Source organism: Coffea arabica, chromosome 6e, assembly GCF_036785885.1.
Source record: "Coffea arabica cultivar ET-39 chromosome 6e, Coffea Arabica ET-39 HiFi, whole genome shotgun sequence".
Classification (NCBI taxonomy): domain Eukaryota; kingdom Viridiplantae; phylum Streptophyta; class Magnoliopsida; order Gentianales; family Rubiaceae; genus Coffea; species Coffea arabica.
Window position 1 is genome coordinate 18714411 of NC_092321.1, and position 72089 is coordinate 18786499.

Consider the following 72089-nt stretch of genomic DNA (forward strand, 5'->3'; position numbering starts at 1 on the left):
TTGGTCCATAAGAGAAAAAGAATCAACCAACTTGAACTCAAAATATTTCTTAATGAGAAACTCATCTGTGCCTTGCTTTTGGGTTGTATACTCTCGCTCAATTGCAGCCCAGATTTCCCTTGGATTTCGTACTTCTTGGAACATATCGTAGTAACTATCCGAGAGGGTGTTGAGAATGTGGCCTCGACAAATAATCTCGTCCTCTTCACGCTTTTGCCTTTGCTTTGTCACTTCCTCGGACTCACCCTCCGCTGGAGCAGGAATTTCCGGAAGATTCGGATTGAGAATGTAAGCCACCTTCAATGCAGTGAGGAAGAACACAAGTTTGTCCTTCCAACGGTTGAAGTTGGTTCCGGTTCCATCAAGTTTGTCCAACTTCACGAAATCTTGGTTCATAACTTTGATGGCACTCTCTTGTGTAGACTCTATTCTTGTCAACAATCAAACTTCAAGATTGAAAGAAAAATGATATAGAAGTACAAGACTGTATTGAGTCAAACCAGAAAAATTCAAGAGAGAATTTTATAGAAATAAGTTTACATAAATAGGGGTCAAAACTTGAAGAATTCAAGGCGTGTAATCACTTTCCTTGAAATTTGATTGCCCCCACTATCTTGCTAATCCGGTTTCTGGGCAAAAACTCTAGGATACAATGAATTCTAATTAGACAACCAAGTAGCAAGTTCTTGGATTTGTCTAGTCAAGAATAAAAATGCTTAAGTTAGTTTTCTAGTGTTCAACACATTAATTTATACACCCATAATATTCAGAAAATTGTTAGAAATTGTTCACATGTAACCTTTCAAAAGAACATGAAGTTTCACTGTGAAAAGGTGCTTCAAAAGGTGCAAACCTTTCCTATTTTGCAAACTACATTAACAGATTCTGCATCAGATACCGGCAATTTGATCCGAGTACCAAGAGTAGGTCCAACACTTGCAGCTGCTCATCCGCCTTATGGTGAAACTTTTCCGGGCAGGCCCACCGGTCGCTGGTCAGATGGTCGCCTGATTATAGACTATATTGGTAATTTTTTTTCAACCTTGCTACGTCCTTTAACTTTTCTTTCTTCCTTTTCTGGTAGAAATTCAGCAACTTTTGTTTCAAGGTGTAAAAGATGTAGTAGATCCGGGGCCTCACAAGTTCTATTTCACTCATTTCCATGATAAAATGGTCATTTTCACTTTATATTGCAACCTATTTACTCCCTATTCCAGCTCATAAACATTTTGGGACAAGTTTGTTTGAATTGAAACTTATGAGACTCATGAAATATGTAGTAGAAGATATCAAAAACAAGTAGCTTGGATGAAATAAGGGTGAATTACACATAATCCTATGTGATTTTTCATATTATCGCTTGACCGCTCTAAGGTTTTAAAATATTCATATAATCCTCTATGTAATTTTATATAAAGTGAAAAATGGTAGAAAGTTCCAATAATTACAGCAATTAAACTAAACACACTCAAAAAATGCGCGTGATAGAATTATAATATTCACTTAATATCCTCTATATATATTTTGTACAAATATCCATTTTACTCCTTTCTACTTTTTGTATTTATCTACATAATTCTCCTATGGTTTCCATACAACATACTCAAGTTGTTTTTTAATTTGATACTTAAATAAGGGCAATACTAATGTTTCAAACTAACGATGCTACGAAGGTAATTTTTAGTCAAAATTTTTACTTTACATGAAACTACGGGGGGTTATGTGAATATTACAAAATGTTAAAAGAGTTATATGACAATTTGTAAATATATAGGGAGTTATATGTAATTTAACTATAAAGGATCTACCTAATTTTGGTACTCTGCTGATGATATTCATAAATATATACATTCAAGTTTCTCGTGTAGGTCGGGCCCGCTCTGCCTGAGTGCTGTGGAATTAGTCGAGTGGTCCCGGATACTATGTTTTCAGAACCGGACCGGATATCGACTCGGTCGAGCTCAGGGGTCAGGGGTCAATGGGTTCAACCAGGTTCGATAGGGGTTGAACCGGATGACGTCATAAATAAAATTTATTTAAAAATTAAAATATTATATGTAAAATACTTAATAACATGTTAATATTAATAAAGGTATATTCATATATATTTGATGTTTCAAATATATTTAATAAGAAAATACAAATAAATTAGAGCAATCAAGTAGCAATTTATATTATTTAATAAGCATTAACAAGTTTAGAATTAAAATTATGGATTTAAATAACATCAAACTTTAAGACAACATTTATAAAGTATGAAATATTTAAGGTATGTTAATAATTTTTAACAACTTAAGGATCAAAACATCATATTAAAAATATTCTGACCTTTCAAAAAAAAAAAAAAAAGACGGGGTTCATTTTTCCGGTCAAACCAGGTCAAACCCGGGTTTTGACCTAGTTTGACCGAGTTTTTGATTTTCCGGTTTTTAGGATTAACTCGGACCGGTCAACTGGCCAGTTCTCGGTTCGAGGATTGTTTAAAAACAGAGCTCGGATACCCACAGTGTTGACAAAAAAAAAAAAAAAAGTTTCTCGTGCAGGCCAACAATAATATTAATGTTTGGCTGCCACCTTCAACTAAATTCTAGTGTGGCCCAAAAAAAAAAACAAAACAAAATGCTGATTTGACAGTATAACTGCCTTTGATTTGTTCTAAATTCAATCATTTTGCAATGAAATATCAATTACTAACGAGTGAAAGATGATACGCAACGGGTGAAAAGAGTGATGATTCGAGCCGGGTCCAAGCCGATATGGATAAGCATTACTTGTGGACAATGCCAACCTACTGTTTTCAAGCGTTCAAAGGGATAATTTCAGAAACCTCCATCTTATGCACAGTTTCACTTGTCTTTCCTCATTTTTTGAAAATCTCACATAAGTCTTGTGATAGAGAATTGGGATTCATAAATGACATGAAGTGCAGCAAAATAACTATTATATCCTCTTAATCTTTGGTGATATCAACTAAACAAGTTCTCATCTTCAAAGATAATTTTCAAATAATCAAGTCAAGTTTTATTTTCACAAACTTTTGTAAATATTTAAAATTTAAATTATTATCTTTAGTAAGAGAGATACTCCCTCCGTCCCACTTTAATAGTCTTGATTTTTTTTTCACACAGTTTAAGAAAAAGTAGTTAACTTTGTTGGAACAATCAATTTAGGTAACTATTTTCCTAAAATACCCTCACATTAATTAGAATACAACTTTATGAGAACTTGAATTGATAGTAAAAAAAGAATCAACTCTCATTAAATGGGGTAGGTTTATAGTAACAACAACTTACATTGAATAAGGGTATTTTAGAAAAGTTAAAATACAACTACATTCTTCAATTAGAAAGTGGACTACAATTTAGGACAGATGAAAAAAGAAAACAGGACTATCAAAGTGGGATGGAGGGAGTATAATTTTAGGAAATGATACCTAAAAGGGCCCATAGAATGTTCTAAAAAATAATTCTCACCCTTGATTTGGCTACAACTTTCCACAAGGGGAAAAAAATATTCTCCCTCTCTCTCACCAATTTCTAATTTTTTAATAAGAAACTTGTAAATTAGCACATAGGCCACAAAAAGCTCTCCAAATTTACCCATGTATTATTCTTGACTTTGTAGATAAATTTGACATAAATTCAATAATTAAATCTTCTAGAAATCACTCATACTTATCTCTAGTTTAACACCTTCTTAACGTTTTAACTTCAATTCATTATTAGTTACAAATAATGACCAATTCTAATAAACAAGTCGTACTTATCCTAATTCCAATGATTAGTTCCTTGTCCACTTTTAAACTTTAGAATTAATTCTACCTAATTAATTCCTAGACTAAATATATAATTCATTAATCAATTCCTAAATTTAGTCTTTTCATTACTTAGCAAATGATCATGTGATTTTAGTTTTTATATTTTTAGAAGAAAAACTCTTTAATAATACACTCTAGTTATGGAACCTACGCAATTGAAAGAAAATGTACCAATAACATCATTTTTTTTCCCTAAAATGAAATTAGTATTTGAAAAAAAATCTCAATTTTATATACCTAAATAAAAGTAAAAAAAAAATATATGGGGTGCCATATCTAGACTTTTGCTTTTGGTCGTCTCCAAATTTTAATTCACTTAAAAATTTCTTAATTATTCTCTTGGATTGAAGGATTTGATGAAGGGTTTGAAATCCTTTCAAATTCATCTAAGTTGTTTAAATTACTTAAGAGGTATTTGGCTGTATAATTCACCAATTATTTAAATACATTTAAGCACTAAAACAATTGTGTATTAGAGAACCAATTACCTCCCAAATAATCTAAATTAGTTTGGATTGAGGAATTTGATGAAGGATTTGAAATCCAACCAAATTACTTAATAAATATTTGGATTTGTAATTCACCAATTATCAAAATACGTTTTAAATACTAGTATAATTAGTAATTTACAAATTTAAATACCTCCAAAGTAGTTTAAACAACTAGAGGGATTTAAAAAAATTCAGATCTTTCATCAAATCCCTCAATACAAATGTAGTGAACAATTTGAGAGGATTTCAAATTTTTGTCAAATCCCTCATTCCAAATGCAATCTAAGACAAATTGCTGCAACATATAAAAAGGGCAATTATGGTACCAAAAAAAACTAAATAAAGGAGGCATGTGAGATTTTCAAAAGTGGAGGGGAGGCAAGTGGTACTATTAGAAACCTCAGGGTAGGTTTCTCAAATTATCCCATGTTCAAATCCAAAAGGACGAGGAATTCGTACCTTTTAAACCTGTAATTTTCTTTTCTAATTGTTCTTTGGAGTATGAAACCTACAAATTCAGCCAATGAAAGGATTAATTAATTAGGAGAAGCCAATTCGGCAACTGATTTTGCATGATTATAACAGTTGCCTATGATGATTGGCAGCTATGGAACTTGGCCTTCCATTACTTAATCCTAATCTGAATAGCAATGCTTCCTTCAACAACGGTGTCAATTTTTCAGTCGCTGGCGCAACGGCCCTTAACACGTCTTTCCTTGCAGCAAGAGGCGTTTTTGTACCAGCAATATTTACTCCCCTCAGCGGTCAGCTTGATTGGCTTCGCCGCTACCTTCATTCCCTCTGTTCAACTCCATCTGGTACCTAAATGATTAATATGCTCATCGTTGTAAGAATATCCAATCTTCTAAATTCTATTCTATTATTTGGAGGATTTTACTTATCATGGCTTTTTTCAGAATGTTCAAATAGGCTTAAGACAGACCAGGGGCAGGAACGGTTGCTGACAGTTATGTGCATTTTGTACACGGCGTAACTTTTTTTGCACATGGTGTAACTTACTTTCAACAACGTGTAATTTTAGAACAAAATTTTGTGGATCCCACACATCTTATTAAAATCGAGATACAAGATGAAATCTGGACCGTACAATTTTTTTGACCAAATCTTGGCCGTGAACTGCTAGGAACGGTTGCAGCTTCCGGCTTAAGACTGCTCTTATTATGCTTGGCGATATTGGCAATAATGACATCGACTTCGGGTTAAGCCAGAACAAAACCCTTGAAGAAATTCAAGCTTATGTACCAAAGCAATTGCCAATGCATCAAGAGTACGTTTTCGATTAATGAATTTCTTTATTTGACACATTTGCCTAGTTTACCAAATCTACAAAAGATTACACTTGACATATTGTAAAATCAATTGCGGGTTGGTGATGAGGTGGACTGACAACTCAGCAACTTGTAGTAAATACAGTCCAATTTGGTTTGAGAAATTTTATATCAGACCAATCAATGAAAATACCTATTTAGTATGCCTAGTAGTTGGTCCAAATTCAATGAAAAAATTTTACATCGATACATAAAGACTCCAATTACTAATTCACATGTTAAATGAGGTTCACTTGACATGTTAAATAGAATCAAGTGGATAACGTGGAATTTTTCTATTGATTTTGGAACAACTAATATACTTGCTAAGTAATTTTCAAATAATTGTTTTGACATAAAATTTTCGACATTGATCAACATGTCAATTCTCCAATACTTAAGTTAGACAATCTTATGGGAAGGATTCTCCCATTTATTTTTAAGATTAAGAATGAGACACCTCTTGTGCGCATGAGATAGGGTTTATAGGCTAATTCCTTATATTATAGCTGAAAAAGAAGGTCCATGGATTGTTGCTCTGATACGTTGGTCTTCCCATACTTTACCAGCCAAGTTCACTAAGCACGGTAGACAGCATTTTTTAAAGAAACTCTAACACTGCCATGCTGAGTCAGCACGATAGCGTCAGTCAAATTTATAAAAAAAAAAGCTGCATAGTTGTTTGCAGAGCTTGTCCTTGTTTTGCAGGCATAGGATATGATAAGAAACACAAGCCTTCCTCCCCATCCATTAGGACTGCAAACGAATCGAGTCGCTCGCGCGTGGCTCGAATCAAGTTCGAGTCGAAATTGAGCTCAAAATATTAACCTCGTTAGGTTCGCGAGCTCGAGTATATATATATAATATTTTTTATTTTTTTATTTTAAGTATATATATATTTTATTTTAAGTATATATATATTTTTATTTTCTTATTTTAATAATAAAATTACATATATATTTTTAATATTTTATTATTTATTAAGAAAAAAATTATTTTATTTATTTTTTAAAAAATAAAATAATTATTTTTTTTTCGAGCTCGAGCTCGAGCGTTAAATTGCCGGCTCGTCGAGCTCGAGTTCGAGTTCGAGTTTGGTAAAATTTAGTCAAGGCTCGGCTTGATTAGCCCAAAGCTCGGCTCGACTCGACTCGACTCGTTTGCAGGCCTACTATAACACTTTTTTTTAAGATGTGAGATAAAAAGATGATTAAAAAAATATGTAAAAGAAATATTCACAAAAAATGTAAAAATTTTCCACAAAAATTAACAATCCAAATAAGGACTAAGCCATTGGATAAGTATTAGAAGTCAATGCATGTTAGCTCGCTTAATAAGAAATGACAACATTCTTTGAGAAATTGCGTATTTAAATTTTGTTATTGAGGATGTGAAAAATGTGTTGATGGATAATATATAAATATTCAAACGATTTTTGCAAAATAAAAAAGGAATAAGTATTGATAACGTTTCATGTACAATACAAAATATTCAAGCAATAAATTAAACTCTTGCATCACAGGACTAGAAAAATAGAATTTATTTGTTTGTTTGGGAATCTAGTTTAGTAGAAAAAAAATTTTGGGAATAGCCTAGCCCCATTTTTTGCCCAATTCCCAGCTCCTAGATTCCATACACATGTTGCCCATTCTTTTCAATTTAGCAATTGGGAAGCGTTTGCACAAGCTTTGGCAAATGGGAAGATTGCCTGGCGTACTTAGCCTTTACCTTTTCCTAAAAAAAAGGAAAAAAAACTTAAGGCTGCCGTGCTTTGTAACCATGGCATGCCTGGTTGTTGTCAAGAACAAAGCACGGCAGCCTGGCTGTTGCAATTCTTGGCCAACTATTGGCCATTTCAGCAAAAAAAAAGTGTGAGACACCTGCCGTGCTTAGTCAGCACGGTAGGTATAGTTTGAGAACATACATTTATCAGAATAATATTTTACTTATTTTTTTAGCTATAATTTAAAGTATTAGCCGGGTTTATATGTGCAAATGATTAGCAATGTGTAATATTTTTCTTCTTGTGGTATACAGTATGATAACATGCAAGACCTAACTCATGCGTGCAGGTACGAGGAGACTTGTAGGTACATGCGCGCATGAGTTAGGTGTCAACAAAGTTCCTCTTCTTTTGCCTAGCTAGCACCTAGTGACTGAGCCAGGATATTTTTCTTGAGGGTTAAAATTTTTTTTAATAAAATTATTTTAATTTGTTATATTTAAAATAATTTTTATCTATTTAAATATACAACATAAAAAATATCAAAAATTAACTTTGATTATAAAGATATGTCTATTTCATAAATATGCATCATAACTATAACAAAAATTATGACAAGAAATAAATTTTGATTAAATATCTTATAATATCACAAACCATTCAAGTTGCACATTATGAGAAAATGCTCTAATATGTCGCTTGTGCAATACACACACATATAGCTATGCAATACAAATATAACTATTTTCAATTAAAAAAGATAAAACTTATGTTAACATACCTTGAAATTTCAACCTCTTTTCTTAAAAGTAAATTGAGCTTTATGTTGTTTTATAGAAGTAAATTTATCTATGATCGAATCAGTGCTAAATTTTTCAACAACTTTCTTTTCTATATACATAATTAGGCAATCATTCAAAAAATTATCTTCTATCTCGTTTCGGAACTTTGTCTTGATTGTCTTTATAATTGAAAATACCCATTCTGTAGTTGCAGTTGGCACAAGAAGAGTCAAAATGAGTCTAATCAATTGGGTTAAATTATATATTTGTATATGAGCTAATAAAGTAAATATTTTTGTTTTAACTCATTGATAATTATGAATTGAATCTTTTTATTATAATATATCAAATTAGGTCAATTTACTATGGATCATCAATTATATGTTTACTTTGTTGAAAGTTAAATAACTTGCACAATAAAAAATAAATAACTTTTTTCTGAAGAAAAAATTAATTTAAAAGTGGCTAATTCGCACACACATACACACACACATATATAAACTCTTATAATATAAAATAAAATTGTAAAAAACTAGGGAGGTCAACTTTGTTTTGTACATATATTTACAAACTATGAATTAAAATTTTCAAAACTTAGGGGACGCTCAGTCCCCGTTGGCTCTGTCATTGCTAGCACCTTACACCTGGCCCTGGCATATCATGCTGAGAGGTTATGTCTACCTAGTGTCACATACTCCACATATATTTCCCCGTACATATGATTTATCGTTCTATTTCTGTATATGTGGTGCAATACAGGAGATAATACGGCTTGGTGCGACAAAAATTGTAGTTCCTGGAGCATTTCCTCTGGGGTGCCTCCCTAGCAACTTGGTTTTATTCCCTAACGATGCCAAGGATGGTCAGGGCTGCTTGAGGAACATAAATGAGCTCTCCATATACTTCAATAATCTTCTCAAAAAGGCTTTGAATTTGCTCAGGTTGGAATTTCCAAGTGTAATCATCATCTATGCTGATTATTACACTGCCTTCGAATATTTTCTTGCAATGGACCCGCCCTTGGTGAGAAACCTTATTTAGATTGCCATTTTCTACTAAAAAACTTTTTACGTTTTTCGTGAAAATATTTCTTAATCAACTTTTACTTTACATATATTACATCATTACAATATATTTTTTCTACAAAAACTCAAAAAAGTAGCAATGCAAATGGGCTTAGATTCATTTCAATTTCAATATTAAAAAGATTTGATTTAGGTTCTTAATTGCACTGTATACATGGAACCTAAAAGAATGCAAATAGAACAGACTTTTTTAAATGATTTTTTTCTTTGTCCAGAGTGACTCTAAACCTCACAACAAATAGAGCAGATTTTAATGAGATTGATTTTTCTTGCTTGCCCATGTAAAGGTTTCGATTGAACAACGTTATTAAAGGCTTGTTGTGGAATTGGAGGCCAGTATAACTTTGATAGGAATAGGTCTTGTGGATCTGCCGGAGTGCCGGTTTGCCCTGATCCACGTCAGTATATTCAGTGGGATGGTGACCGCTAAGGATGGCAGTACCTGCAGGGATAGAAATGGGGCGGGGGCAAAATATTTTCCCCCGCCTTAAAATGGGGCGGGGGTGGGGAAACATACACCCGTCCCATCCCCAGCCCCGTCCCCTGCATACAATAAAATATATATATATATAATACAATTCTAAATTTTCTAAATTTGCATCGTTACTTACAAGTACAACGCTAGTCAGTGTCAACGGCCGTCGCAACAACTGAAGAAATTTCTTGAACTACTGTTGATTTGTTTCTAACGCCCGCCCTCCTCCCCCCGCCAAAGACTAAGCTATCCAATTCCAACCTATTTTGTTCCTAACCCTTTTTTATTTCGATCAGTTCCCTTCCTCCGCACTGAATGTAACTTGACTTGTTATACTTTACTTCCATCTTGACAGCTTTTTAATCTTATTTAACATTGTTCACAATTATATTATTGTAAATAAATGTTTATGATAAATTGATTTTCCTCGCGGGGGAAACTGGGCGGGGGGTGGGGGGCAAGGGGCGGGGGACGAGGGAAGTTATTTCCCCCACCCCCACCCCATTGCCACCCCTAGTGACCACTTGACTCAAGAGGCTCATCGCCGCATCTCAGAATTTCTCATTCCCCAAATCCTTGCAAAACTTCATTCTTCTCAAGAAAGGGGATAATTTCAGAAACCTCCCCTGAGGTTAGGCTTAATCTCACCTAGCCCCACGGTGATATCAAAATTAGTACTTAGCTCCCTTTGATTGATATTTTGTGTAAATCTGTTAACCCCTGAGGTATAATTTACCAATAAATAATTCAGTTTACATGAGAGAGAAGAATTTACTTTCATATATACCCTTATGATGTCCCTTATATGAAAAAATTACCACAATTAGTAGAAAACACAAAGAATAAAAAAATGAGGGGGTGTAAGTGAAATAAGGCAAAATTTTAGTTTCAGGTTGCATAAGTTAAATTGTGAAGTAGCCGTTACTGCAACAACTACTTTCCTCTATCAAATTGTAGTATAAAGGCAAGAACAAAAGAGCAAAAAAACCACATAGGTCTATTAGCTTTCTTGAAGATTGAAATAGAAAATTGGGAAAAGAACTTGATGCATGTTTCATGGCAAGTTCCACCATAGGAGGGCTGTCATATAATTCTCTAACATCTTTTACTATCAGGAATCGATATTATGGTTACAATAGGAAGGCGACAATAAGGATTTCGGAAAGTGAAAGAAATCCGAACAAGCAATATTTGTGCTGCTCTAGAAGCAATTATTTCTAGTGGTATAAAGGCAATGAAACTGATGAGGTTTCTAGCCAATGCTGACAAGTCGATTCAACAATCAATAATGGAAGATGTGTGCAAAATGGAAGGCTGGAGCAACCAAATTCCTGGTTCACTATATTACTGATGATAAATTTTGTTCTCCTGACTATATATGTTTTCATTCTCATTTTTCAAGCAATTAGATAGGACTATGAAATGTAGGATTATCCATGTAGGACAAAAATGCAGCAGCAGGGTGTAATTAATTAGATTCTAATGCCTGAGAACACTAAGTGACTCATTATGTGAAAAACTGCATACCTATGGCCTGCCAATACTTTTATTTTAATACAAATTCAGTATAACAGCAAGGTTGTGACAAAGAAGACTTGTTTATAGTTGGTAATGAAGCAATGTATATATGTTTCCTCACGTATACATCATATATCCATAATGAGCCAAAAAATAGTACATACAACACGTCCATTATAAAAGCAATAAAAAGATCAATTTTGCTGTCCAAGAGCACAAGCCAACCTCTTTGTTCAATTAGTTAATAGAAAACAAAGTGCAAGTTCAAACACCACAAACAATCAGATAAGAACCAACTATAATAGAAGAATACTGCTAAAGATAACCTTGTCATTATAGCCTTGTTATCAAAGTATCAAGGATATATTACACAGTCTAATAAGTAGCAATCCATGACAAAAGCAAATAGCCATCTTTTAACCACTTAAAAGATGGATAGGATTGCAGATTATGACTGAACTTTACAACAATATTAGGTCACATTGCAATCCAGTTTAGTCTATAACACCATCTACAACTAGTTGTTTAGACGGTGAATATTGCAATGTCAACAAGCCACACAGTCAGATGTACTTGCATGTACAAAAGATACAAGTGGTGCAAGAAATTTACAGTAATATCATAGTGCAACACTTAGACAAAAGCTAGAACCTGAATTTACCATATAATTACTACTACTTTCCTCTACTAATAAGTAGAGGAAACAACACTACTTAGAACCTTAAACTGAAGCTATTGCTTAACTCTCAGAGGCCACAGCTGTAGCAGTCTTAATGCTCATGGAAGTTTCAGATTGTGATCCTCCAGTGGGAATAGCTCTAAAACCTATCACAGCTTGATTTCCTAATGGATATGGTGCATTTGCACGGCTTTGTGCATTGTCATTTGATGCAGCTGTCTTATTTTTCTTTACAGGTCTTCCTCTCTGAAATGAGTATACGAACCACTTAGATGTTAGGTATATTGTAAAACACTCAAATGTTAGAATCAAAACTGTGCTTGCCTTTTTGGTTGCATCACTGAAATGTATATTCAGTGAAATTGGTTGACTAGGAGGACTGGGATTACTTCATTGACTTGATACAGAAATTGGCACACTTCCTTGTGCAAGCTCCTGTTGAAATTTGTCACACACAAATCACTTAACATTCAGATGAGGCATGTCAAAGACTCAAACATATTGAATGACAGTTGCAACATTTATTACCCAAACTCTAGCTCCTGATAAGTCTGTGTTAGCTGTGCCTCTTCCTAATTTTCCTCTCCTAGTAGCAGTCTACAATGAATATTAGTGTTTTAGTTATAATTCATACATGTCAAAGCGCATATTACATTAATATGTTATACCTGATTCTGATGCTGGAATTTGCAGTCACATGCTCTCCTTTGCATGTCCTTTTGTTATGACCAAATTGTAGACACTTAGAACATTTAAGAGTAGCTCATCTTCTTGTTGAAGAGTGAGAAGTAGCTTCATCAGGACCCATTCTTTGATTTCTTCTTACTCTACCTAGTACCCTTTTAATGATTGGTAGCTCAAGTGTTGCAGGGGTCATTTCTTCCATTGGAGGCCAATTTTTCTCATGGGGATTAGGCGTGACCATTGATGAGTTTGTGTTCTTGTACTTCCTAGAGCCAAATGCTGCATCACAGTAGTTGTCTAAGTTATCCCTCCTATACATTATTTCCAGTGCAGTATGCTTGCATGGCATTCCAGTGATTTGAAAGGCCCCACAATCACATGTTCTCTCTTGTAGTTTAACTATGTATGTCCTGCCTAGATCAAACACTTCAAAGATGAACTCACCAGCCATCATCGAGCTTTTTCAACAGTGTCTTTCAGTTTCTTCAGCATTTTTGAGGTAACATTTTGGACCATGTGCGTGCTCTTTCATACCTCTTATGAAGTTTCTTCATTACCTTGCTTCTCAACCCATCAACAAGTGTCAATATAGGTGCTCCACTGAGTTTTTCAACCCAAAAATTAAATGATTCAGTGAAGTTGTTTGTGACATGGTCACATTTGATTTGGAGAGAGAAGGCATGTCTTGCCCAACTTGACTTTGAAATCTGGTTCAAGCACCTTTAAACTTCAATGTTTAAGTTTTGAATCCTTTCCATGGCCTCATTGTACCCCACTAAATCAAAACTTTTTGATGCTTACCAAAAATAGGTTCTAAGAAGTAAATCAGGGAATCGAATCTTGAAATTGTTATATATGTGCCAACAGCAATTATTAGGTTTGAATTTTATCCCACCAACTGTTTTATGGGATAAAACCCAAGCCCAATAGCAATATCTTGCTTCTGTAGATAGTACTTGTTCTTCATAAGCAATGTTCAATTCCTACTAACAAAGCCATCAATGAGTTACTACATGTTGATTGTTAATGTAAGTAATAAAATAAAGATAGAATATGATGACAAAATATTCAATGTACCTTCTGCCTATCACTCATGAAAGTCAATGGGATATCATTGCCAAAAGATAAAAAATGCTCATGAAAATAATAGAAAAATCAGCTCCAACTCTCTTTGTTCTCGCATTCAATAACTGCATAAGCAATAGGAAGGACGTTGTTGTTTCCATCTAATGTCACAGCTGTCAAGAAAACACCACTAAACATTCTTTCAGATGACAACCATCAAAGCCTACAAAGAGCCTACAACCAGCCAAGAAACCATCCTTTTGTGCCTTGAAACTGATGAACATTCTAACAAACCTTGGTTCTATTAATAAACTAAGCCTATCATAGTGGACTTTTACAATACTTTCAGGGTTGTTTTGCCTAACTAACTCAGCATATTTTGGCAGTTTGCTATCGGATTTTTCATGTAATCCTTGAAGAATCTCTAAAGCTCTCTTTTTTGCTCTATACACTTGGTTTTTACTTGGTTTAATACCAAATTTCAGCATCTCTGCAGTTACTCCCTCAGTTGTCATATGAGGATACTCTCTCAATACATCAGCTAATTTCACTGCAATCCAATCAGAGATTACTTCATTATTCTTTTTATTCATTACACATGTGTGCTCAGGATTGTAAGATTTCATCATGAAAGTGATAAAGTCAGCAATTGGAATGCATGTATTCTCTAATTGCAACCTTGTGCACCACATTTGGCAGTCATTCTGATTTTTTCATTCTTCAATCTCACTAATGGAAAGTCTTTTTATATGACGTAATCTTTTAGAACAACCCTAAAGCCATCAAGATCAATAAAAAGCATCCCCTTCTCAAATTCGATTTCATCTCTGGGATTATAAGTTCACATTTTGGACTTCATTACAGCTTTCATATAATCTAGTTCTTTATCAGATTCAGTATCAATCACAACACCTCTATCTTCATTTTCTAAAATCTGAAAAGCCTGCATCACTATTATTTTCAAAACAAAGTGAAGCATCATCATCATCTTGAATGTCATGCAACTTATTCTTCAAATGATATGTCCAAGAGTCATAAGAACTTGAATCATAGTACCCATATTCCCTATATTCATTCCTACTGCTAACCATGTCATCCAAATGTACCACTGCATTATCTTGTATTCCCAAGTTCTCTTGGTCAGCCCCATGATTATTTCCTTCTATGTTGTTAACTTCTGGAGGGGGAAATATATTTATGTCCAACTAGTGAAGGTTAATAATTAGGTCATTTTCATGTAGTTTGAACATTTCCAACACTGACTTATCATCAATGACATCCAAGAAACCCAAATCTCTAGAGATTACACACCATATATGCAGTAGCATATTTAGATTCCCAGGAAATTGATTTAATGCCTTTTCAGCAACATCATTAAGGAGTTCAATATAAGAGTACTTATCAGGGTTGACATTAGAAATTCTACATTTTCTATCCATATAATGGATAACAATATCATGTGTGATGATAAATCCCATCCTACATTTAATACAAATGTTCAGATTTTGTGAAATGCAAGCATGTACAATAAGTCAAGCATATCATAAACAAGTATTGCACTGACTTTAGCACATAAACATAACATTATAGAGGTTGCATATACAGCAGCAAACATAACTTTGTCTGATATTTTTCTAGAGTTTTCAGACAAGTAACATCCTAGTAACCAAACTCCTAATAACATATATCATCTTAAGCAAAAGATTGACATTTGGATCAGTCTGCAATCAGGAAGTTTACTCTTATTGATAACACAAATGACACAAACATAGAGATGGATTTTGTAACTGATTTTTCTACTAGAGGATGGGTGTATACAACAAGCAGATGTTTGAACAATCTCACGGGTTGATCATGTATGATATTAAAGAGTTCAATCACTATGTGTAAGGTTGCAGTGTTCTTGGTTCGAACAGAGAGCAAGAAGCAGCAAGTGAAGTTTCAACTCCAACACCTCTGCACTTCCCTTTTGATATGTCATTCTTATGGTTCCAAAATTTCCCGCTGATAATTGCTACAATACCAAAAATTGGCGCCAATCACCAATTTCTTGTGACTATTTACACACTTTGTTTCGTAGTTTTTTCCCCATTATTCCAATTCATTTTATCATGATAATTTGCAAGGTAATTTCATCATTTAACTCTAATTGATAGAGATATTTTGTCCCCTCGATATGACAAGGGAGTTAAGTGCTAATTTTGAAACCACATGGGTGCTAGGTGAGATTAGGCCTAACCTTAGGGGAGGTTTCTGAAATTATCCCCAGGAAAGAACCTTCATGCCCTTCTCAAAATGAAAAGTAAAGAATAAAAGGAGACGAAGCTGCAGAAGAAACAGATAATAATAATATGTATAGAAAGGGATATATGCATGAATAAATGAAAAATGTATGCCTAAAATATATGACTTCTTCTAGTATTTTATTAACCCAAGGATAATTACAAAATTGTTCTAAGAGTAAATCACAGAATTTAGAGTCCCAAAATTTTGATTCTATAACTTGTGTTAATCTATGGACAAAGAGGGGAGATATAATAATCCCTTGAACCTTAAGAAAAAAGAAATTGCATTTTTTTTCCAAAGTGGTAGTGCCACAGTAATCAGTTTCCAAATAGATAATAGTCTATGGACAAAGAGGGGAGAGATAATGTCACAACAATCAATTTTTGCATTTTTTTTTCCAAGTGATGACTGATCAACTTTGCAAAATAAATGCCTAAGTTAGACTATTCAATTCTCCTATTAGGAAATTGGTTGTCTCTTTTTTTTGCTTGACACGATAAATCTACACTACTATTCTATACTAAGGGAAGGGGGACTTGAAGAGATCCAAGGACAATCCGAATGGGACTGAATCACACCGGCCCAGACGGATCTATATTAGTCTATACTAAGGGGATGGGGATCTGGAAAGGCCTAAGAACAATTCGGAGGGGGCTGAATCACCACCAGTCCAAATGGGGTACGTAGGCACCCACTAACAACATTTTCGGGAAACCTGAATTTTTAGAATGTAGGTAAGAAAATTTGATCTCTTGATATACACCCAAGAAGAGCTTTAAATCTCTCTTGGTGGCCAACTACTCCTAGGTTAATTCGTTGCCTATTGTAAAAGCTGAAAAAACAATTGTACCAAACTGATGTGGCTTAGGAGATCATGTCAGCAAGGCAGTCCAAACTAGCCTAAAGACCTGCAAAGGAAGAAGAGGATTGGGACTGACTCTCCCAAATCACTCTGATGCTCAAGTTAATTCTGAATTATAAAAGCCGTTTGAGGTTGCAGTAGTTTATTGAGAAGTATTTTCCCAATTGGGCTTTTAATAAAAGTATTTATTTAAGTATTTAAATTCTTTTAAGTATACTATTTGGAGATATAATTTAATAAGTATTTATAGTATTGAATAATGCATGATTTGAAAAATTTTAAATGTATTTATCTCTTTATTTAGTTTATAATATAGGATAAAATGATTAAATTTAATATTTTATTTTAAATCACAAAAGTTACTCTAAAAGTATCTAATTTGAGCTTTTGCTAAAAGTGCTCTTAACACAAAAAATTTCGCTCCTAATTTTATGAGATGATATTCACCAAATGCTTTAAAAGTACTTTTAACACCTAAAAGTTTTTTTTTTTTTTACCAAAATCATTGCAACCCCAAATGTGGTCTAGGAATGAGATAAATTTATAATGTAGATCCTACTGAATGTACCTTTTATGAGTCCATGCTCAGTATTGATAGAGTTCTTTTAGATAACTAACAAAGAGTTAGGATTTATCTCTTTGTGTTGGATAATAATCAACCTAATAATTTCCTTATTATCCGATAGTTATGGATAATACTCCTGAGAAGGATACTCATCAAGGGAGCTTATCCTAGGTAATCCGAAGATTAACAGTTACCTACAACGTTTTGAGCCTTCGGCCATAATTAAATAATATAAATAGTTAGGGAAATTATATTTACAGATGTAAATATAATTAGACGTAAATAGTCAGGGAAATTATATAAATAATTTTAGAAAATACATATATTAGTTACTTATCATAATTTATGATATTAAAAAAAATTTCTTAGAAAACACCAGTATATTTTTAAACACTGCTATTATGTCTATGTAAAATATTGGTATTATTCAACTGTTAAATATTAGTAAAATTAATCTATTTTAGTAATAGATTTCTTATCACAAAAAAATAAAATTATATATTTATACTTTTTTTTCTTTTTTTCCTTGTCAATTATTCTGTTTGATGTTTAAATATATACCGGTATTTTTATGATAATATTTAAATATCTTGAATTATCATAATAAACTTTAAAAAAAAATTTAGAAAAAATAATTTATGTGATTCTTATATTATATGCCTCTGCAATTGTATTACCATTTTTGAACACTACTATGTCGTTTAGCAGAAAAAATATGATAAAACCATTCTCTAAGGATAAAACTATAAAACAACACGTATCCAAGGGTGTGATTGTCTTTTCTCATCTCTCATACACAAAAATTTCATTCCACATGTTTGACCGTATGTGTGCAGGAGGCAATTTGTACAATTTCTAATCAAAGGAGATACTTTGCTACTCAACTCACATTACAGGGGGCAACTTGCTATTAAACCTTTTTTGAGGTAAATTGTAGTGCCTTCTAATGTCTCAATCTTTACACATTTTATCATTTTTTACACAATATTTTCCTTTTCGTTTGTATCCTTTATAGTTAATCAAAGTCTAAATTTCTTTTTAAAAGGATTAGAATTTAAAATTCTACTTATTAACTAGTCATTCAAATTTGTATCATTTAGTTAACAAGATTAATTTGTGCAAGGGTAAATGGAACTAGTAGCTTGAAACTGATTAGGTGTTTTCTACTCCACTATTCTCCACTAGACCTGTAATGACCAGTAAGCCAAAGCTAATGCTAGATTATGTTGAATCTAGGAAAGATTTTGATAGCAAGAATCAGTGGTTTTTTTCAATTAATTGATGGACGACTAAAGAAATGAACTGCATTTGAATCAAATTGAAAATTGAAGGGGGTTAAGTGTGACAATCAAAAGAACTGCAGAGCAAAGTTAGGAGGATTTAGTCTATACTAGCCAACATTATGTTCACATCTTCATTGCATTTTGTCCAAGATAAGGGTTTGGAACATAGAGACTCTAAAAATGTTTGGAGGACGGTTTAGTGCAATTAATAAACATAATAGAATTATGATCGAAACTTCCGTGTTTCTTCTAACACCCCGCCAGTACCTCCACTGAGACACCCCAAGTTGCAAGCAGCATCTCACTTTGGAAAAGCTTCAATTGTCTGTCATAATTGTTGAACCAATCTGCAAATTCCGGCAGAAAGTTTTACTGTTAATGTGCTATCATCGGTCATACTATTGAAAAATGCCAGAGAGAAAAAAAACTGTGCCTATCGAGTGCAAGAATGCCAAGTCAAACCATATGCGATCATAAGCGCTTTGTGCTAGCAAACATCTTTCCTACAAGAATGAAAAACGGTTAACGGCTACTGATGCAGATCAAATGTAACTGCTGCTGATCTATAGACTGAACTGGCTTGACTTCTGTGCGGGGTGAAGAATCCTCCTCCATGTCAAGTGCACCATAACTGGTAATAAGCAAGAAATTTACCTGATTTTCCGTGTAAGAAGATTTGCCTTTGTCATGTGCTGTCTTTTTGTGATTTTCAAAGTTGCACGATAACCAACTGGCATCCCCTCTTTCCATGCTCAACACTCATCCTCCAGAAGTTGGAATCCATTAGGATAATCATGCTGTAGTTTCCATTTATACTAGGGATTGGCTCTCTTGCCGTGTTTCCCTAGAATCATAAATGGGATTGTATGTTCACTCTTCTTGATTGGCCGCCCCTTACAAGTTCATATAGAGGAATTCTAATACGAAATCAATGAGAATGAAATACCCGGAGGTTTTGGTGGTAAAAACCACTGTCAAGCGTCAAAAATGTAACCAAATCTTTTCAAGCCAGATACTTGCTCAACAACCTTTCACATATCAATTTTGGACCGATCCTTCAAATGAATAAGCACCCGCATCCTCCCACTTTTGTTCCAAGAATAGATTGATTAAGTACAAGATTTAATGTGACTTCTGCAGCATGTGTTAAGATGGCCTGCCAGTATTTGAATGTGCAGTACCCTGTAGTTTCAGAGACTGCTGTCCACATATTGAAGTAAATAGTCTTCAACTACTTGTAGATCCATCCCAGATGTCTTTATTGTTTCACTTTGGTTTTTTTTTTCTTACCAAATATTCCTTGCCCATCCCCCACCTCTCAGTAATTTTTTAACTCAAACAGACATGCCTGGATTGATAAACATACTGATTGCACTGAGTACATGTCCAACAGGAATGAGGCTACCTGAACAGAGTATCAGTCTAATTTTTTGGGTCAAATAACAGAGTATCAGTCAGGTACCACTTGAAAGATAATTGCCACACGCTTCAGGTGCATGCTCTGCAATCTGCAAGACTATTGCATCCAAAGAAGGGGTTATCCCGAAAATGAAATCAACTTTTAGGTTCAACTGAGGAATCACAGACAGCATTTCCAATATTGCATTAGTTGTCTAATAAGTTATAATTACAATGAAAACAAAATGAAACAACTGATAATCAGAATCACAGTATAGCATAAAGAAGATTTCCTCATAATAAAATGCTGCACAATGCCACAATAAAACACAACGATTCCATCTGGATCACATTGTGTGGACACAAACAGACAAAATGCATTTTGTGTGGTGAGCATTGCAAGTCTGAGGTGAACAGGTTGGATTAGCTAGCTTACGCAGGACTAAAATGGGCTCTTACTTGTTTAAAGAGTTTCAGAAGAAGATTACTTAGAAGATTGGAAGAAATTTAACTAGTACTATCATCATCTTCCAGAAAGAAGCGTCAATTCCCGAAAGCTGCCACTCTAATTGCAACAAATTTGGCATTTCCATGGCAATAAATACCATAACGTCAAGTTTCTGCTCTACAGAAGTCAGTCTATGTGAAAATCTCTACGAAATCAATTTACGGATAAAACCAATGCAAACAGTTGAACAAGCAGTTTTGCTCTGAGATGCATTTTGACCACAATAGCTGGAACAAGTTCTCCCGATGTCCAAGCAAGATGGAAACTTTAGTTTGGTGTCCATGCATGATGGCACAGCATGGCATTCACTGTTCTTGTTTTTATTACCTTTCAATAACAACAGCAGACTCGGGAATGCAATCAACCTGCATTCTTTTATGCCTTCATGCTAAATTTACTTCTTTAAGTTTCACCTCTAAACTCAAGATATCAGCAAATCCAATGATTCTCAGCCAGATTTATGGAAAACCCAGTTGAAGCTCACATTCAAATACCAGAATCACAAGATTAAAAATTTCAAATGATTAACAGCAGCAAGTTCAGAATATAGATGGTTGAGCCTGCTATTAGATTCTCCAATCAACAAGATCGTAGGACCAATATCACCAGCTCACATATAGAGAGCTACAACTACCACTAGTACTACCAGCAAAACAAGAGAGTGTGGGTTCAAACTCCATGTATTGATGTTGTGGTGTTCAAGTTTTCTCATTCCACTCTCCAAATTGCAATAATGGATGATTTATATTCCATTAAGAGAGATACAGCCAGCAATTGCTAAGGACCCTAAGCCAATTAACAAATGACAAATATTCAAACTGTCTCTTACATAATTCACAAAACCTTATTCGGCCAAGAAGATGATTACAAGCACAACTAATGGTTATATGCAAGGAAAACCAAACAGAGTATCAAAGATACTTTTGAAACACATTAAACCCTTGAACAGGCCGTATATCCTCAGAAACAGCAAAGCTTTAATTAGCATCAAACATGGTACAAAACTCTTGGATCATAAGCGTTTTTCAGATTTTATACAAATACCAACCCTGACACCATTCATCTATCAATTAAACCAAATCAGCAACCAGTTTCTCTATTTTAGACCACCAAACCAAACAGAATATCAAAGATATTCTCCGTACAAGTTAAACCCTTGAACAAGCCATGTATATTTAGAATCAGCACAATTTGGATTAGCATGAAATAAGGTACAGTACTCTCTGATCATAGTCAATTTCACAGTATATACCAAAAATAACCCACCCTGACTCTTCCATCAATCGAAACCGCAATGAAGAACCAGTTTCACTATCTTAGACCCACCCAAATCCAAAAAAGACATACTGGACTATGTTGATTTGATTACAAAGATGTAATATGAACATCTGGGGAAACAAACCAGAAAAGGGACTTGATTTGGATATACAATTCTTTGATCAACCAACATGGAAAGGACCAATATCTCCATTTCTGAGAGAGCTAGCAATCTCATCAGCAACTGACAAGCAAGACATCACCCAACCACTCAATGCTGTCCATATTAGATTCGCTAACCAAAATGTGATACTCCATGGCACCGCCATAATTCTGAAGTCGTCCTCTTCCTTCAAATCCCCGATTATTTGGAAATTCGAAAGTAAACCAAAATGCAAGATTCCAACTTTCTCGTCCAACCGACACCTTCAATTTCCTTCTCTATATGAAAATTCATCAAAATCCCTTAAACCCCTTTTCTTCTCTACCCTAATTCCCGAATGAAATTCAAATATGTTGAATTCGATTGAATTCGAGAGGTTCTCAACAATTCAGCAACTCTTCCCCAATTCACGAAAAACCCACTAAACCATCAACCTTCAATTATACTTTTCCTTCATTGGATAGATGAAACAATGCAAACCCATTTCATATCCACTCCCAAATATCAATTCAGAACTCTGTCAGGGAAAAAGCTGGTCCCCTGCAAATATTTTCAGCTAAAAACATCGCCAGCTCTCTGCGGAACAATATTTTGATTTGGTAATGGATAGAATTGAAGGAATGATCATTCTTAGGAAAGACACTTGTCGGTCGCAGAAAATACGGGCAATTTCGGGGCTGCCTGTGGTTTAATTGATACGCTTGATTGGGACTTGGTGTTGGGCCGGTTGGCACTCACAGGCCACGACTCATTTTTGGATCTGTCTTCTTCTTGTGATTCTGGTGTTTATTAAAGGATAACTTTACTGTTTCGGGTCATTGGTTGGAGAACTGCACAAATAGTCCCTCATATATTATAAATGTGAAAATTTAGTCATTGAGATCGAAAATGATCACTTTTAGATCTTAGCAAATAAAAAATGATCAATTTAAGTCCTTTTTCACTTTTTCGAATGATTTTTGGTGGGAACGTGTCATGCGCATATCACATACCCAACTTATAAAGGATAAAAAAGCCAAACCACTTACCTGTTGATCAAAATGTAAGGGACGAATAATCCCTAAAATTCTCCTTCTCTCCTTCATCAAAAGCAAACCCTAAATCTAAGTTTCATCTCCATGGCAAAACCACCAACTTGTAATTGCGGTGTACTAGCGAGAGTGAAGACTAAGTGGATGGCTAAAAATCCAAGAAAGAGATTATATGGTTGCGCTTACTACAAAGTATGTGTCTGCCTGATTTCTATTGCTTTTTATTTCAAAAAATGTGAAATTTGAATTGGTAATGATTGAGGTTCAACAGCATAATAGTGGCGGCAACTGTGGCTATTTCAAGTGGTACGATACAAGCGGTTGTGAGAGATGCGATAAATTAATGAGGCACATAAGAAGATTGATGAAGAGGATAAGAGAGTTGGAGGCAAAGGTGGAAGAAACAAGTCGCAAAGAGAAAATAATGAAATTCTTTTTCGTAGTTGCAGACATTTTTGCGGAAAGATTGAGTTTAACTACCATTTGTTGGTGTAGGTGGTGAACTGGATGGCTCTTATTTGTTGTATTTAGATTGGGTTACGGTTTAGTGCCCCTGTTGATTGTACAAATTGGATTTGGAATGCATTTATCGAGCTTAAGTTCTCTCTGCTATTGTGATTTTTTCTTGAATATGAGCTTACAGCATAATATGAAATAAAAGTCTAACTTGAATGTGTTATAAAAAATTGGCCAGAAACAAGCTTGTATTGAAAGATGATGAAGATGATAATGGCGTTGTAGACACCAAATTTTTTAGTATATTTTTATTTACTATTATTTTTATTTTTCATGTTAGTTTTCAGTTATTTTTAGTCTTTTATTTTTGTTTTGAGTCATTTTAGCATAGATTTTTTTTGAAAAAAAGAGAAGAAAAATTATTAGCATTTTGTTTTATCTTTTATTCATAATTTTGTTCATTTTATCTGATTTTTATTTAAATTTAAATTTTTCTTTATTTATTTGGTTCATTATTATAATATAAAAAAAAAGAAAAGAAAAAAAAGAAAAAGAAGAAAATAAAAAAAAGAAGAGTTTAGCATTTTATTTTATGCCTAGTTTTGCTCCTTTTATTCAATTTTACTTATTATTGATTAACTGAAAAAGGAAAAATGAAAAAAAAGCAAAAAAAGGAAAAAGAAGAAAAAGAAAGAAAAATTAACATTTCATTTTTTTTATGCCTAGTTCCGCTCATTTTATTCAATCTTTCTTCATTAGTTATTTTTCTTAATTAGTTATTTATATTGTGTTAAATTAGTATTCAAAAAAAAAAAAAAGATTTTTACATGCAAGCTGCGGAAACGCAGCTTGCAAGGACAGTCACGCATGCCCTATCAGAGGGCTGGATTTTAAAGTAGAGCAAGCCTTTCATCCTCACCATTGGGGTGAGGGTTTAGGAGCCTTGGGTTCCATATAAAAAGAAAAAAAAAAGCAGAGAAGAGGAGTTTTTGAGGGTTGACGGCTGTAGAGGAAAAAAGAGCTACGAGGGTTCTGGGGAGAGAGCTTTTGGTGACGGCTGGGGAACGGCTGATGGAGGTTGGACGGCTGGAAAAAAAAGGCAGTTTTGAGGGAGTGGCTAGAAAAGAGAGAACGAGAGAGAGAGCTGGGAGGAGGGCTTCGGCTGGAAATCAGAAAAGGAAAAGGAAGGATCTTCAGTTGGCATCGCCTGCATCAGCGCTGGAGTCTCTTGCAACCCAGTTCGTGGATTCAAATTGCTAGAGCCGTGCGATTTCCAGGAGCCTCTACTGTTTCGTTTAGCAGCCTAGGTGTTTTCAGGTAGTCATGGATCCTTTTCAATCTTAGTTTGACAAAATTTTCTTCCTTTCCTAAGTGTTGTCGATGCTTAAGGACGAGGACTGTAAATCATCCTTCTCTTTCTTTAGTCGTCGAAGTTGTGACCTGTTTGTCGTTCTTGTTTTTGTTTGTCGCTTGACTGAGGATGCCATGAACTTGTTTGCTATCAAAGCTGTGTTAGAATCTTCTTGTTGCAAACTTAGGAACCAAAAAGCTGTTAGCTTTCATGCTTTCTTTCCCTTGTGAAACTGAATGAGTGTGGTTCGTGAGTTGCAAGTGTCGTTCTTAGTATCTTGTTTGTTCACATGATTTGGGTCTTAGGCTGTTTTCTTGAAGTTTTAGGTTTAAAGTTGGCAGATGTTCATACGCCTTTATACTGCCGAACTTCAGTTGGGATTGGATGATTCCGTTCCATTTTCCCTGCTGCATTTCATGTTGCACTGTTGTATTTAATCTTCCCTCTCCCCTTCGTCCCAAGCCTTTGTGCTGGAGTGAGTTAGGAGTTGTATTAAGTCCCTTTTAGTTCATTACATTGAAGCTTAGAGTAGCCGAGAGTCACCCTTGATCATGTTGCAGCTGTGCGAACAACTTCCTTTTTCTCTCGAGCTGCTGAAGTTTGTTTTTTTTTTGTTTGTTTTTTTTCCTGTTTTGGGTCTGATATCTTGAAGGGCTAGAGTTCAGGTTTTGACGAATATTCAGGGCATTTAGATTGTGTTGCTTTGCTGCATTTTCATGTTCAGAGACCTTGTTGAACCTTCCCGCTCCCCTTTGTCCCAGATTCATGTGTATGAATAAGTCATGGCATGTTTTGAGTCATTTTGTTTTTTCGTTGTTTCTAGTTAAAGGTATTAGCATCAATTTGAGCAACTAAAAATGTTGCCGCAATGCTGATAGCTCCCGTTTAATTGTAGTAAAGTGAAGTATGAACAGGCTTTTCTTTTTCTTTTGATTGCCGAGAGTCTCGATTGCAGAAATTCTTGCTGCATTTTTCTTGTGTGAGTGCATGTTTCTTGTTCCCATTGATTGGATTCTATCAGATGGGATGAAGGGAGTACTCAGCTACCTTTGGTTAATGATGTTGGAAGATGTATGTAATTTTGGTAACTAAATGCTGGGTTAGTTTGCAATCTTTCCTTTGTGTTAAGATGAGCTGCAAAGTTGCAGCAAACATGTCTTTTGCTTGTTGACTGTTTTTGGACTGTTTGAACATTTCTTCAAGACTTGCATGATTGTTTTATTTAAATTTTGTTTGAATTAGGATGTGGAATATATGTGTTTTGTTGCTTAAGTTAAATTTTGAAGTCTAGATGACAAGTTTTGAATCAAAGTTTTCCTTGTTTGAATTGAAATGGTTCAGGTTGGTATTGCAGAAGCATATGTTTCGTAGGTTTGCATGGGTTGCATGAAAAAGTTCACAAAATTGCACTTTGACCCCCCAAGTTCCCCTTTGTTTCACTATGACCCAACCAATTGAATAATTTCATCAATTTGATCCTTCGCAGTTTTGATTTTTGCAACTTCATTGCTTGTTTGCTTTAATTAATTACCATAGTTTGTTTAATTGCATTTAATTCGTGACTTTAGGGGTTTTTTGATCAAGTGAGCTTTGTTTTGCACATTTCTTTTAATTTTTCTTAATTAAAGTGGTACCTTGACCTTTTTATTGTTTTGAAACCATTTTTCCTTCATTTGATCACCATTGCAAGGGAGGTACACTCTATCCCTTATTTTGACCTTATTTGACCCTATGTGATCCAATGTGCTAAGTGAAAATTGCATGTCTACTTTGCTTTCCTTGTTTTTCCTTAATTCCTTTCATTTATTTCATTTACTTTTGCTTTTTGTTAAGTTGTTCTTTTATGTATTTATGGGGTATGTGTACACCTCTTGGCTTGTAATAGATAGGGCTTGGAGAGCATTTTTGTCCATTTTTCCCCATCCCCTTTTGTTTTAGTTAGCAAATGTAATAGGTTCATTGCCTGCTTTTGTTGCTATGTGTTAATTTGCTTTATTAGGCTCTCGCATTTAGTCGAGCATGCTAAGTGTTATGTGCTACGTGTTTATAGGTGACTGGCATGCCTACTTGCTTTCTATAGTCATGGATGAATGTAATGGATGAATGCACGCCACCACACTAGTCCAACGCTAGTTGTGCCTCATTGTCCCGTTTTTCACTAGTCCAACGCTAGTAGGAATTCATAGATATGGGCTAGTCCAACGCTAGCCCCTTAGGGATTTCCTCTCGTTAGTACAAACTTGCATGTCTCACTACATTTCATGCATTTTTCTTAGTTTTCTAGCATTTGGCATGCTCCTCCAATCCTTTCCCCTTCATTTTAGGTTTTGCATCCTCATGCTAGTTATAGGGTACATTTGCTTGAGAGTCCCCTTTCGATAAGGGAAACGAGCGAGTGTGGCTGCAAAATAGCCTTAGCACGCTAGTTCTTCCTTCTAATCAAAGGCAAAATTAAAGTCGTGAAATTAGGAGTCATTCCCGTACCCGACTTGATGCATTCCTTTAGGTTCATGCACTCTCATTCTTATCATATCACTTCCTCACTCTTTTATCCACATTTTCTCACTACCTATATTTTTCTCAATCCATATGCCATGTTTGCACATTTTTCTTCTTTTATCATTTATTTTCTACCTCGCAAATTGCACCCAATTGCACTTATATGTATCTACTATCATATTTTCATTCATTTGCACACAAACACCTTTATTTTCTCCATTTGCACACATGCACTTGTCTTACATTTGCACACATGCACGTTTTCTTACATTTTCACACTTGCACTCATATTTGAGCCTTCATTTGCATCATTCGCGACCTCTATGAGGACTTTCCTTATTGGCCACCACAACTCATGTGATTGGGACCAAAAAGACTCGTAAGAGACATTTTAGATTTAGAATTGCATTTCTTTTTCATATCCATTAGTCATATCCAACATGCAAAGCATATTTTGGGTAGAAGAATTAGAAAAAGAAGGGTTAAGTCACGCAACTAGCTTTGGCTAGGGTAAGGGAGTGCCTTAGGCTTTGCCTTTGCCTTCTCCCTTATTAAATGTGACCCCCGATCCCTTGTTTTGGTTACGTATACCTAAAAGTTCTTAAAAAGGGGTTTGTTTACTTTGCTTTCCAAAAAATCACTTTTTGGGTGATTTGGTACACCCTAACTCTATACCAAGTGGCGACTCCATTTTCCATTCAAAAACCCTTTTTGAACTTTGTTTGGCCAAATCGTCGCATTTTCAAGTCCCATGGCCTTTTATTTTCACTTTCACACATGTTCACATACATATCCACACACTACTTTCACACACTCAAAAAGTGGGGCGCAACAGGCGTGATTATAAGTGAAGAAACAGTAGAAAGTGAACCAATTAGTTGCACCAGAAATAAGAAGAGCATGCATTCCATTGCTAAAAAAAAAAATAGTACATAACCCAGTCAAGTACATTTATTACAATATGCATTTCACCAAAAAAAAAATGCAATGAACTAAGAAGTCAATTCCATTGCTCTAAAAAAATGGTCTGCTAAAGTCAAATACTAGACAAAAAGAACATCTTCTAACTTCTTAAACACTTAAATAAGGCCATTTGCAACAGCACCCCATAGTCATCTAAGTCAGCTTGTCATCCCTGCTTGCAGTACTTTTAGAGATGGATACGTTTGCAGTTAATGTCTTCTTAGGCCTCTAAAGATACAAACAAAACGATGAGGAGGTCATTCATTGCATACAATATCTGAGATTTGATAGATGATATATGAAGTTGACAATAACAATTTACTTACAACCAGTCCAGGTGGTTCCCATGGGTGTCTCTTATAGAGAGAAACCAATGTTGAATCACAACTACTTTGAGTGTGTCCAAATCTCTGACATATACCATATCTATACTTGACTTTCGTACCCTAACAGTTGGAAACCAAAAAAATGAGTAAATAATAGTATAGAAGGAAGCAAACATGCTACACAATGAAATTAGTATGAACAAATAGAGAAGTATGAATTGGAGATATTGCATTCTTTCTTGTTGATGTTGGAGTAGGTGGTTGGCTGGTTATAGGTTCACATGGGATTTGACTGATGAGATCAAACAACATTTGGTCACTTATATCAGTCTCCAAGCCACTTGCACCAAAGACTGCTTCATGTGTTAAATTGGACTGTTTGTTTGCAACATGAGTAGCATTTTGAGGCTGGTAATTAGTATGCTGAGGTTGGGACTGCTTAAATGCGAAGTTGGAATGTTTGTTTGCACTAGGATTTATGGTATTAGGAGTCTGTTGCTGTGGCTGAGAGCTACTTGTAGTCTTAGTAGCTTGTTGCTGGATATTTCCTTAGTCAAAATTGCTCAGACACTTCCTACTATTGTGGCCTTTTTGTTTACACTTTCTACAATTATAATCCATTAGACCCACTATAGACAATCTCTTTGTTTGTCCTTGAGAAGCTATTGCAATTGGTGGCTCGTCTGGTTATTTTCTTCTCGTGTCAGCCAGCAAACTTGATGGTTTCAGGTGCTAGGAGAGGCCTCTTTTTCAACACCATTGAGAGGATATATTATAGGCCCATATGCCCTCATGTAGGCCACATTTGAATAGCATTCATTAACAAAGTTCTCTGGAGGCTCCTTTGCCAAAATAATGGCACTCATTTTGCATGAGCACAATGAATGCCATTTAGTTCTACTAGCCAATTCACAGTGTACCTATCCCCATACATACACCTCACTTCATAATACCAGTCCCTTGAACGTGTAGCTATGCAAGCACTAGAAGCATTTTTTATTTTTCCAACTTCTTTAAAATTTTTGGACATACCTTTCCTGTATATTTATTCATCCACTCCCTCTTATTCTTCATTCTAACCATTAAGTAAAGTCCCCCAAAGGTGTCGCTACGCAAATTCACAGTGTACCTATCCCCATACATACACCTTACCTCATATTACAAATCTCTCGAAAGTGTAGCTATGCAAGCACTATAAGCACTTTTTACTTTTTCTGTTGACATTGGTTCCTAATTTTATATGTTTACAAAACAATGGATAATACTAATATCTTTTTAAGAAATATTTTCAGTTGTGAAGCAAATTAGATTCGAAGATCAAGTGCAATTGAAAGGGACAAAGGCTGCTGAAAGCTGTCGGACGCTTGGATCGGACGTCCGATAATCATTGCGTAACTTCGGACGCTGAATATGTCTCCACCGGACGTCCGATAGAAACAAGATGATTTTTTAAATCTCTTTATTTGCTGTCGGACGCACAAAGAGTTTGCACCGGACGTCCGATAGAATTGAAGAAAATTTCTCAAACTCACTGCCTACTATCGGACGCAAAAAATAGAAGTACCGGACGTCCAATACTCCAACGGCTAGTTGACTGTTCAGCTACTTTCTATCCGTTGGAAGCATTAATGAAGCACTTTCTTGGTCTCCTATAAATAGAGTATGGTCAGAATCTTCAAATAACTTTTGCACACTGAAGATACAAAAGATCTAGAGTGATTTTAGTGAAAAAAATACTTTCCAAAAAAGATTTGTAGTCTTAGTGGTGTGAGGTTCATTGCAAACTTTTCATTTGTGAGTGAATACTTCATGAGTGTAGCTCTGCGAGGGTTGTCTTGAGGGATAGTAAAACGTCCTAACTTGATCGAGTAAAGTTCGGGGTAAGGAGGAAGTGAACCTTCCTTTGTACACAAGAGTGATTGTAATTCATCAACTTGAAGAAGTTTGTTTGAATTAATCTACAAGTTCAAGAGGAGTTGGGTAGTTAATTGGTTTGCAATTCTTTCCTTGTTATTTACTTATTGTTACGTTTGTGATCTTTGCATTGTTTATCTCTTTCTTTCTTTTTTTTTGTCAAAATGTCATCATTTAATATATATGTGATAAAAGTTACAATATTCCTAGCATATACATACTACTGGCACACGGCCAGGGCATCTTTGTGGGCTTCAGTCTTAAGCCACACAGGGAAGTCTAGCTCCTACCTTGCTTCATCAATTAGGTTGATTGCAAACTTTGCCAAACCATGACTAGTGCGATTATGTTCCATTCCAATAAATATGAAGGAACATCGCCAAAAGGATCGACTAAGATGTACGATATCATCTACCAACATATCTAACAGAAATAACCAAATATATCTGTGATTAATTCTATCCACTAAACACTTACAATCTGAGTGTATGAGTAGAGATGTCCACCCTTCTTCCAAAGTTTTGAGCATGGCTGATCTGATTGCTTCTGCTTCTAATATGGCAGCATCTTTCATCATTCCAGTAGGGATTGCCCATGTTTTGACCAATCTTCCATTATGGTCCTTTGCTGCAATGCCCAATCCCCCTCTACTTCTCTTATCGTCCATTGCTGCATCCGTGAACATTAGAATGGCATGTTGATCATGGAGCTCTTTTGTGATGATCCTCGTTGGCACTTCTGGCTCATCCTTTTTGCTTTCCCCATTCTCCAAGTCTCACATCTGTTTGTACTCCAACCATTCTTCTAGAGCTCTACTTGAAATCAGGTTACCTTTTGTGCTTTCCTTGTTGAAGTTGCAGGCATTTCTGGCTTTCCACAATTGCCACAAGAAGTTTATTGTGGCTTCTATGTGACTGATGCCCTTAACTCTGCTTCTAGTACCCTGCAATGCTTCCCACCACCTCCAGAAATTCCACGAGCTTTCTTGAATACCGTCCCATTTGATAGGGAATGTCTTCCAAGCCTCTCCTTTAGCTTTACAGTTGAAAAAAAGGTGCTCTAAAGTTTCTCCCCCTTCATCACAGCATTTGCACCACTTATCCCCTTTACCAGTTCTTCTATGCACTTCTTCGTTTGTGGGCAGAATGTTATGAAGACATTCCCATAGGAAGTGCTTCAGTTTATGTTTTATGTTTAGATCCCAGACTTGATGCCATAGTGTAGGATCATCCTTCCTTGAGCTGGATCCCTCGTTTGGTTGCATCTTATTGGCCTTCTTGCTCGATTTCAATCTGGCTTGAGCGTATCTTGACTTGGTGGTGTAGTCTCCACTACTGCTATGCATCCAAACGAACCTGTCCTGCCTTTCCTGGATGCTGAGAGGGATCATTAGTACTTGTTCCGCCTCTTCTCTTGAGAAAATGGACTGAATAAGATTGTTGTTCCATCTCTTGTTACTGATCAACTCACAGACTTTGTCTATGATACAATTTTGAGGTCTAGCTGATCTTATTAGTCCATTCATACCATTGGGAACCCATCTATCTTTCCAAATTGCAGTTGATTTACCATTTCCTATCTGTCTTCTAATGCCATTTTCTAGCAAAGGGATTGCACTTTGGATGCTCTGCCATATCCACGATGAACCAGACTTTGCTTTGGCCTGCAAAATAGGGGAGTTCGGAAAATATTTTCCTTTCATTACCTTACTGACCAACAACTCAGGTTTTGTTAGAAGTCTCCATGCTTGCTTGGCAAGTAAGGCTTCATTGAAGCACTTTATGTCACGAAATCCAAGCCCTCCCTTACCTTTGACATCAGTCAGGTCCCACCATTTTTTTCAATACATTTTCTTCTCGCCTGGGTCATTTCCCCACCAAAATCTCGCCATCATGCTGCTTAATGCTTTGCATAGTCCATCTAGAAGCTTGAAAACTGACATGGTATATGATGGTAGAGCTAATGCAACTGATTTGAGAAGAACCTCTTTGCCCGCATTACTTAGCATCTTTCCCTTCCATCCTTGCAGCTTGCCAATCATCTTCTCTTTCAGAAACCTGAATGTGCTGTTTTTAGATCTTCCTATAACCATAGGGAGACCCAGATACTTTGCCTGAGAGACATGCTGGATGTTGCCAAGAGTTTGGAAGACCTCTTGCTTGTTTTCCTGGGAAGTGTTTCTGCTGAAAAGAACTACTGATTTCTCAATGTTGATCTTTTGTCCTGAAGCTAGTTCATAGATTTGAAAGATTCTGGTGATCTCACTTGCCTCCTTAGAGTTAGCTTTACAGAAGATCAACGAGTCATCTGCGAAAAATAAATGGGATATGACAGGGCCATTCCTGGAGATTTTAATTCCTGTTAACATATTGTTCCTGCAAGCAGATGTTAAGAGGTTCGCAAGGCCTTGAGCACAGAAAAGAAACAAATATGGGGACAGTGGGTCCCCCTACCTAATGCCTCTAGAAGGACACATATAGCCTGTTTTGTTCCCATTGATATTAAAGGAGTAGGAACAGGAGGATATACACCCTTTGATCCAATTGATCCACAAGGGGCAGAACCCCATTTTACTAAGGACACAAAGCAAAAACTGCCATTCTACTCTATCATAGGCTTTTGACATGTCTAGTTTAAGAGCCATGTATCCCTCTCTCTTGCCCCTCCTATGATTAAGCCAGTGGATATATTCATGTGCTATCATAACATTATTCAAAATTTGTCTTCTTGGTACAAAAGTAGCTTGACCATTACTTATGCATTCATTCAAAAAAGGCTTCATTCTATTTACAAGAACTTTGGAAGTGATTTTATAAACAACATTGTATAAGCTGATTGGTCTATATTGAGAAAGATTCAATGGCATATCAATCTTAGGAATTAGTGTGACTAAAGTTTCATTTAGAGCTTTGCACAAATGGTCCAGCTGAAAGTAACTCTTGATAGTCTTCACTGGGTCCTTTTTAATGATACCCCAGAATCTTTTAAAAAATAAGGGAGACATACCATCTGGTCCCGGGGCTTCATTGGGATGCATGGAAAAAAAAGCTAGCTTAATTTCCTTCTCTGTTCATCTATTCTGTGATTGTTCTAGGAATGCCCTGAAGGATCTCATCGAAATTTGTGGGCCATGTGCTTTTAAACAAATCCTGGTAGTATCTTGCTACTTCTTCACCTATCTCCTCATCTGTTTCACACCAACCCCCTTGTTCCTTCTCCAATCTGAATATCCTATTTCTCCTTGCTTCTACTGGCAACTCTCATATGAAAGTAAGCTGTGTTTTTGTCCCCCTCTTTTAGCCATTTGCATCGAGATTTTTGGGCCCAAAAAGCTTCTTCCTTAGCATACTCAGCACTCAATTTCCTTTTAAGATCCATAATCAGAGATTGTTTGTTCTGTGCATTCCTTTCCTGTGTCTTCCCAATTAGATCTTTGATAGCCAAACTATTGGCTTTACTGTTTGACTGAAATCCTTTATTCCATCCTTTGAGTGCCAGTCTGCATTCCTTGATTTTCCTTGTTATTCTATAGCCTCTGGATCCCAATTGTTGTTTCTCCCATGCTGAGTCCACTACCTTTTCTACTTCAGGATACTGCAACCATCTTGCATCAAATTGGAATCGTTTTCTACATCTTTTCCTTACTGGTCTGGTATCCATTAGCAGCATAGCATGGTCAGACGCAGCAGTTTGTATGTGCATCAAATTTGCTCCACTATTGTTCCTGCACCACTCTACACTTGTTAGAACTCTATCTAATCTCTCCTTTATCTTTTCCCCAGAGCTCCAATTGTTGTTCCATGTCCAGGGCAACCCTTTAAAGCCAAGGTCAACGAGCTCATTTCTGGTAATAAAATTCTTGAACTTAATAAAAGACCAGCTTTCTCTTGTCTTACCACCCCACTTTTCATCGTTGGAGATTATATCGTTAAAATCACCAATGAGCACAATTCTATTGTTCCACAACCTTTTCTTGTTAGATAAAATTTCCCACTGTTTCTGCCTAATAGATGCCACTGAGTTTGCATATGTACATATACACCACCAGCTATCTGATTCCTGATTAGCAGCAATTTTAACCTCAATGGTAAATTCCGTGAACAAAATTTTGTCAATGTTTAGTTCTTTGTTCCAAAAAATAGCTAAACCACCTACCTTACCAATCGGGTTAACCACAAAAATATTATCATAGTTGACTCTTTTTTTTATTTTTTCCATGATGTTTTTTTGATTTAATAGATGCCACTGAGTTTGCATATGTACATATACACCACCAGCTATCTGATTCCTGATTAGCAGCAATTTTAACCTCAATGGTAAATTCCGTGAACAAAATTTTGTCAATGTTTAGTTCTTTGTTCCAAAAAATAGCTAAACCACCTACCTTACCAATCGGGTTAACCACAAAAATATTATCATAGTTGACTCTTTTTTTTATTTTTTCCATGATGTTTTTTTGATTTTTAGTTTCACTAAGAAAGACCAGATTTGGGGAGTAAAGGTTACAAACCTCCTTGAGACTGGGAATCGTCAAGGAGCTCCCGGCACCTTGACAGTTCCACGCCAGAACTTTCATATTGTACCGGGAGACCATTCCAGGTTGGTCTCCCTAACCTTCAGCTCATCATTCACTTCCGTTTCTCCTTCCTTTTTGCTTATTTTTGGTTTCATTTCCTCATCTTTCATCATATCCACTTCCATTGGTTGGGTCATTTTTCTTTTTCCACCCACTTTCTCGATCACCGAACACCCATTCTGGCAGATTTCCATCAGTGGTTCCCTGTTAATCATGTTGCTGCTATTCCTAATATTTCTTCTTCTGATTTTGACCTCTCTCATCTTGCTATCCTTTTTATTTCCATCGTTTTCCTTCTTCTGTGAATAGCTATTGTTTGGAGTTTCCATTTCCAAATCCATTGAGCTTGCTATGACTAGGGGTGAGCAATTACGGTAATTACCGAATTACCGACCGAAATCGATTTCAATTTGGTAATTCGAATTCGATAATTCGGTAATTAGGTCGGTAAATCGGTGGTATCGAATTAGTAAGAATCGAATTAGGGTCGAATTTGGTTTTGGGGTTCTTGAATTCGGATTTACCGAATTCGAATTTAATTCAGTAAAACGGTAAAATACTACCGTTTTCAAATTCGAAATTCCGAATATTATTATACCTCAAGCTTTTGTCGGATGTTCCAATTTCAGACTTTCAATACCCTAAATTAGCATTCGTTCTAATTTCACTATTTCTGCTCTCCTCTTCCTCTCGTAGTCTCGTTCCTTTGCGCCGTCGCCCACTGAAGTCTAAGCCAAGCTGTTTGCCTGTTTCTGAGTTTCTTCTCTCCTCAACTGAAGATACTTTCTCAGTTTGACAGCTTCTCCTTTCCTCTCCTCAACTACAGAAGCCTCCTCCAGCCGGTTCTCTCCAGTCTCCATACTCACTCCTCCAGCAGTCCAGCCTCCTCCAGTCTCCAGTCTCCAGTCTCCTTAGCATTCGTTCCAAGATTTAGGGTTTGTCTCCTCTCCCTCTCTCTCTTTCTCACACATTTCTTTTGGGGCTCGGCCTGTTTTGTCCATTTTGCTATTTTTTCCTCTATTAAAATGGAAACTAACAAATGAATTCTGCGTGTAAATTTACCTTTGTATCGAATTATTCTTCCTGGCTGTTCCTTTTGTTCTATTGAACTGATTTTTTATGGCTTTTTCTTCCTGGCTGATGCTCCACTATTGTGTCGGATTAATCATTGAACCTTAGCGACAGGCAATTTCACAAAGTAGTTCTGAGCTATGGTCGTTGTGCAGTTCTGGTTGAGTATGTTGATTAATGTCTAAAACTTTGTTCTGGTTTTAGCTTACTGAACTCATCTGATGCATGAAACCAATGATGGTTCAGAATCATGTAGTATTACATATTTATCTAATAGGTTTAAGATGAACACATAAATTTTGATGGATTAGTATACTTTTAGAGATTATTCCTACTTTTCCACTTTGAATATGTGAATAATAGATTTCAGGGTCGTATTATTCTTTAGAAGCTATGAGCAAATTTTCTCAAAATATCTTGGATTGGATATGAAATTAGACCTACTGAGGTCAGTGAGAAAAAAGTATTATATACCTTTTCTGACTTGTGAAATCTTTGTGTTGTGTCCTTGTTCTGGTCAAAGGTTTCAAGTGCTGGCACACTGAAGCTATGTCTACTACTGATGGTGAGAGTAATCCAAGTTGCAATGAGCTGGAACAAGAAGGATCATCTGGAACTCTTCCTCCTAGTCCTACTACACAAAGCTGCGAAGAATCTGGTTTTGCCAAGAAAAGAGGAGAGTACAAGAAGAGGTCCAAAGCTTGGGATCATTTTCATGTAAAGCATGTGAATGGAGTTCGTCATGCAATTTGCAAGTACTGTGACAAGGACATAGCTGCGGATCCCAAAAGTCATGGTACGACTCCCCTTAATACTCATGTAGCTAAATGTCCTCTAAATCCTAAAAATAAGCACACTGGCCAGGCTACTTTGTGTTTGGGTGAAACTGAAACCTTAGCGGGAGAGGTTAAAGGGGCACTCATAAGTTGGAAATTTGATGCGGAAGCCATTAGAAAAAGCTTAGCTTATATGGTAATTGTTGATGAGTTGCCATTTAAACATGTAGAGGGTAGAGGCTTTCAATATATGATGCGGACTGCTTGTCCATCATTTAAAATTCCTTCGAGATGGACTATTTCTAGAGATTGCTATCAGCTGTATTTAGATGAAAAAACTAAGTTGAAACAACTCTTGAAGAATAACAGTGGCAGAATTTGTTTAACCACAGATTCTTGGACATCCATTCAAAGGATAAACTATATGTGCCTCACTGCCCATTTCATAGATAATGATTGGAAACTGAACAAAAAGATCCTAAATTTCTGTCCTATTGCTAGTCACAAGGGAACTGAAGTTGGTAAGGCCATAGAAAAGTGTCTACTAGAATGGGGAGTTGATGATATCCTAACTGTCACAGTTGACAATGCAAGTTCCAATGATGTAGCTGTCCAGTATTTACGAGGAAAGCTTCAAAATTGGGGAAAAGCTGTGTTAGGGGGGAAATGGACTCATGTGAGGTGTGTAGCTCACATAGTGAATCTAATTGTTAATGATGGCATCAAAAAACTTGGGGAGTCAGTTGATTGTATCAGGGCAGCAGTTAGATATGTTAGACAGTCACCTTCTAGATTGAAAAAATTCAAGGAGTGTGTTGAAATTGAAAAAATTGAATGCAAAAGATTGCTCTGTTTAGATGTACCTACTAGGTGGAATTCTACATATCTAATGCTAGACACAGCTCAAAGGTTTGAGCGAGCTTTTGAGAGGTTTGAGGAGCAGGATCCTTATATGCTTCAAGAGTTAGAAAATCTGCCAACAAAATCTGATTGGACAAAAGCTAGATTCTTGGTGATTTTTTTGGAAAACTTTTATCAGCTAACTGTGAAGGTTTCCGGTTCCAAATATGTGACTTCAAATAATTTTTTCACTGATATTAGTCACATTCATGGCATTTTAATTGAAATGACAGCAAGTGATAATGATGAATTGAGTTCAATGGCAAGATCAATGAAGGAGAAATATGATAAGTATTGGGGAAAGATTGAAAAGATGAATATGCTGATTTTTATTTCCTCCATTCTTGATCCTCGAACTAAACTTGAATACCTTGAATTTGTGGTTTGTCAAATGTATGGTGAGTCCGATGGTACAACAATAGCTGGCCTTGCAAAAGATGCAATGTTTGAGCTGTTTAATGAATACAAGATGCTCAACACACCTGCCTCTCATGCTTCTTCACTTTCAAGTGATTCTCCAACGAGTAAAATTACATTTCATGGACATGGGAATGCCTCTAAAACAATCACTGATAGGTACAAGTTGGAGTTTAAGAAGAGAAAAATGGAACTTGGGGGTAGGGATGCAAAATCTGAATTAGAGAAGTATTTGAATGAGGATTGTGAGGAAGATGATGAGAGATTTGATATCTTGTTATGGTGGAAGGCCAATAGCCTTAGATTCCCAATCCTTTCCAAAGTTGCTCGTGATGTGTTAGCAGTCCCAATTTCTACCGTGGCCTCCGAATCTGCTTTTAGTACCGGAGGTCGTGTTCTTGATACATTTAGGAGTTCTTTGACTCCTAGAATTGTGCAAGGTTTAATATGTGCTCAAGATTGGCTTCGGTCCTCCAAGACAGAATTAAATGTAGAAGAAAATCTGGAAGAGCTTGAAGCCTTCGAATCTGGTAAGCTATCAAAATTTTTATTGCAGAATTTGAAGTATTTCTTTCTTTCTAATAATTGCCTTTATGATACTTCATGAATTTTATTTGTTCTTGCAGAGTTGCTGAAGACTGGAACTGAACCAACTATAATTGACCTTTGAGAGGTCACAAATGCTGAAGTTTGCATTTTGAGGGTTGAACCAACTCTTGTTGCAAGTTGCAGTTTCAGCGTAATTGGCTTTCTGTATTGCAACTCTTCTTGTGGCTTTCTGGACTCTGGATTGTGGATTGCAGTTTCTGGATTGTGGATTGTGGATTGTGGATTGGAGTTTCTGTATTGCAACTCTTCTTGTGGCTGAAGTTGCAGTTTCTGGATTGTGGATTGCAGTTTGTGGCTTTGTGGCTTTCTAGATTGTGGAATGTGGATTGTGATTTTTGGACAAGTTAATTTAGACTTTTATTTTTGTTTCATTATGATTTCTAGATTGATTTATGATTGTGGATCAGTGGAATTTCTGATTTGTAGCACCAGGGCAACAGTGTGATTTCTGGACTTGTGATTTCTGATTTGTGATGTCTGGATTTGTTTGTCATTTGTGATTTGTTTGTGGATCAGTGTAATTTGTTTGTGGATTTGTTTATGATTTCTGAATTTTAATGATCAATGTGAATTGTGTGTTGTTTTGATTTCGAATTTCTGGAGTGATTTGTGATCAGTTACATTCGAACAATTTGTAAGTTGTGGCTCAGTTCAATAGCATTGCTATTTGCTGATGAAAAATGGGCCGAAGAAGCAGTTTTCTGGAATTCGGTAATTCGGTATTTTTTTGGTTTACCGAATTGAATTCGGGTTGAATTCGAATTCGGTAGTCTCTAATTCGAATGCGAATTAGGTCGAATATTTCCAGAACCATTTACCGAAACTTACCGATTTCAACTACCGAATTACAGAATTCGAATTCGATGCTCACCCCTAGCTATGACTTTAGCTGGATCCGATGCCTCTATTTCTTCAACATCTTTGGCCACCGTCATCCTTGCATCCTTTTCCTCAGATGTCCCCTTGGGTCCCTTCATCAGTTTCTTGATTTGACATTCAGTCATTTCCTGTCCACCCACTTTTTTTGGGACTATTTCCTCTTGTGGTTTTTGATTCAGAACCAAACCTTTGTTGTGGGCCATGTTTAAGGGTGGCCTGCTGTCTTTAGTTGCTTTTGAATTTTGAGTTTGAAAACTTTTAGTACTTGTCCCGCCACTTCTCTCTCCTGGCTTCTCGTCTGAATGTCCCTGCTGATAGCTCTTTTCTTCCTGCATCTCCATCCTTTTGTGAGGGTTGATTATGTAATCACCTTCAAAGAGCAGCCTGTGAGCGGCTGAATTTTCTGGGATTTTTCCTACAGCCTCTGGGATTGGTTTGGGATCCACCCTTTTCTTTGGTGAAAGTCTCATGACCTGAGTTCTCATCCACAACCCATACTGTTGCTTCCCCGTGACAACCTGGTTTCCCTTTCTAAGCTTGCATGCTTTGTCACTATATCCAACGATTCTACATGAATAACAAAAATTCAGACATTTTTCATACCTAAACTCAACCCATCTTGACACCCCATTCATTTTTGTTGCAGTTCCCCTTAGTAATGGAACTGTGACATCCACCACAGCCTTGATTCTGAGATGTCTTCCCTGCTTGCTACCTCCCCCCGGGATGATCACGTCGTCGACTCTGTTAAAAACCCTTCCAATTTTCCTTCCAATTTTCTTGGTTAGCCAGTGAATCGGCATATTCCAAATTTGTATCCACATATGTGAGAGGTTAAAGGCATCAGGGTTGTGATCAATATTTTCTTCCCACTGCTTTATATTGAGAAGTTGGTTGTCCATAACATAAGGTCTCCCCGCCAGGACTCTGTCAATATCCTTTTGTTCTGAGAAGGAAAATTGATACAGATTAAAGCCTACCTTGGTTGCAATCATGTTCCTGGGAAAGCCCCACATGTGATTCACAAAGTTCTTAATCCCCGTAAAGTTGGCAGATCTTTCACCCAGAACTTTCCCAACTGAACACTTCCTGCAATCTTTCCTTCCATCCTCTGCGTCTTCACTGTCCAGTTCCACACCCTCATACTCCTTGTTTGATAGCTCAAATTTTTCCAACACGAAAGCAAGTTCATCCACCATGGCCGAGATCACTTTAAGGGCATTCCAGAACAAGACCCAGATGACTCCAGTATTCTAGTTCTGTACAAGAAGAGGAAGTTAAGAGTTAGAAAAATAGTAGATAAAAATCGGATGTGTTCAGAAAAAGGACAAACGCTTATCAACAGAAATTTTTTTTATATTTAAAAATAAGACCAGCGAAAGCTTAAAGCTTCAAGGACCAAACAAACAGCTCTAGAAAACATGGGCAACTAAAAGTTGAGGAAGACAGTGAACAGATGCGCAAGATCGGGACAATGGCTAAAACTATTATAAGACTCTCCTACTGAAAGAGGAGCCAGAACTCTCAAGTGAAGAGGAAAGGCTCTAATTTTTAGAGGGAGAAGCTCTCAAGAAGAGAGAGAATGCTTAAGTTCGGATTTCATTATTTATCTCTTTCACTTGGTTGTTTTCAATCCTTACAATTGGTATCAGAATTTGGTCTCCTTGAGATTAAACTCAATCGGCTTAGGAGTAAATATGACAACCAATAATGTCATATTTTTTTAAGGACATTCTGTCATTAGACCACCTATGTTTAATGGGTCAAATTATATGAGTTGGAAAGAAAGAATGATTATTTTTTTGCAATCTATTAATATTGAATTGTGATTTATTATTAGTGAAGGTCCATATGATGCCTCTCTTATAAATGAAAATACTCATAGATTCAGACAAAAAATAAGAAGTGAACTGACTGCTGTGGATAGAACTCATCTCACCTTAAATGCTAAAGTCATGAATGTGTTATATTGTGCTTTAAACTCAAATAAATCTATTAGAGTCAAGGGTTGCAAGTCAACTAAAAGAAATTTGGGACAAACTGAAAGAAATTCATGAATGTAGTGAGAATGTTAGAGAATAAAAGAAATCTATCTTAGTTACTAAATATGAGTCGTTTAAGATGGAGTCTCATGAAAATATTGATCAAATATATTGTAGATTCAATGATCTCATTAAGAATTTAGAAGTGTTGGAAAAAGAATATTCTTTAGGTGAGAAAAATAGAAAAATCCTAAATGTCTTGTCCAAAGATTGGGAAAGTAAAGTAACTGCTATTGAATAGGCTAAAGATTTGAATACTATGTCTATTGAATCTCTTATTAATTCTCTAATCTCTTATGAGATGAAACTTAAGTCCAAAGTGCAAGAGGAAGAGGATGCGAAAGTAAGAAGGAGCATTGCTCTAAAGGTATCTCAAGATGAAAATGATTCTGCCTCCCTAGATGAAGAAGATGCGGAAGTTGATAACAGTGATCTAACTCTCATCGCAAAAAGTTTTAAGAGAAATCTCAACAAACGGAAGTTCAGAAAAGGAGGAAACAGCAACTCATTCCCAAATCAGTTCAGCAACACAAGAAACAAAAGGAAACAAGAGTACAATAAAAAGTAAACTGATAAATGCTTTGAATGCGACCAACCTGGATACTACATGGGTGAGTGTCCAATGGTGAAGAAGAAAGAAGGAAGAAAATCAAGGTTCAACAACTTTCAATTCACATGGAATGAGTACAATTCCGATGGTGAAATTGAAGAGGAAGAAGAATCTGATCAATTGACTTTTATGGCCATTGGAGATGATGAGGTAACATCTTCTAACTCTCAATTTGAAAGTGATGATGAAAGTGATGATGATCTTGAATCTTTCATTATAAAATTGCATGATAGTTTGAAAGAATTTTATACTACAAACAAGAAATTAAAATATAAAATTAGCTTTCTTCTTCAGAACAATGCACGTCTTTTTAAAAAAAATAAAAAACTGAAAATTGAAAGTGATTTCTTAAAAAAGAGTGAGACTGTTTTACACTTTGAGCTTGATAGAAAAATAAAACTTTGTGAAATGTTCAAAAAGGAACAAGGTACTTTGAAAAGAAGAATGGATAATTTAAATGAGTTGCTCCAACATAAAAAAACAAGACTGTTTTCAAAGTAATAAATCAAAACCTCATTTTGCCACTTATCAGAAAAAGATAAATTCTGCTGCAAATGAATTTACTATTTATAAGAGAAGACAAGTAAGATTTATTAAACTTGTTCATATAAATAACTCTTTGGTTATGTGTAATTTTTGTTGTAAAAAAGGTCACATGAAAAGTGATTGTTATGTGAGAAAGAATATGAGAAGAGACATGAAATGCATGTGGATAGTTAGACATGATGCTAACTCTAACAAGTAGGAGATATTGATGAAATTGATGAGATTCTTGTTCATAATGCTTTTTTATAATTTTCTTTTGATGTTTTTGATATTTTGAACTGAGTTTTTCTTGATATTTTTGAATATTACTGAAGTTTTATGATGATAAAAAGAGGGAGAAATGGATGCTATGTATAAGGGAAAATTATTCTGAGATTATAAGTTTGGATGCAATGAGTGAGGGGGAGCTTATGCTCATTTGCTCAATCTTTTTCATTCTTCCATCCATTATTTTGTCATCATAAAAAATGGGGAGAATGTTGACCTTGGTCCCTAACTTTTGATATTTACAAAACAATGAATAATACTAATATTTTTTCAAGAAATATTTTCAGTTGTGAAGCAAATCAGATTCAAAGATCAAGTGCAATTGAAAGGGACAAAGGCTACTGAAAGCTATTGGACGCTTGGATCGGACGTCCGATAATCATTGCGTAACTTCGGACGCTGAATATGTCTCCACCGGACGTCCGATAGAAACAAAATGATTTCTAAAATCTCTTTGTTTGCTGTCGGACGCACAAAGAGCTTGCACCGGACTTCCGATAGAATTGAAGAAAATTTCTCAAACTCACTGCCTGCTGTCGGACGCAAAAAACAGGAGTACCGGACGTCCGATACTCCAACGGCTAGTTGACTGTTCAGCTACTTTCTATCCGTTGGAAACATTAATGAAGCACTTTCTTGGTCTCCTATAAATAGAACATGGTCAGAATCTTCAAATAACTTTTGTACGCTGAAAATACAAAAGATCTAGAGTGATTTTAGTGAGAAAATACTTTCCAAGAATGATTTGTAGTTTTAGTGGTGTGAGGTTCATTGTAAGCTTTTCATTTATGAGTGAATATTTCATGAGTGTAGCTCTGCGAGAGTTGTCCTGAGGGATAGTAAAACGTCTTAACTTGACCGAGTGGAGTTTGGGGTAAGGAGGAGGTGAACCTTCCTTTGTACATAAGAGTAATTGTAATTCATCAACTTGAAGAAACTTGTTTGAATTAATCTACAAGCTCAAGAGGAGTTGGGTAGTTAATTGGTTTGCAATTCTTTCCTTGTTGTTTACTTATTGTTACGTTTGTGATCTTTACATTGTTTATCTCTTTCACTTGGTTGTTTTCGATCCTTACATTTTCCAACTTCTTTAAAAGTTTGGGACATATTTTTTCTGTATATTTCTTCATCTACTCACTCTTATTCTTCATTCTAAATATTAAGTAAAGTCGTATAGTTTCTAGCATACCTAACATAGGCCTCTCCTTTGCTTCTAAAATGCTGGAGTTGAAACTCTCACATAGGTTGTTCAATAAAAGGTCATATTTAAAAGAGGTTCTGAAGTATGCTCTAGACCATTGTTACGTGTTGTGTTATCAAGTCGCCATTGAAATGCACGCTCATCAGTTGCCTTCAAGGCTTCCATCAAAGCCTTGAACAGATTTTTGTAAGGTGCTCTTGCAAATGCCTAAATTCTCTCCTTTAATGCCAAATCATCATGCAACTTTTTAAAATTATTGTACATGTGTCTCACACACATCCTATGCTCCACATCTAGAAGTAGTTCTTCAATAGCTTGAATCAGTCCCTTAAAAAAAACTAAAAGGTGAAACTAGATCGTTTATCAGCAAATTAAAACTAGCAACTTCAACTTACACAAAAAACACAGAAAAATACACTTACACACCTTTTGTTTATCAGTAATAAATATCCAATTATTTTCATCTTTGATTTGGAGGCGATTCACCAATTCACCTACGAATCATTTCCAAGTCAGCTTGTTTTCTATTTTCACCATGGCATAGGCAATGGGGTATAACTGATCATTGGGATCAATTCTTATGGTTGCAAGCAATACACCCTTGTGGGGCCCTCTAACCCAACAACAGACCCACAACCACTTAAAAAGCCTGTCTTGCTTGCATTAAGACAAACATAAAACTTCTCAAACCTATCTTTTTCCTCATAATCTTCAACAGTGATCATGAAAACATATGAGCCAGGATTAGCCATCTTTACTTCCCTACAATAGTTCCAAAGTTTGTTGTATTGGGCTTCATGTTCTCCATTAACTAAATCTCTGTCTTTTTATTGGTTCTATAAGCTTGCAACCTAGAGATGTTGATATTAACATCAGCCTTCACTTTATGTGTAAGTGTACTCACCTTCATGTAAGTCATAGCAGCTAACTCCTTTTTATATCTGTCAACCAAAAAGGTCGAGTTTGTCAGTCTGTGGTCAAATGTTCTCTCACAACTGTGTTCATCTTTCATGCTCTTGACTTGAAAAGTCTTTTTGTCTGGCATCATAGCTATAGAAACTTTCCAATTGCAGTTCTTGTAATAAGCTGTAGCTCTCCTGCCATTATTTTTACTGAACTTTATCTTTCTTCCATGAACCACTCCATGGCTTTTGTATGCCTTCATGAACAACTGTTTAGAAGTAAAAGTTTGCCCAACCACAAATTTGGGATCGACCATATCAGTTTCAGGATAAAATTTTGGAAACTTAACCCTCTTTCGTGGCTGTTCTTTTTCTTCTGAGACACAACAACTGTCAAATTCATTTGAATCAGTAGCATCTTCTTTTATCTCAGCACCCTCTACTTGAGATGTGGTTGCATTTGTACCCTTACTAGATTTACAATCGTTGACAATTTTCTTTCATTCAACTTTTTTTCATTAACAAATTGTACTATGTCCTCTTCATCACTAAACTCATAGTCATTATCAATGAAGTTGTCACCATCACCAGATTCCTCATCTTCTTCAATAGGTGCCTCTTTTTTGCTCTTCTTTTTTCTCCCAACTTTTTTAGCCTAATTTTTATTTGCTAAGGATTTTTTTCTTTAATGATTTCTCTTTTCTTGATTTTCCAATAAAATGTGCATTCTTTCCCGCATTCTGCACTTTTGAGTTTGTCCCACCTTGTTCTTCTCTAAAATTCTGATTTTGTCCTCCTATATCTGCTCTATTTTCCCCTTCACCAGCAACTCTACTTTCAACTTCTAAATTTGTTTCACCTAATTCCTTTAGCAAATTTCAAGTTCTCCTCTCCTACAGTTGCTCCCCCCGTGTGCTTATTAGCTCCTAACTCACCTTTACCTCTGTTATCCTCTTCACCTTCATTTTCGAATTGAGTTACAGGAATATTAGTCAGCATTATTTCTTCTACATCAAAAGATTCTTCACACACCTCACCTCCCTGTTGATTTTCATTAGGATTAGCCCTCTCTTTTGCTTTACATGGTCCAACTTCATATCCACTTACAGAGTAGGTTTTTAGGTGCACAAAGTATACATCAACCAAACCACATTTCATTCTGTATCTAATCAAATCCTGAGCAATATCTTCATATAACACATATACTAACCAATCCTCTATGTTTTTCCCGAGTATTAGGTAATGGTATATTACACTAAACTTAGAATACCCTAGATTTTCTGCAACCCTATCAAGTGTACATATAGACCATCTATCATGATTACAATAGTGGTAATTTTTTACACGATCCCCACCATATTTTTTATTCGGCAATTCAGTGAGTTCACCTTTGTAGTGGACCCTAATGGAAAATCGATTTATACCATCTGCCAACTATTTTGGTGATAGTTAACAAGAAAAAAAAAGATTATCTTGAGACTGACTGACCATAATAGAGACAAAAATACATATTGGATTGACAGGCGTCAAACCTGTGCAATAATAAATACCTGCTCAAATAAAATATAAATTCTGTATATAGCGGTAAGCAGGGTCGAATCCACAGGGATTGGGGATAATTTAATTTCTTCTCAAGTTCCAGATATGGGGGGTTTTTGAAAATGATAGTAACTAAATTACTTGGAATAAATTAAAATAAAATAAAATAACTACAACTCAAATAACTAATTATCACAATAAAAATAATAATGGACGAACTCTAGCAAAGAGACAAATTCGGAGATGGTTCACTTAATTCGATCACAGATGCAAGGATTATTCCAGTTACTATCTGATAAATTAGTTATAGTTGTCATACACGCGATAAACAACCAACTCTTCCTCAATTTGTCGATAGCCAAGGTACGACCGTTGACTATTTCTCTAATCAGGGAATAACCCTAGGTACGACCATAGAAGTTCAATTCCCTAATTGCATGAGTAATTAGAAGAGCCTAATTCTAACCAATCAACACGCTACGCGGGTCTCTTTAAGTTAGCCTGCCTATCTCCCCGACACAAATCCAATCGTGCCAGTTGCCACCAGTTTAGAATAATTAAACAATTACGGATTTAATTACACTAATTGGCTTCAGGTTATTGAATTAATCTAGAATCCGGGCCCTGGATAATCGAATAATAAAACAACCATATGAACATAAAGCAGAAGATAGACGAATACCAGAAGATAATAGGAAATAAATAATAACTAATTCGATCTCACAAATTTAGTAGAACCAAGTCCTCCGTTGTTCCTCGACTAGATGAGAAACTTAGCCACGCCTCATGAGAAAATCTCCACGTAATTTAATTGAGGTTCAGGCCATAAGAAAAACCAAGAAAGAATAAAACTAAACTATACTAAAAACTAAGCTAAAACTATTGATAATATAACCTCCTGTACATTATTCCCTTTTTAAAGCCAAAAGAAAGTCTAATGCTATCCCTAGTGGTCCCCACTGAATTGAGAGTCCAAGGGCCAAAAGAATTAGAGCTTTACCAAAGTCCTTGTTTTTAGTTTCCTCTTTACCCGTAAGACTCCTAGTACAAGTCCACCCTTTTCAGCATAAAGATAGGAAATCCCTTTTTGTAGCATCCTGTGGAGCCCGGCTTGTATTTCCTTTTAGAACTTCCCATGTGTGGAGTGTTTTTCTCAATAAAGTCTCCTTTTTAGCACTTGTTTGCTCCACTTCCTGTAATTAGGGCCAAATACCAAATATAAGTACATTTCAACAATTAAAACAATATTTGACAAGGACAAAGAGGGAAATTAATCATAAAATTAACAACAAATTATGCCCTATCATGGATCTATCCATGTAAAGCGACAACATAACACAAGGGACTACATGCAATTGCAACAATATAAGGCATAAAATTGACCACCAGCAACCCTAATCAATATAATAATACTTCTTAAGTGCAATAATCATGATTATTGCAACTCTATTTAAACTATTCACACAGTATCTGTCATCATTCCACAAATTTTTTAGTTTAGGGTTTAGAAATACATACTGTAATTTGGGATCTATTCAATGTCTTCTTTGTCCATCACTCTGATAGGCCTTTTTCTTCTTCGCTTCAATCACCAATGTTTCTTTTCATCAAGATCAGTCCGCTGCTGGATACTGATAATTTCGTTTCTTTTTGGGTTGAGAGGAATCGGAGATGGAATATTGGATTACTACAAAATAAAGGGTTTAACTAAACTTTGCGCCATTCGTTCCTTACATTTTGGTCAACAAATAAGTGGTTTGGTTTTTTTTACCCTTCAAAAGTTGGGCACATGATGTGTGCGTGACACATTTTGACCGAAAATCGCTTGAAAAAGTGAAAAGGGACTTAAATTGATCCTTTTTTATTTGCTAAGGACTAAAAGTGATCATTTTCATTTTGAGGGACTAAATTTTCACATTTGCAATATGAGAGGGACTATTTGTGCAATTCTCCCTTATTTTTATATTAGAACTAATACAAAAAAAAACACTATATCATAACTAGTATAAAAAAAGGGTAAAATACGCTAAACCCCCTTGTGGTTTGGGTTATTGTCATAAAACCTCCTCATTGTTTAAAAACTCCCAAAGAGTCCCCTCATGGTTTGAACTAATTTGGCCAATGAACGGAAATCATCCAATTTGATGAAATAATATAAAATTCCTATAATAACCTTGTTTTCAAACTATACCAAAACTTAGTTCGTGTTTGACTTAAGATTTTAAAAACTTTCTTGCTTCATTTAAGAAAAAAATAAAATGCAGGGGTTAATTCAACAAATTCTAAAAATTTGTTGCCTTCTCCAACAGGACGATGTTCAGATTTCAGAACCCATCGCCTTTCTTTTTGTTCTTTTTTTTTTCCTTTTTCTGTTTTCCTTTTCCTTTCATTTTCTTCTCCTTTTCTTCCTTTCATTAGTGCAACAATTGTCACCTTGCCATCACCGCCATCGTTGCCATCACTATGATTGTCATGGTCATCACCTTCATCATCATCTTCAGCACCATTGGGTCTCAGCTTTCATCTAAATTCATGAATCTTGAATTGTCTAAGAACAAAATTAAGGGGCCAAACTAAAATTTTAAAACATTCTTCATCTTCTCCAGCGATAAAGTAGCTTTCATTATTTTTCTACCGCTGCCGCCACATCCATCATCGTCTTTGTGGGTCTACAAAAAGACTTTATGAGTCAAGGTGAAAATTTTCAAAGTTTCTCTTCTTCTCTGCCTATTATTATCATTTACATAATGGATGCTATGTATAAGGGAAAATTATTCTGAGATTATAAGTTTGGATGCAATGAGTGAGGGGGAGCTTATGCTCATTTGCTCAATCTTTTTCATTCTTCCATCCATTATTTTGTCATCATAAAAAATGGGGAGAATGTTGACCTTGGTCCCTAACTTTTGATATTTACAAAACAATGAATAATACTAATATTTTTTCAAGAAATATTTTCAGTTGTAAAGCAAATCAGATTCAAAGATCAAGTGCAATTGAAAGGGACAAAGGCTACTGAAAGCTATTGGACGCTTGGATCGGACGTCCGATAATCATTGCGTAACTTCGGACGCTGAATATGTCTCCACCGGACGTCCGATAGAAACAAAATGATTTCTAAAATCTCTTTGTTTGCTGTCGGACGCACAAAGAGCTTGCACCGGACTTCCGATAGAATTGAAGAAAATTTCTCAAACTCACTGCCTGCTGTCGGACGCAAAAAACAGGAGTACCGGACGTCCGATACTCCAACGGCTAGTTGACTGTTCAGCTACTTTCTATCCGTTGGAAACATTAATGAAGCACTTTCTTGGTCTCCTATAAATAGAACATGGTCAGAATCTTCAAATAACTTTTGTACGCTGAAAATACAAAAGATCTAGAGTGATTTTAGTGAGAAAATACTTTCCAAGAATGATTTGTAGTTTTAGTGGTGTGAGGTTCATTGTAAGCTTTTCATTTATGAGTGAATATTTCATGAGTGTAGCTCTGCGAGAGTTGTCCTGAGGGATAGTAAAACGTCTTAACTTGACCGAGTGGAGTTTGGGGTAAGGAGGAGGTGAACCTTCCTTTGTACATAAGAGTAATTGTAATTCATCAACTTGAAGAAACTTGTTTGAATTAATCTACAAGCTCAAGAGGAGTTGGGTAGTTAATTGGTTTGCAATTCTTTCCTTGTTGTTTACTTATTGTTACGTTTGTGATCTTTACATTGTTTATCTCTTTCACTTGGTTGTTTTCGATCCTTACATTTTCCAACTTCTTTAAAAGTTTGGGACATATTTTTTCTGTATATTTCTTCATCTACTCACTCTTATTCTTCATTCTAAATATTAAGTAAAGTCGTATAGTTTCTAGCATACCTAACATAGGCCTCTCCTTTGCTTCTAAAATGCTGGAGTTGAAACTCTCACATAGGTTGTTCAATAAAAGGTCATATTTAAAAGAGGTTCTGAAGTATGCTCTAGACCATTGTTACGTGTTGTGTTATCAAGTCGCCATTGAAATGCACGCTCATCAGTTGCCTTCAAGGCTTCCATCAAAGCCTTGAACAGATTTTTGTAAGGTGCTCTTGCAAATGCCTAAATTCTCTCCTTTAATGCCAAATCATCATGCAACTTTTTAAAATTATTGTACATGTGTCTCACACACATCCTATGCTCCACATCTAGAAGTAGTTCTTCAATAGCTTGAATCAGTCCCTTAAAAAAAACTAAAAGGTGAAACTAGATCGTTTATCAGCAAATTAAAACTAGCAACTTCAACTTACACAAAAAACACAGAAAAATACACTTACACACCTTTTGTTTATCAGTAATAAATATCCAATTATTTTCATCTTTGATTTGGAGGCGATTCACCAATTCACCTACGAATCATTTCCAAGTCAGCTTGTTTTCTATTTTCACCATGGCATAGGCAATGGGGTATAACTGATCATTGGGATCAATTCTTATGGTTGCAAGCAATACACCCTTGTGGGGCCCTCTAACCCAACAACAGACCCACAACCACTTAAAAAGCCTGTCTTGCTTGCATTAAGACAAACATAAAACTTCTCAAACCTATCTTTTTCCTCATAATCTTCAACAGTGATCATGAAAACATATGAGCCAGGATTAGCCATCTTTACTTCCCTACAATAGTTCCAAAGTTTGTTGTATTGGGCTTCATGTTCTCCATTAACTAAATCTCTGTCTTTTTATTGGTTCTATAAGCTTGCAACCTAGAGATGTTGATATTAACATCAGCCTTCACTTTATGTGTAAGTGTACTCACCTTCATGTAAGTCATAGCAGCTAACTCCTTTTTATATCTGTCAACCAAAAAGGTCGAGTTTGTCAGTCTGTGGTCAAATGTTCTCTCACAACTGTGTTCATCTTTCATGCTCTTGACTTGAAAAGTCTTTTTGTCTGGCATCATAGCTATAGAAACTTTCCAATTGCAGTTCTTGTAATAAGCTGTAGCTCTCCTGCCATTATTTTTACTGAACTTTATCTTTCTTCCATGAACCACTCCATGGCTTTTGTATGCCTTCATGAACAACTGTTTAGAAGTAAAAGTTTGCCCAACCACAAATTTGGGATCGACCATATCAGTTTCAGGATAAAATTTTGGAAACTTAACCCTCTTTCGTGGCTGTTCTTTTTCTTCTGAGACACAACAACTGTCAAATTCATTTGAATCAGTAGCATCTTCTTTTATCTCAGCACCCTCTACTTGAGATGTGGTTGCATTTGTACCCTTACTAGATTTACAATCGTTGACAATTTTCTTTCATTCAACTTTTTTTCATTAACAAATTGTACTATGTCCTCTTCATCACTAAACTCATAGTCATTATCAATGAAGTTGTCACCATCACCAGATTCCTCATCTTCTTCAATAGGTGCCTCTTTTTTGCTCTTCTTTTTTCTCCCAACTTTTTTAGCCTAATTTTTATTTGCTAAGGATTTTTTTCTTTAATGATTTCTCTTTTCTTGATTTTCCAATAAAATGTGCATTCTTTCCCGCATTCTGCACTTTTGAGTTTGTCCCACCTTGTTCTTCTCTAAAATTCTGATTTTGTCCTCCTATATCTGCTCTATTTTCCCCTTCACCAGCAACTCTACTTTCAACTTCTAAATTTGTTTCACCTAATTCCTTTAGCAAATTTCAAGTTCTCCTCTCCTACAGTTGCTCCCCCCGTGTGCTTATTAGCTCCTAACTCACCTTTACCTCTGTTATCCTCTTCACCTTCATTTTCGAATTGAGTTACAGGAATATTAGTCAGCATTATTTCTTCTACATCAAAAGATTCTTCACACACCTCACCTCCCTGTTGATTTTCATTAGGATTAGCCCTCTCTTTTGCTTTACATGGTCCAACTTCATATCCACTTACAGAGTAGGTTTTTAGGTGCACAAAGTATACATCAACCAAACCACATTTCATTCTGTATCTAATCAAATCCTGAGCAATATCTTCATATAACACATATACTAACCAATCCTCTATGTTTTTCCCGAGTATTAGGTAATGGTATATTACACTAAACTTAGAATACCCTAGATTTTCTGCAACCCTATCAAGTGTACATATAGACCATCTATCATGATTACAATAGTGGTAATTTTTTACACGATCCCCACCATATTTTTTATTCGGCAATTCAGTGAGTTCACCTTTGTAGTGGACCCTAATGGAAAATCGATTTATACCATCTGCCAACTATTTTGGTGATAGTTAACAAGAAAAAAAAAGATTATCTTGAGACTGACTGACCATAATAGAGACAAAAATACATATTGGATTGACAGGCGTCAAACCTGTGCAATAATAAATACCTGCTCAAATAAAATATAAATTCTGTATATAGCGGTAAGCAGGGTCGAATCCACAGGGATTGGGGATAATTTAATTTCTTCTCAAGTTCCAGATATGGGGGGTTTTTGAAAATGATAGTAACTAAATTACTTGGAATAAATTAAAATAAAATAAAATAACTACAACTCAAATAACTAATTATCACAATAAAAATAATAATGGACGAACTCTAGCAAAGAGACAAATTCGGAGATGGTTCACTTAATTCGATCACAGATGCAAGGATTATTCCAGTTACTATCTGATAAATTAGTTATAGTTGTCATACACGCGATAAACAACCAACTCTTCCTCAATTTGTCGATAGCCAAGGTACGACCGTTGACTATTTCTCTAATCAGGGAATAACCCTAGGTACGACCATAGAAGTTCAATTCCCTAATTGCATGAGTAATTAGAAGAGCCTAATTCTAACCAATCAACACGCTACGCGGGTCTCTTTAAGTTAGCCTGCCTATCTCCCCGACACAAATCCAATCGTGCCAGTTGCCACCAGTTTAGAATAATTAAACAATTACGGATTTAACTACCCTAATTGGATTCAGGTTATTGAATTAATCTAGAATCCGGGCCCTGGATAATCGAATAATAAAACAACCATATGAACATAAAGCAGAAGATAGACGAATACCAGAAGATAATAGGAAATAAATAAAAACTAATTCGATCTCACAAATTTAGTAGAACCAAGTCCTCCGTTGTTCCTCGACTAGATGAGAAACTTAGGCACGCCTCATGAGAAAATCTCCACGTAATTTAATTGAGGTTCAGGCCATAAGAAAAACCAAGAAAGAATAAAACTAAACTATACTAAAAACTAAGCTAAAACTATTGATAATATAACCTCCTGTACATTATTCCCTTTTTAAAGCCAAAAGAAAGTCTAATGCTATCCCTAGTGGTCCCCACTGAATTGAGAGTCCAAGGGCCAAAAGAATTAGAGCTTTACCAAAGTCCTTGTTTTTAGTTTCCTCTTTACCCGTAAGACTCCTAGTACAAGTCCACCCTTTTCAGCATAAAGATAGGAAATCCCTTTTTGTAGCATCCTGTGGAGCCCGGCTTGTATTTCCTTTTAGAACTTTCCATGTGTGGAGTATTTTTCTCAATAAAGTCTCCTTTTTAGCACTTGTTTGCTCCACTTCCTGTAATTAGGGCCAAATACCAAATATAAGTACATTTCAACAATTAAAACAATATTTGACAAGGACAAAGAGGGAAATTAATCATAAAATTAACAACAAATTATGCCCTATCATGGATCTATCCATGTAAAGCGACAACATAACACAAGGGACTACATGCAATTGCAACAATATAAGGCATAAAATTGACCACCAGCAACCCTAATCAATATAATAATACTTCTTAAGTGCAATAATCATGATTATTGCAACTCTATTTAAACTATTCACACAGTATCTGTCATCATTCCACAAATTTTTTAGTTTAGGGTTTAGAAATACATACTGTAATTTGGGATCTATTCAATGTCTTCTTTGTCCATCACTCTGATAGGCCTTTTTCTTCTTCGCTTCAATCACCAATGTTTCTTTTCATCAAGATCAGTCCGCTGCTGGATACTGATAATTTCGTTTCTTTTTGGGTTGAGAGGAATCGGAGATGGAATATTGGATTACTACAAAATAAAGGGTTTAACTAAACTTTGCGCCATTCGTTCCTTACATTTTGGTCAACAAATAAGTGGTTTGGTTTTTTTTACCCTTCAAAAGTTGGGCACATGATGTGTGCGTGACACATTTTGACCGAAAATCGCTTGAAAAAGTGAAAAGGGACTTAAATTGATCCTTTTTTATTTGCTAAGGACTAAAAGTGATCATTTTCATTTTGAGGGACTAAATTTTCACATTTGCAATATGAGAGGGACTATTTGTGCAATTCTCCCTTATTTTTATATTAGAACTAATACAAAAAAAAACACTATATCATAACTAGTATAAAAAAAGGGTAAAATACGCTAAACCCCCTTGTGGTTTGGGTTATTGTCATAAAACCTCCTCATTGTTTAAAAACTCCCAAAGAGTCCCCTCATGGTTTGAACTAATTTGGCCAATGAACGGAAATCATCCAATTTGATGAAATAATATAAAATTCCTATAATAACCTTGTTTTCAAACTATACCAAAACTTAGTTCGTGTTTGACTTAAGATTTTAAAAACTTTCTTGCTTCATTTAAGAAAAAAATAAAATGCAGGGGTTAATTCAACAAATTCTAAAAATTTGTTGCCTTCTCCAACAGGACGATGTTCAGATTTCAGAACCCATCGCCTTTCTTTTTGTTCTTTTTTTTTTCCTTTTTCTGTTTTCCTTTTCCTTTCATTTTCTTCTCCTTTTCTTCCTTTCATTAGTGCAACAATTGTCACCTTGCCATCACCGCCATCGTTGCCATCACTATGATTGTCATGGTCATCACCTTCATCATCATCTTCAGCACCATTGGGTCTCAGCTTTCATCTAAATTCATGAATCTTGAATTGTCTAAGAACAAAATTAAGGGGCCAAACTAAAATTTTAAAACATTCTTCATCTTCTCCAGCGATAAAGTAGCTTTCATTATTTTTCTACCGCTGCCGCCACATCCATCATCGTCTTTGTGGGTCTACAAAAAGACTTTATGAGTCAAGGTGAAAATTTTCAAAGTTTCTCTTCTTCTCTGCCTATTATTATCATTTACATAATGGATGCTATGTATAAGGGAAAATTATTCTGAGATTATAAGTTTGGATGCAATGAGTGAGGGGGAGCTTATGCTCATTTGCTCAATCTTTTTCATTCTTCCATCCATTATTTTGTCATCATAAAAAATGGGGAGAATGTTGACCTTGGTCCCTAACTTTTGATATTTACAAAACAATGAATAATACTAATATTTTTTCAAGAAATATTTTCAGTTGTAAAGCAAATCAGATTCAAAGATCAAGTGCAATTGAAAGGGACAAAGGCTACTGAAAGCTATTGGACGCTTGGATCGGACGTCCGATAATCATTGCGTAACTTCGGACGCTGAATATGTCTCCACCGGACGTCCGATAGAAACAAAATGATTTCTAAAATCTCTTTGTTTGCTGTCGGACGCACAAAGAGCTTGCACCGGACTTCCGATAGAATTGAAGAAAATTTCTCAAACTCACTGCCTGCTGTCGGACGCAAAAAACAGGAGTACCGGACGTCCGATACTCCAACGGCTAGTTGACTGTTCAGCTACTTTCTATCCGTTGGAAACATTAATGAAGCACTTTCTTGGTCTCCTATAAATAGAACATGGTCAGAATCTTCAAATAACTTTTGTACGCTGAAAATACAAAAGATCTAGAGTGATTTTAGTGAGAAAATACTTTCCAAGAATGATTTGTAGTTTTAGTGGTGTGAGGTTCATTGTAAGCTTTTCATTTATGAGTGAATATTTCATGAGTGTAGCTCTGCGAGAGTTGTCCTGAGGGATAGTAAAACGTCTTAACTTGACCGAGTGGAGTTTGGGGTAAGGAGGAGGTGAACCTTCCTTTGTACATAAGAGTAATTGTAATTCATCAACTTGAAGAAACTTGTTTGAATTAATCTACAAGCTCAAGAGGAGTTGGGTAGTTAATTGGTTTGCAATTCTTTCCTTGTTGTTTACTTATTGTTACGTTTGTGATCTTTACATTGTTTATCTCTTTCACTTGGTTGTTTTCGATCCTTACATTTTCCAACTTCTTTAAAAGTTTGGGACATATTTTTTCTGTATATTTCTTCATCTACTCACTCTTATTCTTCATTCTAAATATTAAGTAAAGTCGTATAGTTTCTAGCATACCTAACATAGGCCTCTCCTTTGCTTCTAAAATGCTGGAGTTGAAACTCTCACATAGGTTGTTCAATAAAAGGTCATATTTAAAAGAGGTTCTGAAGTATGCTCTAGACCATTGTTACGTGTTGTGTTATCAAGTCGCCATTGAAATGCACGCTCATCAGTTGCCTTCAAGGCTTCCATCAAAGCCTTGAACAGATTTTTGTAAGGTGCTCTTGCAAATGCCTAAATTCTCTCCTTTAATGCCAAATCATCATGCAACTTTTTAAAATTATTGTACATGTGTCTCACACACATCCTATGCTCCACATCTAGAAGTAGTTCTTCAATAGCTTGAATCAGTCCCTTAAAAAAAACTAAAAGGTGAAACTAGATCGTTTATCAGCAAATTAAAACTAGCAACTTCAACTTACACAAAAAACACAGAAAAATACACTTACACACCTTTTGTTTATCAGTAATAAATATCCAATTATTTTCATCTTTGATTTGGAGGCGATTCACCAATTCACCTACGAATCATTTCCAAGTCAGCTTGTTTTCTATTTTCACCATGGCATAGGCAATGGGGTATAACTGATCATTGGGATCAATTCTTATGGTTGCAAGCAATACACCCTTGTGGGGCCCTCTAACCCAACAACAGACCCACAACCACTTAAAAAGCCTGTCTTGCTTGCATTAAGACAAACATAAAACTTCTCAAACCTATCTTTTTCCTCATAATCTTCAACAGTGATCATGAAAACATATGAGCCAGGATTAGCCATCTTTACTTCCCTACAATAGTTCCAAAGTTTGTTGTATTGGGCTTCATGTTCTCCATTAACTAAATCTCTGTCTTTTTATTGGTTCTATAAGCTTGCAACCTAGAGATGTTGATATTAACATCAGCCTTCACTTTATGTGTAAGTGTACTCACCTTCATGTAAGTCATAGCAGCTAACTCCTTTTTATATCTGTCAACCAAAAAGGTCGAGTTTGTCAGTCTGTGGTCAAATGTTCTCTCACAACTGTGTTCATCTTTCATGCTCTTGACTTGAAAAGTCTTTTTGTCTGGCATCATAGCTATAGAAACTTTCCAATTGCAGTTCTTGTAATAAGCTGTAGCTCTCCTGCCATTATTTTTACTGAACTTTATCTTTCTTCCATGAACCACTCCATGGCTTTTGTATGCCTTCATGAACAACTGTTTAGAAGTAAAAGTTTGCCCAACCACAAATTTGGGATCGACCATATCAGTTTCAGGATAAAATTTTGGAAACTTAACCCTCTTTCGTGGCTGTTCTTTTTCTTCTGAGACACAACAACTGTCAAATTCATTTGAATCAGTAGCATCTTCTTTTATCTCAGCACCCTCTACTTGAGATGTGGTTGCATTTGTACCCTTACTAGATTTACAATCGTTGACAATTTTCTTTCATTCAACTTTTTTTCATTAACAAATTGTACTATGTCCTCTTCATCACTAAACTCATAGTCATTATCAATGAAGTTGTCACCATCACCAGATTCCTCATCTTCTTCAATAGGTGCCTCTTTTTTGCTCTTCTTTTTTCTCCCAACTTTTTTAGCCTAATTTTTATTTGCTAAGGATTTTTTTCTTTAATGATTTCTCTTTTCTTGATTTTCCAATAAAATGTGCATTCTTTCCCGCATTCTGCACTTTTGAGTTTGTCCCACCTTGTTCTTCTCTAAAATTCTGATTTTGTCCTCCTATATCTGCTCTATTTTCCCCTTCACCAGCAACTCTACTTTCAACTTCTAAATTTGTTTCACCTAATTCCTTTAGCAAATTTCAAGTTCTCCTCTCCTACAGTTGCTCCCCCCGTGTGCTTATTAGCTCCTAACTCACCTTTACCTCTGTTATCCTCTTCACCTTCATTTTCGAATTGAGTTACAGGAATATTAGTCAGCATTATTTCTTCTACATCAAAAGATTCTTCACACACCTCACCTCCCTGTTGATTTTCATTAGGATTAGCCCTCTCTTTTGCTTTACATGGTCCAACTTCATATCCACTTACAGAGTAGGTTTTTAGGTGCACAAAGTATACATCAACCAAACCACATTTCATTCTGTATCTAATCAAATCCTGAGCAATATCTTCATATAACACATATACTAACCAATCCTCTATGTTTTTCCCGAGTATTAGGTAATGGTATATTACACTAAACTTAGAATACCCTAGATTTTCTGCAACCCTATCAAGTGTACATATAGACCATCTATCATGATTACAATAGTGGTAATTTTTTACACGATCCCCACCATATTTTTTATTCGGCAATTCAGTGAGTTCACCTTTGTAGTGGACCCTAATGGAAAATCGATTTATACCATCTGCCAACTATTTTGGTGATAGTTAACAAGAAAAAAAAAGATTATCTTGAGACTGACTGACCATAATAGAGACAAAAATACATATTGGATTGACAGGCGTCAAACCTGTGCAATAATAAATACCTGCTCAAATAAAATATAAATTCTGTATATAGCGGTAAGCAGGGTCGAATCCACAGGGATTGGGGATAATTTAATTTCTTCTCAAGTTCCAGATATGGGGGGTTTTTGAAAATGATAGTAACTAAATTACTTGGAATAAATTAAAATAAAATAAAATAACTACAACTCAAATAACTAATTATCACAATAAAAATAATAATGGACGAACTCTAGCAAAGAGACAAATTCGGAGATGGTTCACTTAATTCGATCACAGATGCAAGGATTATTCCAGTTACTATCTGATAAATTAGTTATAGTTGTCATACACGCGATAAACAACCAACTCTTCCTCAATTTGTCGATAGCCAAGGTACGACCGTTGACTATTTCTCTAATCAGGGAATAACCCTAGGTACGACCATAGAAGTTCAATTCCCTAATTGCATGAGTAATTAGAAGAGCCTAATTCTAACCAATCAACACGCTACGCGGGTCTCTTTAAGTTAGCCTGCCTATCTCCCCGACACAAATCCAATCGTGCCAGTTGCCACCAGTTTAGAATAATTAAACAATTACGGATTTAACTACCCTAATTGGATTCAGGTTATTGAATTAATCTAGAATCCGGGCCCTGGATAATCGAATAATAAAACAACCATATGAACATAAAGCAGAAGATAGACGAATACCAGAAGATAATAGGAAATAAATAAAAACTAATTCGATCTCACAAATTTAGTAGAACCAAGTCCTCCGTTGTTCCTCGACTAGATGAGAAACTTAGGCACGCCTCATGAGAAAATCTCCACGTAATTTAATTGAGGTTCAGGCCATAAGAAAAACCAAGAAAGAATAAAACTAAACTATACTAAAAACTAAGCTAAAACTATTGATAATATAACCTCCTGTACATTATTCCCTTTTTAAAGCCAAAAGAAAGTCTAATGCTATCCCTAGTGGTCCCCACTGAATTGAGAGTCCAAGGGCCAAAAGAATTAGAGCTTTACCAAAGTCCTTGTTTTTAGTTTCCTCTTTACCCGTAAGACTCCTAGTACAAGTCCACCCTTTTCAGCATAAAGATAGGAAATCCCTTTTTGTAGCATCCTGTGGAGCCCGGCTTGTATTTCCTTTTAGAACTTTCCATGTGTGGAGTATTTTTCTCAATAAAGTCTCCTTTTTAGCACTTGTTTGCTCCACTTCCTGTAATTAGGGTCAAATACCAAATATAAGTACATTTCAACAATTAAAACAATATTTGGCAAGGACAAAGAGGGAAATTAATCATAAAATTAACAACAAATTATGCCCTATCAATTCCCCCCACACCTAAATCATGCTTGCCCTCAAGCATAAGAACAGCAATTGAACACCAAAAATTCGACAATTGCTATTGCTCTAACTATCATATTGCCAAGATGCCCGGAAAAACATATATCAAGCATCACAGTTAAGATCCAAGAAAGACCACTCCGGTTAGCTTCCCAACCACCAACTCCTCCAATTTAAAGCAAACTAATCTAAGAAAAAGGAATGGTTGCTCACATTTATTAGCAAATGGTCCAACTATTAACTAAAATATCGACATTAAGATCACAAACCGGCAAGCTGACTTATTCACATACTAACACAATTTTTACTTTACTTTTTTCCTTTTTTTTTATTTTTTATTTTTTATTTTTTGGAGTAACAAAATACTTAGTCTATAGCCCTTAGAGCCTTTTGACGCAAACTCCAACATTTGCCAGATGGAGGAGCCCGATTACTCAACTCCAATCGCTACGGGACCACGCACTCATAGCAACTACTACCTTTTGACGCGAAAATCGACACTTTAGGTGAAGATTCCCGGTTACTCAGTAGTAATCACTAGCGGAGTACAGTCAACTCTTATTTATAACCATATAGCACAATAACTAAAAATAACACAAGAATAACAGCAGCCAGCCTTAAAATTTGCAGACATGGAGAACTAAAATTAATAACTGGACCAATTCACATGAAAAATGCCAACAATCATTCCCTATGCCTAGAAAAGTTAACCAAAAATTAGAAGAGTCAAGCAATTACTGATATTCACCAGAGAGATGTCCCTGAACTCAACCACATCAACTTGATACCTTTTTATTAATAAACCAGCATCAAAACTTGGTAGTCATAGAAGAGCTGACCACTAGAAAAAAGAAAAGAAAATAAACGAAAAGGGAGATAAATATCAAACTAAAATAAAGGAACAGCCCTTAGAAACTAAAAACAAAAATACTAACACCCCAAACTGACCCCCCCACACCTAATTCACACATTGCCCTCAATGTGATAAATAAACAATAATAGTAAGCAAAGGAGCAACGGTACTTCCCTGAAATCACGGGGACCATGGCGGGGCCACAGCAGTGAGTGAGGCGGGGAATGGTTGAGTTGGGTTGGAGTAGGCTAAGGTCAAGAGGTTCTGGACCTAGAAGAGAACCTTGATCTCACTATTGCCGCTAACAAGTAACCCAATCAATAGAAACAAAATTGCCAACATATAGAGGAACAAGTAAATGCAGATCAGTAGAAATCCATATCCTCTAATGAAGTCAAAAATCAACCCAATAAGCACAGGTATCTCCCAATTCAAAAGGGTAGTGCATAATAAATGGCTCACCAAATTAGCAATTTAAAGCCCTGAGCAATTTAAGCCCAACAAGTCAATCAGTACCAGTAAACCACTCCAAACAATGTAACAGTTAAACTCCACTGGCAAAGGACGTCCAACCAATTTCACTCAAGCAAACTAGGAGCAATGCGACTGATTAAACAAAGCAACGAATTTCAGCAAATGGACACATAGCCACCCAAAATCCCAACAAATGCCCCCAAGAATTCAGCAAGTCCAGTAAGAGCAGGTCAGAATATAGGCAATAACAACTTAGTCACAAGCTCTGAGCTTCCAATCAAGCAGCCAACCAAAGAGAATGAATGAATGTTAGGCAAACTAACACAACCAGTACCACTGGTGTACGCACAGAGAAGAATTAAATCAAACGGCAAACTCAATTCACTGAGAAACCCCAAACAATCAACTTAGCAACCAACTTAATTTATGGGAACAATCAGCGTAAAAATTGGCAATCTGGCCTCAGCTAAGAAAGTAAAAATCTGTCCTCTGCTAAACAAAAATTAAGAATCTGGCCTCAGCTAAGTGACAGGAAGTTGAAAAAGAAATCACCAGAGTCTTTGACTGGCAGTGGGTGACGGCTGGCGCTAGGGCAGAGGTGACGGCTGGCGTGTGGGGGCCTGGCCTGGTCTGCTGCTGGGATGACAGGCGCGCAGGTGCTCCTGCGCTGCTGGTCGCACGCCCGCTGCAGGAAACTGCTGGCGGAATGGAGGTCGCGCGCAAGGGGGAAAGCTGCTCGCTCTGCCTGCACGCGCGGGCTGCAGTCCGCGACTGCAGCTGCTGCTCGCTGCTCTGGTCACGCGCGCGGAGTGCACGCCGGTGTTGCTTAAGAGCTGGCCTGGGCTGGGGTTCGCGCTGGAGCCCTTGCGCTGGAAGGCTGCGAACGGCACTGCTCGCGCGCGCTGGTGGCTCGCTGCGAGGGGGAAAGCTGCTCCGGCTGCGCGCGAGCTTGCTGTTGGACGACGGAGCGGTGGTGACAGTTCGGGCGCTGTGCGTCGTGTGGGGTTGGAGGCAGCAGCAAGCTGTGGCGGCGCTGGGCTGTGGAGCTTAGGCAGGCGGCTGAGCTGGATCTGCTGCAGTAGTGGGAGCGACCGTGCGGTGGAGCTCAGGGCTGGACGGCGGCGCTGGTGTTGCTCTGGTGCCATGGTGAGGGCGGCGCGCGGCGATGGCAGTTCGGCGACGAGCTACGGGGAGATTGGTGGAGCTCTTGGCGGCGGCGGGTGAAGAAGAAAAGAAAAGGGAAAAAAAAGGGAAAGCAGCGGGGAAGAAAGAAAGGAAAGAAGAAGAAAGAAAGAAGAGAAGAAAAATGAAAAGAATTTTTTTTTTTTTGGAACCTTTGGCTTAGGCGTGGGCACGTCTAGCTGCTATAAAGTCCGCAGATCCTGAACGAAAATTTCTTTCCCTCAGGCGTGACCACCTGGCGTGGGCACGTCTAACTGCTATAGAGTCCGCAGATTCTGAACGAAAATTTCTTTCCCTCAGGCGTGACCACCTGGCGTGGGCACGTCTAATTGCCACTTTCCTGCCACCAAGCAACAAATCACTAAATGCAACTGACACTTACCAAAAACTCCAAAAACATAAGAAAATTAAAACAAAAGCCTTGAGTTGCCTCCCAAGCAGCGCCTTTCTTTAATGTCTTTGGCTAGACATTGTCCTGTTTATTCATGGAGGATAAAATCGCGTAACTCGCTTCAGTGCTTCATCTTCTATGTAATCCTGATAGCCCTCGTAAATAGAGTAATTCTTGAGCACACGAGCTACGGGCTTCCATGGACTAGTAAATGGCACCAAACAACCAAGTAATGACCTTAAATCTTCATTCACTCCTCCATCACAAGCACTTGCTGGTTTGAGATATTTTGCCATCGTGACTCTTAAATTGTTCCTGTCATGAAACTCAAAATTTTCTGGTATAATAAAATCAATCTCACTAACAGGAATTAAAGAATAAGAGTCAGGAAAATATTCATTAAGGAATGGAGGAGATGTCACCGCATTTGGAGATTGTTCACTGGATTCATTCACTTGAACCATTTGATGTTGGGGTCTCAATTCTTGTGCTTCAACTTTCTTTTCATCTGCATCTTTAGATTCTTCTTCTTGAGACCCTTGCAGTACCATGTCATTTGTCAGAATAATTGCACTCTCATCTTCCTCATGGTCGATAATAGTCGGTGAGGGCAATTCTTCATAAACTGGAGAAATCAATTTGCTTATTTTAGATGCCCATTCACGCCTTCCTTCTTTCATCTCTTCACTCATCTTTTGTGTCTCCTGTTGAAGTTGATGTACCTCCTGTTGAATTTGATATGTCTCCTGTTGAATTAGATATGTGTTAGTAGCTAGTGATTCAACTATTTCTTCAAGAGACATACCTGACATGGATGACGGTTCTTGTAACTCTAGCTGTTGAAAATCTATTGGCCTTTGTTCATAATTAAAATTGGAATCATCCAACCATCCTTGATCATACCCGTTTGAAATAGGGTCATACCATGTTTGATATTGAGGCGAAAAATTTCCAAAAGTATCTATTGGAGCACTTAGACCATCTTGAAATGCATGGCATATGTCGATTGAATGATTTGAGGCAAAATAAGTTCCACAATTTGCAGCAGCCCATTGATCATTAGAAAATGCACAAGGTTCATAACCCTTTCTAGAAATAAAATCCAGTCTATCACCAAAATACGGAATGTTATCAGCCATAAACTATATATATATAAAAAAAAATAAGAGGAAAATAATAAAAAAAATGAAGTCAAAAAGAAACAAATTAATCAGGCACCAGTCCCCGGCAACGGCGCCAAAAATTGACAGGCGTCAAACCTGTGCAATAATAAATACCTGCTCAAATAAAATACAAATTCTGTATATAGCGGTAAGCAGGGTCGAATCCACAGGGATTGGGGATAATTTAATTTCTTCCCAAGTTCCAGATATGGGGGGTTTTTGAAAATAATAGTAACTAAATTACTTGGAATAAATTAAAATAAAATAAAATAACTACAACTCAAATAACTAATTATCACAATAAAAATAATAATGGACAAACTCTATCCAAGAGACAACTTCGGAGATGGTTCACTTAATTCGATCACAGATGCAAGGATTATTCCAGTTACTATCTGATAAATTAGTTATAGTTGTCATACACGCGATAAACAACCAACTCTTCCTCAATTTGTCGATAGCCAAGGTACGACTGTTGACTATTTCTCTAATCAGGGAATAACCCTAGGTACGACCATAGAAGTTCAATTCCCTAATTGCATGAGTAATTAGAAGAGCCTAATTCTAACCAATCAACACGCTACGAGGGTCTCTTTAAGTTAGCCTGCCTATCTCCCCGACACAAACCCAATCATGCCAGTTGCTACCAGTTTAGAATAATTAAACAATTACGGATTTAACTACCCTAATTGGCTTCAGGTTATTGAATTAATCAAGAATCCGGGCCCTGGATAATCGAATAATAAAACAACCATATGAACATAAAGCAGAAGATAGACGAATACCAGAAGATAATAGGAAATAAATAAAAACTAATTCGATCTCACAAATTTAGTAGAACCAAGTCCTCCGTTGTTCCTCGACTAGATGAGAAACTTAGCCATGCCTCATGAAAAAATCTCCACGTAATTTAATTGAGGTTCAGGCCATAAGAAAAACCAAGAAAGAATAAAACTAAACTATACTAAAAACTAAGCTAAAACTATTGATAATATAACCTCCTGTACATTATTCCCTTTTTAAAGCCAAAAGAAAGTCTAATGCTATCCCTAGTGGTCCCCACTGAATTGAGAGTCCAAGGGCCAAAAGAATTAGAGCTTTACCAAAGTCCTTGTTTTTAGTTTCCTCTTTACCCGTAAGACTCCTAGTACAAGTCCACCCTTTTCAGCATAAAGATAGGAAATCCCTTTTTGTAGCATCCTGTGGAGCCCGGCTTGTATTTCCTTTTAGAACTTCCCATGTGTGGAGTGTTTTTCTCAATAAAGTCTCCTTTTTAGCACTTGTTTGCTCCACTTCCTGTAATTAGGGCCAAATACCAAATATAAGTACATTTCAACAATTAAAACAATATTTGACAAGGACAAAGAGGGAAATTAATCATAAAATTAACAACAAATTATGCCCTATCATGGATCTATCCATGTAAAGCGACAACATAACACAAGGGACTACATGCAATTGCAACAATATAAGGCATAAAATTGACCACCAGCAACCCTAATCAATATAATAATACTTCTTAAGTGCAATAATCATGATTATTGCAACTCTATTTAAACTATTCACACAGTATCTGTCATCATTCCACAAATTTTTTAGTTTAGGTTTAGAAATACATACTGTAATTTGGGATCTATTCAATGTCTTCTTTGTCCATCACTCTGATAGGCCTTTTTCTTCTTCGCTTCAATCACCAATGTTTCTTTTCATCAAGATCAGTCCGCTGCTGGATACTGATAATTTCGTTTCTTTTTGGGTTGAGAGGAATCGGAGATGGAATATTGGATTACTACAAAATAAAGGGTTTAACTAAACTTTGCGCCATTCGTTCCTTACATTTTGGTCAACAAATAAGTGGTTTGGTTTTTTTTACCCTTCAAAAGTTGGGCACATGATGTGTGCGTGACACATTTTGACCGAAAATCGCTTGAAAAAGTGAAAAGGGACTTAAATTGATCCTTTTTTATTTGCTAAGGACTAAAAGTGATCATTTTCATTTTGAGGGACTAAATTTTCACATTTGCAATATGAGAGGGACTATTTGTGCAATTCTCCCTTATTTTTATATTAGAACTAATACAAAAAAAAACACTATATCATAACTAGTATAAAAAAAGGGTAAAATACGCTAAACCCCCTTGTGGTTTGGGTTATTGTCATAAAACCTCCTCATTGTTTAAAAACTCCCAAAGAGTCCCCTCATGGTTTGAACTAATTTGGCCAATGAACGGAAATCATCCAATTTGATGAAATAATATAAAATTCCTATAATAACCTTGTTTTCAAACTATACCAAAACTTAGTTCGTGTTTGACTTAAGATTTTAAAAACTTTCTTGCTTCATTTAAGAAAAAAATAAAATGCAGGGGTTAATTCAACAAATTCTAAAAATTTGTTGCCTTCTCCAACAGGACGATGTTCAGATTTCAGAACCCATCGCCTTTCTTTTTGTTCTTTTTTTTTTTCCTTTTTCTGTTTTCCTTTTCCTTTCATTTTCTTCTCCTTTTCTTCCTTTCATTAGTGCAACAATTGTCACCTTGCCATCACCGCCATCGTTGCCATCACTATGATTGTCATGGTCATCACCTTCATCATCATCTTCAGCACCATTGGGTCTCAGCTTTCATCTAAATTCATGAATCTTGAATTGTCTAAGAACAAAATTAAGGGGCCAAACTAAAATTTTAAAACATTCTTCATCTTCTCCAGCGATAAAGTAGCTTTCATTATTTTTCTACCGCTGCCGCCACATCCATCATCGTCTTTGTGGGTCTACAAAAAGACTTTATGAGTCAAGGTGAAAATTTTCAAAGTTTCTCTTCTTCTCTGCCTATTATTATCATTTACAGATCTTGCGGCAGTAACAGTAGGAGTGGCGCCGCCAGTAGCTACCACCAGTGGTGGAATTTAACAAAAATTACACCCTCAAATCCAATTTCAGCGTAGATCATGATTATGATATCAGATTTGACCAAAAACAAGCAAAGAGTAACAAACATAGGCATGAACAATGATAGGCAAAACTATAAATTTCAGTCCATAAACAAAGCAAAACCAACAAATTACTATATAAAAATAATCCTTTGGACCAGTAAAATGGTTATTTGACATCAATTACACACAAAAAGTCAGATATTTGCATGGATTAAAAGAAAAATTGTGAGGCTGCCTTGATTCATATTACGTATCAGTTGGTGGCCACGATGGCAATGGTGATGGCGTCAAATCTGGTTACCAGAATGGGTTAAGGGCAATTACTTAAGAGATTAAAGGTGTTGCTGTAAGGAGAGTTCTATTGGAGAAGAAGCCAAAGTTTGACATGAACTTTCTTAAGAATCCCCTGGTGTTGCAACAAAAGATAAATATAAGAAGGAGAAAGAGTGGTCGCGGTGGTCGTGGTTGTGAGAGGAGTTGGTGTTTTGGTGCATCTACAGTCTCTGTTTTGATTGCGGTTTGTGGGAGAAGGAAAGAGATGAAACGAAAGAAAAGAAAAAAAGATAGAAAGCAACCTTCTGATTTTGGGAGCAGGAAAGCAAAAGAAAGAAAAAAAGGAAGGTATAATTGGAAGAAAAAAATCAATTTTTATGCAGAAAAATCAACGTGATCAATTTTACTCACGTATTAGGCGAGTGTGACTCACTCTCTATTAATTTGGATGTTTTTCATCCCAATTCACGATTAGTCTATAGTGTAAGGAGGTTCAATGTGTGTTTTTAAATGATAGGGAGGTTTGTTGACCATTTCACAAGCTACAGGGAGGTTTACTGTATTTTACCCTAAAAAAAATCACTATACTTACAGTACATAAAAAGTAAAAAGTTAATCCATTATTAAACTATAGATAATACATCATAACACATACAATTAGCAACACATCATGGATAAAATGATTGATTTCTAATAGGGTAAAGTACATTGTTATACCATCCCTCTTGTTTAGCAATTTTTTGTATAACCCTCTCAAAATTATACAAAACTCATTCAGAGTTTTGATTAAAGTGTCAAAATAACGAAACCCATCGAAATGTCAAGATTATCCTTGTTTAAGAACTAATATGGCTAAAGTGACCAAAATATATAAACATAATATGCATGACCCTTTAACCCTTTATGATTTTGTATTTTTACCACATAACTCCCTTATGGTTTAGTGTTTTATAACATAGCCCGCTTATAGTTTTCAAAATATATGCATAAGCCCCTATTGCTAATAAATAATTTTTAACTTTATATAGAGGTACTTTGATATTTTAGTTGACTCCGTTACGGAATACAAATTTCATCATTTTAACACTTTAATTCAAATCATGAGAGAGTTATGTACAATTTTTGAAACCACAAGGGGGTGATGTGAAAAAGTACTAAACCACAGGGAGTAAAATGTATTTTACATTTTATAGTAACCAGTATGTTTCTTCTTTTGTTTTTGGTAATTATTAAATAGTAGTAATAGATCATCATACATTAAATTAGTCTTGAGTCAAAGCTCCTTTGCCCGAATTTGGAATTTACCCCCGTTTGGATAGCTATTTTTTTAGAATTTTGTGAAGAAATGTACGGTAGGGATTTAATAAATATGAAATAAAAATGTTATCACGAAATGTGTTCATAGAAACATAAGAAATTTTTGATAGAAAATTGCAATCCAAGTCAAACACTTCTTATGGCTTTGTAGTCACGACGAGTTAGTCACTAAAGACTTGCTTACCAAAAGGAGAATCATTCGTGACAGTTCTATGTGCATTCTATAATGTCAGTGTGGAAAATGCTGAACATATTGTGAAGACTTGTCCCAAAGCTGTCAAGTCTTTAGTCTTCTTTCTCTTTTCCTCTTAATGACCCTAATTTAGTCCAAATGAGTTTTGTAGAATGGTTGAAGTATGGCTACACAAAACTTCAATCTGTTCACTTCCACCAAATTCCACGGAGCTCCTCTTTCCTTTCTCATCTGCTGGGGGTTCTTTGGCCTAATAGGAACAAATCCTTACTTGACCCCCTTAAACAAGCCAAAAAACTTGGCCCCCTCTTGTCCTGATGCAGCTGCGGAGTTCCCTTTCCTGGGACCAAGTGTTGCCAGTTGGTTGGGAATCACCTATGCGACCCTTTGTTATGCTAAACACATATGGTTCTTCACTAGGAAACCCGGGACCAGCAAGTGCAGGCGGGCTTTTTCGCAACCACTGGGGAGAGTGGCCAATTGGATACAGCAGATTCATTGGAAATGCAACCAACAATGTAGCTGAAGGATAGGAATTGAATCAGAGATGAGCTGTAGATTGCAGTCCAACAAAATTATTCACATATCATCATTGAAGCAGATTCAAAGGTTATCATTGATCAGATTACAAGCACAAATTCGGATCAGCACTCACTCTCCCCTTTAATTTGTGATTGCAGAGCTCTTGTCCAACAACTCACTCTAAGTCCAGTTTAGACACAGTCCGATGGGTTTGCTTCCGCCAGATGCTTGTAACTGGCGCCATTTAATTTAATTTAACTTTCTCTGTCTTACCAACACAAATACATAAAATGAGTAATACATCATATATAAATGATTGATTTCTTTGATAACAAGTATGTTTCTTCTTTTTGCTTTTGGTAATTATTAAAGGGTTGGTGTGCAAATATATTTCAGGCGTTGTATTTTTAGAAATGTAAAATTAATTAGAAAATGTAAATAAATACAAGAGATAGTAGGTAATATAAAATAGAGAAAGTACATAAATATAAGGAAAGATAAATAATTGTTAGTATATGTATATACATAACAGGTTGGGTAAATTTTAAGTGTGTTGACGAGCATCCAATGGGCACCCGTTAAAAAAAATTATTATTAAATAGCAGTAATATATCATCATACATAAAATAAGTAATGCATCATATGATTGATTTCTTTAGTAATAAGGTGTGATGGGCTGAAAAATAGATAAAGTCAGAGCAAAAATATACCAAATTTAGTTCAATAAGAACTCGTTTAATGCTGTTTTAAAGAGCAAATGGCACAAATTATCACAAAAACTTTTTATTTTGTCAAAAAGTTAGCCATTTTAACTTATTAAAATATACATTTTGCAACCAAAAAGTGTGCACTTTTTATTAGTTGAGTGATCAAAAGTGTGAGTTTATATTGAGCGAGTGAAAAAAAGAGTACTTTTTGGTTAGTTAAATGACCATTTTAGCTAGAAAAAAAGTTTTGTAACTAAAGCAAGGAACTCTAACTAGTTCAATAAATATTTTTGCCATTTGCTCTTTTTTTTAATTTATGATATCAAACTTAGAAAATTAGAGCTTATATGCCAAAATATTTAAAAAAAAATGCATAAAAACAAATTTCAAGTTTTTTCAAACCTACAAGTCCAAACACTATATCATAATGCTCATTTAGGTTCGTTTACACTCTTAAATTCTAGCAATCATTGAACTTTTAGGAGCCTCACTTTGTATTTTGAAATCAACTGAGTTATCTTATAATTTCGCAATATGTGATTGATATAGAAATCAATAATGTAATCAATCTAGAATAATAGTTGCACCTAAAATAAGAATGTTATGATTTATTAATTATCAAAACTTTTTGTCTAAAGTAAAAGAAATGATGGAGGAAGGAGAAAATCCCTCATTAAGATGGAAGCATTTGGATTAAAATCTATGAGTCAGAATTCCAATGTCACCAAATGAGACTTTGATTTAGTGAAATAACTAAATTTGAATTAGAAGCTAAGAATGAATTCAAGTTTCATGCTTGTGAGTTATTGCACCTGTGGGTTAATTAATGTGCGACTGAAACATGGAAGTAAATGGGAAAAGTCCAAACTGATGTTGTATTGAACCTTAATGGTCCTTGGTTGTTGCAAAGTTTTAGCACCTAAATCAACCAGAAAACACTTCTGTGAAAGCCTACTTAACTTTTTGCTGATGGTTTGATTCATTAGTTCAGGGATTCGAGAGTTTATTTAATGTTTTAAGACTAGGATGGTACTAGAAGTTGGCAAAAGTAGACTTGGAGTCAATAAGTCCACATCTCAATTTTGGCATTCACATGAAAGGTAAGCACCAAGGAGAAAGAACGGAAAATAAGCAACTAGAAAACTACTAAAAACTAAAAACTCAAATTTTTTTTTTTTTGACATTTACCAACAAGATTGAAAGAAAATGAACAAATAGAAAATAAAACGAAAAACAACTGACAACTAAAACCCAAAACTAAAAACTCAAAACTACAAACTAA

General features: G+C 35.9%; 5 protein-coding genes across 5 annotated transcripts; 2 read left to right on the forward strand and 3 right to left on the reverse strand.

Annotated features, from left to right (window-relative positions):
* The first annotated feature begins 812 nt into the window (after positions 1–812).
* LOC113696511 (acetylajmalan esterase-like) lies at positions 813–9656 on the forward strand. The gene is made up of 4 exons (XM_072056068.1): positions 813–1026; positions 4914–5126; positions 8740–9164; positions 9540–9656. Exons 1-4 carry the CDS (start codon positions 813–815, stop codon positions 9654–9656), a joined length of 969 nt encoding a protein of 322 aa, XP_071912169.1.
* Positions 9657–21506: 11850 nt separating this feature from the next.
* LOC113697612 (uncharacterized) lies at positions 21507–22727 on the reverse strand. The gene has a single exon (XM_072055540.1). The coding sequence runs from the start codon at positions 22133–22135 to the stop codon at positions 21989–21991; it is 147 nt and encodes a 48-aa protein (XP_071911641.1). The 5' UTR covers positions 22136–22727; the 3' UTR covers positions 21507–21988.
* Positions 22728–29320: 6593 nt separating this feature from the next.
* Positions 29321–32211, reverse strand: LOC140009764 (uncharacterized). Its single transcript, XM_072056069.1, has 5 exons — positions 31341–32211; positions 30987–31178; positions 30800–30932; positions 29628–29724; positions 29321–29515 (listed from the first exon to the last, which is right to left on the reverse strand). Exons 1-5 carry the CDS (start codon positions 32209–32211, stop codon positions 29321–29323), a joined length of 1488 nt encoding a protein of 495 aa, XP_071912170.1.
* Positions 32212–32349: 138 nt separating this feature from the next.
* On the reverse strand, positions 32350–32877 carry LOC113696512 (uncharacterized). The gene has a single exon (XM_027215915.1). The coding sequence runs from the start codon at positions 32875–32877 to the stop codon at positions 32350–32352; it is 528 nt and encodes a 175-aa protein (XP_027071716.1).
* Positions 32878–36705: 3828 nt separating this feature from the next.
* Positions 36706–38919, forward strand: LOC113696513 (zinc finger BED domain-containing protein RICESLEEPER 2-like). Its single transcript, XM_027215916.2, has 2 exons — positions 36706–38779; positions 38876–38919. Exons 1-2 carry the CDS (start codon positions 36706–36708, stop codon positions 38917–38919), a joined length of 2118 nt encoding a protein of 705 aa, XP_027071717.2.
* The last annotated feature ends 33170 nt before the right edge of the window (positions 38920–72089 follow it).

Coding starts and splice junctions, on each gene's coding strand:
- LOC113696513 (XM_027215916.2), top strand. CDS start 36,706: ATGTCTACTACTGATGGTGAGAGTAATCCAAGTTGCAATGAGCTGGAA. Junction 38,780..38,875: donor GCTTGAAGCCTTCGAATCTG/GTAAGCTATCAA, acceptor TTGTTCTTGCAG/AGTTGCTGAAGACTGGAACT.
- LOC140009764 (XM_072056069.1), bottom strand. CDS start 32,211: ATGAAAGGAAAATATTTTCCGAACTCCCCTATTTTGCAGGCCAAAGCA. Junction 31,179..31,340: donor CAACAAGGAAAGCACAAAAG/GTAACCTGATTT, acceptor TCACGGATGCAG/CAATGGACGATAAGAGAAGT. Junction 29,725..30,799: donor AACCTAATTGATGAAGCAAG/GTAGGAGCTAGA, acceptor GTATGGGGATAG/GTACACTGTGAATTTGCGTA.
- LOC113696511 (XM_072056068.1), top strand. CDS start 813: ATGAAGTTTCACTGTGAAAAGGTGCTTCAAAAGGTGCAAACCTTTCCT. Junction 1,027..4,913: donor CCTGATTATAGACTATATTG/GTAATTTTTTTT, acceptor GATGATTGGCAG/CTATGGAACTTGGCCTTCCA. Junction 9,165..9,539: donor TTGCAATGGACCCGCCCTTG/GTGAGAAACCTT, acceptor ACGTTATTAAAG/GCTTGTTGTGGAATTGGAGG.
- LOC113696512 (XM_027215915.1), bottom strand. CDS start 32,877: ATGTTAACAGGAATTAAAATCTCCAGGAATGGCCCTGTCATATCCCAT.
- LOC113697612 (XM_072055540.1), bottom strand. CDS start 22,135: ATGGCGGTGCCATGGAGTATCACATTTTGGTTAGCGAATCTAATATGG.